Source organism: Ovis canadensis, chromosome 5 (genome assembly GCF_042477335.2).
Source record: "Ovis canadensis isolate MfBH-ARS-UI-01 breed Bighorn chromosome 5, ARS-UI_OviCan_v2, whole genome shotgun sequence".
Taxonomy (NCBI): Eukaryota; Metazoa; Chordata; class Mammalia; order Artiodactyla; family Bovidae; genus Ovis; species Ovis canadensis.
The window spans coordinates 25,055,747-25,119,144 of record NC_091249.1 but is presented as its reverse complement, the minus strand read 5'-3'; the positions used below and the strand labels follow the sequence as shown (position 1 = coordinate 25,119,144).

General features: G+C 43.9%; 1 protein-coding gene and 1 non-coding gene across 2 annotated transcripts; both read left to right on the top strand.

The window, feature by feature from the left end:
* Positions 1 to 3,240: 3,240 nt before the first annotated feature.
* On the top strand, positions 3,241 to 3,359 carry LOC138441915 (small nucleolar RNA SNORA20). The gene has a single exon (XR_011257483.1). It is a non-coding gene; the product is annotated as a small nucleolar RNA SNORA20 (small nucleolar RNA).
* A 20,137-nt stretch (positions 3,360 to 23,496) lies between these two features.
* On the top strand, positions 23,497 to 32,915 carry LOC138440646 (small ribosomal subunit protein uS14-like). Its single transcript, XM_069590301.1, has 2 exons — positions 23,497 to 23,582; positions 32,732 to 32,915. The coding sequence occupies exons 1-2, from the start codon at positions 23,497 to 23,499 to the stop codon at positions 32,913 to 32,915; spliced, it is 270 nt and encodes an 89-aa protein (XP_069446402.1).
* Positions 32,916 to 63,398: the final 30,483 nt, after the last annotated feature.

Genomic DNA, 63,398 nt, shown 5'->3' with positions numbered 1-63,398 from the left:
TGCAAACATTATTCTCAATGGTGAAAAATTGAAAGCATTCTCCCTAAGATCAGGAACAAGACAAGGGTGTCCACTTTCACCACTATTATTCAACATAGTTCTGGAAGTCCCAGCTACAGCAATCAGAGAAGAAAAAGAAATAAAAGGACTCCAGATCAGAAAAGAAGAAGTAAAGCTCTCCCTGTTTGCAGATGACATGATACTGTACATAGAAAACCCTAAAGATAGTGTCAGAAAATTACTAGAGCTAATCGGTGACTTTAGCAAAGTTACAGGATACAAAATCAATACACAGAAATCACTTACATTTCTATATACTAACAATGAAAAATCAGAAAGAGAAATTAAAGAATCAATCCCATTCACCATTGCAGCAAAAAGGATTAAATATCTAGGAATAAACTTACCTCAGGAGACAAAAGAACTGTACACAGAAAATTATAACACACTAATGAAAGAAATCAAAGACGACATAAACAGATGAAGAGATATTCCATGCTCCTGGGTAGGAAGAATCAATATTGTGAAAATGACTATACTACCAAATGCAATCTACAGATTCAATGAGATACCTATCAAATTACCAATGACATTTTTCACAGAACTAGAACAAAAAATTTCACAATTCATATGGAAACACAAATGACCCTGAGTAGCCAAAGCAGTCTTGAAAATGAAGAATGAAGCTGGAGGAATCAACCTTCCTGACTTCAGATTATACTATAAAGCTACAGTCAACAAGACAGTATGGTACTGTCACAAAAACAGAAATATTGACCAATGGAACAAGATAGAAAGCCCAGAAATAAACCCATGCACCTATGAGTACCTTTTTTCTTCTTTTTTTTTACTTTTAAGGACAAACTTTATTCAAATCTTGTGTCATATTAGTATACTTCTAAATTCAGAGTATTAGTCAAAATTAGACACAGCAAAGCTTCAGAAACAAAACAAAAATTTTGAAGGAGTTACTGCTAACAAAGCCATCCCCCCAAGTAGTATCATATAATATGTTTGTCAGAAACCTATAATTTTCTATTTTAAACACTATTATTCAGGAGAAACCAAAATATTCTTTTCTTTTGCAATGTGAGTAATGTGTTAGCAAACTGTTTAGCAAAATAAATCCTCCCAACTGATTAGAAAGATGACATATTTAAAGGGAGAGGAAACATCTCAACTCCACATATACAGAAACAGCACTATAAATACACCACTTAGGCAGTCTAAGAGCTGCTTTGTTTTCAACACAATGTTTTCAAAAATGACAACTTCTTGTGTTTACACCTCTCAATTTTCTCAAATATTTTTGTTGGTTTGGTGAAGATGGTGCTTATTTCAGGGCAGCTTTGGACTGACTGATCACATGTACAGATCCACAGTTAAATCTCTATCATCTCCAGGCCTCTTTTCTCGGATGGACTCTTATCCAATTTGGGTATACCATTCCAGACACCTCAGGGTTCACTCCCTCCTCTATGCCATTTGAAAGGTCCAAAACCTTTGTGCCTTCTTCAGTTATTTCCAAAATCTCACACGCAGACCACGTTGTTTCTGAGACTCGACCACACAACACATTTGGATCCGACAGTAAATCTATTCAGAGTGTACGTGTTCACTGGCTGAGCTACCCACGCTAACTGGTAAGACCTGTCAGCTGGGCCAACCACCCAGGGTTGCACTGCTGTGCAGGCATTTGCAGCTCAAGGCGCCCTTATGGGTACCTTATTTTTGACAAAGGAGACAAGTACACACAATGGGGCAACGACAGCATCTTCAATAAACAATGCTAGGAAAACTGGACGGCTACATGTAAAAGAATGAAATTAGAACAGTTCCTAACATCAAACACAAAGATAAACTCAAAATGCATTAAAGATCTAAATTAAGACCAGAAACTATAAAACTCTTAGAGGAAAACATAGGCTGAACACTCGATGACATGAATCAAAGCAAGATCCTCCATGACCCACTTCCTAGAGTAATGGAAATAAAAACAAAAGTAAACAAGTGGGACATGATTAAACTTAAAAGCTTTCGCACAGCAAAGGAAACTACAAGCAAGGTGAAAAGACAACCATCAGAATGGGAGAAAATAATAGCAAATCAAACAACTGACAAAGGATTAATTTCCAAAATATACACGCAGCTCATACGACTCAATACCAGAAAAACAAACAACCCAATCAAAAAGTAGGAAAAATACAGATATTTCTGTATCTGTAAACAGATATTTCGTAAAGAAGACATACAGATGACTAACAAACACATGAAAAGATGCTCAATAACGCTCATTATTAGAGAAATGCAAATCAAAACCACAATGAGGTATCACCTCACACCAGTCAGAACAGCCATCATCAAAAAGTCTACAAACAATAAATGCTGGAGAGGGTGTGGAGAAAAGGGAAAGCTCTTGCACTGTTGGTGGGAATGTAAATTGATACAACCACTATGGGAGATGATATGGAGAGTCCTTAAAAAACTAGGAATAAAACCACCATATGACCCAGCAGTCCCACTCCTAGGCATATACCCTAAGGAAACCAAAATTGAAAAAGAGACATGTATCCCATTGTTCATTGCAGCACTATTTACAATAGCTAGAACATGAAGCAACCTAGATGTCCACTGACAGATGAATGGATAAAGAAGTTGTGGCGCATATACACAATGGAAAATTATTCAGCTATAAAAATGAACGCATTTGAGTCAATTCTGATGAGGTGGATGAACCTGGAACCTATTATACAGAGTGAAGTAAGTCAGGAAAAGAAAGGTAAATATCATATTCTAATGCATATATATGGAATCTAGAAAAATGATACTGAAGAATTTATTTACAGGGCAGCAGTGGAGAAACAGACATAGAGAACAGACATATGGAGATGGAGAGAGGGGAGGAGAGGATGAGATGCATGGAAAGAGTAACATGGAAACTCATATTAGCATGTGTAAAATAGATAGCCAATGGGAATTTGCTGTATGGCTCAGGAGACTCAAACAGGGGCTCTGTATCAACCTAGAGGGGTGGGATGGGGAGGGACATGTGAGGGAGGTTCAAAAAAGAGGGGATATATGTATACCTATGGCTGATCCATGTTGTTGTATGGCAGAAACCAACACAAAACTGTAAAAACTTTACAACAAAAAAAAAAATTAAAAGAAGAAATTTACTTCTTCAGAAAAAAAAATTACTTTTAATTTTCTTTTTACTTCTTGCAAGTAAAAAGAAAGATGCTTCCCATTGATTTGTTGTGACAGTTTCTCCATGATATGAGCAGTTATATGCATGGGGTAAAACAATGTGCATTGAGATGGAGTAACCATTTCATCTCCTTTACATGCTCTAGATATTGCTTCCATGCCTAAACGTTCTATATAAGCAGCGTGTAATCAAGTGAATTTTTACGTGGACTTATTAGAGTATTGATGAGTCAGTTGAACTGAGGTGGATTAGCCGAGAGCCTGTTGTACAGAATGAAGTAAGTTATAAAGAGAAAAACAAATATCGTATATTAATGCACACACAGCAGGGAAAGGAGAAAGCGGGACTAACTGAGGCAGTAGCATTGACATATACACATTACTATGTGTAAAATAGATGAGTAGTGGGAAACTGCTATATATGCGGGGAGCCCAGCCTGGCACTCTGTGACCACCTAGAGGGGTGGGATGGGGAGGGGTGGGAGGGGTACTCAAGAAGGAGGGGATAGACATAGTCTTATGGCTGATTCGCATTGTTGTACAGCAGAAACCAACACAACATCGTAAAACAATTATCCTCTAATTAAAAAGTTTAAAGCAGAATTTCAAAGGAAGAAAGATGGAAGTCGTTCAGTTGTATCCAACTCTTTGCGACCCCATCGACTATACAGGCCAGGGAATTCTCCAGGCCAGCATATTGGAGTGGGTTGCCATTCCCTTCTCCAGGAAGTCTTCCCAACCTAGGGATCAAAGCCAGGTCTCCAATATTGCAGAAGGATTCTTTACCAGCTGAGCCACAAGGGAAGCCCAAGAATACTGGAGTGGGTAGCCTTTCCCTTCTCCAGCAGATCTTCCCAACCCAGGAGTTGAACTGGGTCTCCTGCATTGGAGGCAGATTCTTTACCAATTGAGCTTTCTGGGAAGCCCACAGAAAGATGAAGTTGGCCCAGTAGATAAAGTCTGGGTACCTTCTCAACAATTTTCCACTGGTTTTCCAATTCTGCCCACAAAAATGATGACCAAAGATGTTTTAGAAGGCAGTATAATGTGCTGAGCCAGTCAGAAGACTGGGAGGATAATGGTCAGCCAGTTCAGACATGTCCAGGATGATACTTCATCTAATTCCCACTTGAATCAGCTGCACCCACTGCAAGAAAGGCTGGAGAATGTATTCTAGCTGCATCCCTGAGAAGAAGAGGGGATGGATTTTGGTCAATGCTCAGCAGTCATTGCTGGAATGATTTAATGTGTGGTAAGATCACTTAATAAAGTTTCTGTGAGATGCTAAGGTGTTCAATAAATGTGTTCTCCCCACTGAACATTTAGCCAAAAAACTAGGCCTCAGGGCTTTCACATCAGCTGTTCCCTCTGCCTGGAATTCCCTTGTCTCAGGGAACCCACAAGCTCACTCCATCACTTTGTTCAGGTCTCTGATATAATACTGCAATGGAGTGGGACCCTATGGTCCTTCCCACCTTGTCCTCCTCCTGCCTTTTGTGAAAAAACTTTACCCACAGAGTAAGTTTAATCAGGGAAGCAAGAAAATGCAGAAACAAGGACAAGCAATCAAACAGGACTAAACAGCAATAGTTCAGTCAGTAACCAAAGTCAAGGCCCCTTAGTTCCTTCTCAAGGGCTACAGATAATATCCCGAGCCACGTTCTGTGGGCTGTCTGGTAGATACTGAAACCACCCGCCCCTCCAGGTGGAAGAAATTAACTACATGATGACCAGACTTTAGCCATGACATAAGCTTCCACAGTTCAAGAACTGGCCTCAAGGAAATGGGGACAAACTGACCCTGGAACTGAAGATTAACTCTACTTAAAACAATAAGATGGGGGAATTCCTTAGCGGTCCAGTGGTTAGGGTGCTGTGCTTTCACTCCTGAGGCCCCAAGTTCAATCACTGGTCAGGGAACTAAGATCGCACAAGCTGTGAGGCAGGAAAAAAAAAAATCAAGATGACATTGGTCACACTGCATGACCAATTTCGAGATGATTGTCAGAGCTGACTGTGCTTTTTCTGCATGTATTCCCCTCCCTCCATCTATAAAAGCTCTTGCCCGCTGATTGTCAGTGGCCATGCCCAGGGTAGGGGGCATGTGAGAGGGGGAAAGCGGGGCTCAGGTGGAAAGTGGTAGAGTGCGGAAGGGGGAGGTCAGCCTTTGGACCCACCTCCCCGACACACTTCAGTTGCCAGCATCCCAGATAAAGCAAACTTTCCCTTCCACTGACTTTGCCCCTTTACGCACTTGTGAGCAGTGATCAGCCAGACCCCCACTTTCATTAACAATATCACTCACTCAGAGAGGTCATTTCTGTACCTGACCTGAAAAACAGCGTCTTTTAATTTAATGGCTACAGCCACCATCCACAGTGATTTTGGAGCCCAAGAAAATAAAATCTGTCACTGTTTCCAATTTTTTCCCTTCTATTTGCCATGAAGTGATGGGACCGGATGCCATTATCTCAGTTTTTCGAACATTGACTTTTAAGCCAGCTTTTTCACTCTCCTGTTTTACCCTCATCAAGAGGCTGTTTAGTCAAGCCATGGTTTTTCCAGTAGTCATGTATGGATTGATGTGAGAGTTGAACTATAAAGAAGGCTCAGTGCTGATGAATTGATGCTTTCAAACTGTGGTGCTGGAGAAGACTCCAGAGTCCCTTGGACTGCAAGGAGATCAAACCCGTCAACCCTAAAGGAAATCAGTCCTGGATATTCATTGGAAGGACTGATGCTGCAGCTAAAGCTCCAATGCTTTGACCACCTGATGTGAAGAGCCAACTCATTGGAAAAGGTCCTGATCCTGGGGAAAACTGGGGGCAAGAGGAGAAGCGGGTAACAGAGGATGAGATGGTTGGATGGCACCACGGACTCAATGGACATGAGTCTGAGCAAACTCCAGGAGATCGTGAAGGACAGGAAAGCCTGGCATGCTGCAGTCCATGGGGTTGCAAAGAATTGGACATGACTTAGCAGCTGAACAACAACCACATTGGCTGTTACTTAGGAGAACACTGACTAGTATGCCAGGAGACAATAAAACCCAATGATGCCATTCTTATTGGTTAGCCTCCAACAGATCAGAACAAGGTGGAAAACAGCAGAGAGGGGAACAGGATGGCAAATGGAGTTTTACCATTTTTTAAACGAGTATTTTATTGCCAGAGCACCATCAGTTACTTTCTGCATCCCTGTGATTCGGGTCATTTTTCTCAGCAGTGTGCTTGACCTGATTTTTTTTCTTCGCTGGCTACCAAAGGGAACAGATACAAAAGGGAACATACAAGGAATCCCCAGGAAATCATTTTTATTGGAGTGTAGTTTGCTCTGCAATGTTGTGTTAGTTTCTGCTGCACAACAAAGTGAAGCCACAAGTGTATATATATTCTCTCTTCCTTGGAGTTCCTTCCTATTTAGGTCACCACAGAGCATTGAGTAGCGTGCCCTGTGCTATACAGGAGGTTCTCATTAGTTATCTATTTTATATATGGCAGTGTATATATATCAATCCCAATCTCCCAATCCATCCCACCCCCCCCAATAAATCTTGAGAACTGTACCATATACACATTCACATCTATAGTTATGTCTCTGGTTAAGCCAGCTCTCCCAAAGGAAGAGGGTCATTACTCTGTTTCTGATATCCCAATCATGTTTCCCTCGGCCGAAAGAGCAGGCAGCTGGCCAAACATATCATGCCCTCCAGAACGGTGGAAGTCACTAAGTCCCATAGCTGAAACTGCACACACAGAGCTGCTGGGAACTACCACACTCCGACACCATCCACCGCCCACACGGCGAATGTCTTTGCCAGCCACCCAGGCGGGAGAACTGCAGCTTATAAATCCCGAGCAAAGTCCGATCTCTCGGTAAAGTGAGGGGGAGGCAATCAGGAGAGAGGAACGCAAGAAACCAAAATGCAAGATGAAAAGCCCCCATCCCTTACTCGTGTGAGCCAATCATTTAACCAAGAAAGGACACAGTGACAGCAATTAAACTCCAAAATCGAATCTGCGGTCAGACCCCCAGCTTTGGCACATCCTATCTTAATGATTTATATATATATATATGTGTGTGTGTGGTATAATTAATTATATTGGATATAGTTGATTTACAATGGTGTGTTGGTTTCTGCTGTGTAACAAAGTGAATCCTAAGTTGCTGTTTTAGTTTTCTAGGTCAGCCAGGATGAACCACAATTGGCCCTCAGCATATGTGGGTTCTAGGGATTCCAACCAATCCTCAGATTTGGGGACCCATGAATTAATAAATCCAACTGTAAGGGATTTGAACATCCCTGAGTTTTGGTACCCGTCGGGGGGCTGAAAAGAATGTCCCACAGATACTGAGGGAAGACTGGGACGTTTAAGCAATCAGACTGTTCACTCGTGGTGCTGGACACTAAAAGTCCAAACTCAAGCCGGCAACAGCATTGGTCCTTCTGAGAGCTGTGGGGGAAGAGTCCGCTCCAGCCTCTCTCCTTGGCGTCTAGATGGCTGTCTTCATGCTCACGTGGCATTCTCCCTGTAGGCATGGCTGTGGCTGTGTTTCCCATTTTTTTACAAGGACATCAGTCATATTGGATTAGAGTCCACTGTAATGACCTCATTTTAACCAGTTACATCTGTAATGACCTTATTTCCAAATAAGGTCAGATTCCCGTGTTCTGGGAGATAGGGCTTCAAGGTAAGAATTTCAAGTATGCTATGGACTGAATGTATTCCTCCAAAAGTCATATGTTGAAATCCTAATCCCAATGTGATGGTATTGGGGGTAGGGGATCTTTGGGTGGCAATCAGGTTATCAGGGTGGAGCCTTCTAGAATGGGATTCAGATCCATGTCCTTTTTTTGTTTTAGATTTATTTATTTATTGGCTGTGTTGGGTGTTCATTGCTACATGTTAGCTTTCTTCAGTTCGGCAAGCAAGGGCCACTATTCACAGCCATGCGCGGTTTCTCGTTGCAGAGGCTTCTCTTGCTGCGGCGTGTGGGCTCTAGGGTGCGCAGGCTTCCGTAGTTGTAGCACAATGGGCTCAGTAGTTGCAGCTTCCAAGCTCTAGAGTGCTGGCTCAGTAGTTGTGGTACATGGGCTTAGTTGCTCTGCAACATGTGGGATCTTAGTTCCTGGGCCACAGGTTGAACCAGTGTCCCTTGCATTGCAAGGTGGATTCTTAACCACTGCACCACCAGGGAAGTCCTGATTCATGTCCTTTTAAGAAGAGACCCTAGAGGGCTCCCTCATCCCTTCAGCCACCTGAGAACACAAGGAGAAGTTGGCCATCTAGGGAGCAGGCCCTCAACAGTTACTGAATCTATAAGTGCCTTGATCTTGAACTTCCCAACCTCCACAACTGGGAGAAAGAAATTCTGTTGTCTTTAAGCCATCCAGACTATCATATTCTGTTATAGCAGCCTGAAGGGTCTAAGACTGCGGGGAAAAATTATTCAATCCATAACAGTTACTGTGAAGCCTTATAAAATTAAGAATCTTGAAATGGATAATCATGATGAAGGCATTATGAAATAAGAAAGCACTTTATGGGGCTTGCCCGGCAGCTCAGTGGTAAAGAATTTGCCTGCCAATTCAGGAGACACGGGTTCCATCCCTGATCCGGGAAGATCCCACATGCCCCAGAGCAACTAAGCCTGTTGGCCGCAACTATCTAGCCTGTACTCTAGAACCCAGAAGTCTCAACTACTGAAGCGCACACACCTAGAGCCCATATTCTGCAACAAGAGTTGTCACTGCGATGAGAAGCCTGCACACCACAACTAGAGAGTAACCCCAGCTTGTCTCAACTAGAGAGAAAGTCCATGCACAGCAATGAAGACCCAGCACAGCCAAAAATAAACAAATAAATAAATACAATTATTTTTTAAAAGACATCACTTTACTGTCCCCCACAAAGTGGGTCCTTAAAAAAGGTCGGTCTGGCAAAAGATATGCTGAAGACCTCCAGGTGGAGTCTGATGGAGAAAACCCTGACAATATATTGAGTCCCTACCACATAACACAGAACACACTGTAATCAATGTTATGGAGATAAAAATTGCCTACAATACAGTGCATCCATCTGACGTTTACAGTTTGATGAGTTTTTACTAGCGTACACCACATGTAACCACCACCAACACCATCAACATTCAGAACATTTCCATCGTCCCAAAGTTCCCTCTTGCCCCTTTATTATCAACACCCCACCCTGCCTCCAAGTCATCACCGATCTGTTCTCTGTTACTATAGAGTAAACTCATCTATTCTATAATTTTACACAAATGAACTCCTCTTTTGTGTCCGGCTCCTTTCATGAAACATAATGCTTTTGAGATTCATCCACATTGCTCTGTTTACCAGTTTCTGTTCCTTTGTATCATTTTCCATTGTATGGCTGGACCACAGTTTGTCTGCTCACCTGTTGATAGGCATTTGGCTAGCTGCTAGTGTTTGCCTATTACAAACAGAGCTGCTGTGAACAATCACTTACAAGCTCTGGTGTGGACATGTGTTTTCATTTATCCTGGGTAAGGATTCAGTTTCGGAAATACCATCTGGTGAGCATACATTTAACTCCATAAAAAAGCTTTTACCATACTGCTTTCCACCAGCAGTGGGCACGACACTCCCCAGCCTTGCCAGCAATTGGCATCATCCATCCTTTGGACGATAGTCATTCTGGTGAGCGTAGTCAAATCTTGCTGGGATTCGCATTTGCATTTCCCTAATGTTCAGTGATGCCATACAAATAGACACGTGTGTGTCTCTGCATTCGTGTTCCATCATATCTGACTCTGTGACCCTGTGGACTGTAGCCCACCAGGCTCCCCCGTCCCTGGGACTCTCCAGGCAAGAACACTGGAGTGGGTTGCCATTTCCTTCTCCAATGCAGGAAAGTGAAAAGTGAAAGTGAAGTCGCTCAGTCGTATCCGACTCTCACTCTGCATCCATCCCTATTGTTGTTGCTCAGTTGCTAAGCCATGGCCAACTCTTTGTGACCCCATGGACTACAGCACACCAGGCTTCCCTGTCCTTCACTATTTCCCAAAGTTTGTTCAAACTCACGTGCATTGAGTTGGTGATTAAACGTGGTCCACTGGAGAAGGGAATGGCAAACCAGTATTCTTGCCTCAAGAACCCCATGAACATTTGAAAAGGCAAAAAGATACGACACCGGAAGATGAGCCCCCCAGGTGGGTAGATGTCCAGTATGCCACTGGGGAAGAGCTGAGAAATAGCTCCAGAAAGAATGAAGAGGCTGGGCAAAAGCAGAAACAACGCCCAGTGGTGGGTGCGTCTGGTGGTGAAAGTAAAGTCCGATGCTATAAAGAACAATATTGCATGGGAACCTGGAATATTAGGTCCATGAATCAAGGTAAACTGGATGTGATCAGGCAAAAGATGGCAAGAGTGAATACTGACATTTTAGGAATCAGTTGAACTAAAATGGACAGAAAGGGAAAGTTTAATTCAGATGACCATTATACCTACTACTGTGGTCAAGAATCCCTCAGAAGAAATGGAGTAGCCCACATAGTCAACAAAAGAATTCGAAATGCAGTACTTGGGTGCAGTCCCACAAATGACGGAATGATCTTGGTTTGTTTCCAAGGCAAACCATTCAGCATCATAGCAATCCAAGTCTGTTCCCCAATCACTAATGCTAAAGAAGCTGAAGTTGAACAATTCTATGCGGACCTACAGGACCTGCTAGAATTAACACCAAAAAAGATTCTACCCCTTCATTCCTGTTCAAATATTTATTGACAACCTGCCACGTGCTGGTAGAATACATGGCACTGTGGTTGGCTATGTGAGAGGCAGATCTGTGTCTGCTTCTTTCTGACATGTGCTCTTGGGCAAAGTATTTAATCTCTCTAAGTCTCAGTTTTCTCATCTGTAAATTGGGAATGACCATGGGACTTGAATAATAGGGCTGGTGTGAGAAAATTAGATAATAAACACAGAAGACTAGAACACAGTAATCACTCCCTGTGGTTGGTGATTATTTTCTTACATGCAGTATGTTGGGAATAAAATAAAAATAATCCCCTTTCCATGGTGCTTTCCTATCAATGGACAAGTGTACATTAAACCAAAAAATCTTTTAGTCCCAATTACAAAGGAGAGTTAAGGCTTTAAAATAGTTTGAGTGAGATACACTTCCACATCTAATCAATTGTGTCTGGAATTTAGGAGGAAAGAGCAATCACATTGCACCAACATGGCTTCCTGAACCATTCCTTTGGATGGGAGAATGATTCCCAAAGAGAGGGCTGGAGGTTAGTGGATTGTGGACAAGTAGATACTCCAAAAGATATCCACTATGATATCCAATTTCTCAACATTTCATTTCTGACATTAACCCTAACCCAGAGAGATAATTGGAAAAATGTTCAGAACAAGCTTGTATCAGTTACCTATTTCTATGATAATATTGTGTAACAAATAAGCACAAAATATCAGTGGCATCAGTTCAGTCGTTCAGCCGTGTCTGACTCTTTGCGACCCCACGGACTGCAGCATGCCAGGCTTCCCTGTCCATCGCCAAACCCTGGAGCTTGCTCAAACTCATGCTCATAAAGTCAGTGGTGCCATCCAACCATCCCATCCTCTGTCATCCCCTTCTCCTCCTGCCTTCAATCTTTCCCACCATCAGGGTCTTTTCCAATGAGTCAGTTCTTCACATCGGCTGGCCAAAGTATTGGAGCTTCACCTTCAACATTAGTCCTTCCAATGAATATTCAAGACTGATTTCCTTTAGGATTGACTGGTTTGCTCTCCTTGCAGTCTAAGGGACTCTCAAGAGTCTTCTCCAACACCACAGTTCAAAAGCATCAATTCTTTGGTGCTCAGCTTGCTTTATAGTCCAACTTTCATATCCATTTATGACTATTGGAAAAACCATAGCTTTGACTAGATAGACCTTTGTTGGCAAAGTAATATCTCTGCTTTTTAATATCCTGTCTAGGTTTGTCGTAGTTTTTCTTCCAAGGAACAAGCTCCTTTTAATTTTATGGCTACAGTCACCATCTGTAGTGATTTTGGAGTCCAAGGAAATAAAGCCTGTCACCGTTTCCATTGTTTCCCCATCTATTTGCCATGAAGTGATGGGGCCACATGCCATGATCTTTGATTTTTTGAATGCTGAGTTTATATATATATGTACGTATTTGGCTGCAGCAGGTCTTAGTTGCAGCACATGAGATCTAGTTCCCTGACCAGGGATCAAATCCAGGCCCCCTGCATTGGGAGCTTGGAGTCTTCATCACTGGACCATCAGGGAAGTCCCTGAATGTTGAGTTTCAAGCCAGCTTTTTCACTCTTCTCTTTCACTTTCATCAAGAGGCTCTTTATTAATCTTGGCTTTCTCCCATGAGGGTGGTATCATCTGCATATCTGAGGTTATTGATATTTCTCCCAGCAATCTTGATTCCAGCTTTGCTTCATCCAGCCTGGCATTTCTCATGATGTACTCTGCATATAAGTTAAAAAAGCAGGGTGACAATATACAGCCTTGATGTACTCCTTTCCCAATTTGGAACCAGTCTATTGTTCCATGTCCGATTCTTACTGTTGCTTCTTGACCTGCATACAGATTTCTCAGGAGGCAGGTAAGGTGGTCTGGTATTCCCAACTCTTGCAGAATTTTCTACTGTGTGTTGTGATCCACACAGTCAAGGCTTTGACATAGTCAGTAAAGCAAAAGCAAATGTTTTTCTGGAACTCTCTTGCTTTTCTATGATCCAATGGATGTAGGCGATTTGATCTCTGGTTCCTCTGCCTTCTCTAAATCAAGCTTGAACATTTGGAAGTTCGCGGTTCACATACTGTTGAAGACTCACTTGGAGAATTTTGAGCATTACTTTGCTAGTGTGTGAGATGAGTGCAATTGTGCAATAGTTTGAACATTCTTTGGCATTGCCTTTCTTTGGGATTGGAATGAAAACTGACCTTTCCAGTCCTGTGACCACTGCTGAGTTTTCCAAATTTTCTGGCATAGTGAATGCAGCATTTTAACAGCATCATCTTTTAGGATTTGAAACAGCTCATCTGGAATTCCATCACTCCACTAGTTTTGTTCGTAATGATGTTTCCTAAGGCCCACTTGACTCCACATTCCAGGATGTCTGGCTCTAGGTGAGTGATCACATCATTGTGGTTATCTGGGTCATTAAGATCTTTTTTGTATAGTTTTTATGTGTATTCTTGCCACCTTTTCTTAATATCTTCTGCTTCTGTTAGGTCCGTACCATTTCTGTCCTTTATTGCGCCCATCTTTGCATGAAATGTTCCCTTGGTATCTTTAATTTTCTTGAAGAGTCTTTCCCATTCTATTGTTTTCCTCTATTTCTTTTCATTGATCACTTAGGAAAGCTTTCTCATCTCTCCTTGCTATTTTTTGGAACTCTGCATTCAGATGGGTATATCTTTCCTTTTCTCCTTTGCTTCTTCCAACAACACAAGAGATGACTCTACACATGGACATCACAAGATGGTCAATACAGAAATCAGGTTGATTATAATCTTTGTAGCCGAAGATAGAGAAGCTCTATACAGGCAGCAGCAAAAACAAGACCTGGTGCAGACTGTGGCTCTGATCATGAACTCCTTATTGTAAAAGTCAGTTAAGTTGAAGAAAGCGGGGAAAGCCACTAGACCATTCAGGTTTGACCTAAATCAAATCCCTTACAATTATACAGTGGAAGTGACAAATAGATTCAAGGGATTAGGTCTGATGGAGTGCCTGAAGAACTCTGGATGGAGATTTGTGACACTGTACAGGAGGCAGTGATCAAGACCATCCCTAAGAAAAAGAAATGCAAAAAGACAAAATGGTTGTCTGATAGCTGAGATGGTTGTCAAATAGCTGAGAAAAGAAGAGAAGCTAAAGGCAAAGGAGAAAAAAAAATTAAAAATTAAAATTAAAGGAAAAAAAAAAGCATAGGAGAAAAGAAAAGGTTTACCTATCTGAATGCAGAGTTCCTAAGAATAGCAGGAAGAGATAAGAAAGCCTGCATAGTGATCAATGGCATACAACAGTAAATTTGTTGCACATGTGTCTGGGGTCAGTGGCGGATCAGATGGTTTTGCTGATCTTAGCTCTTTTTGCTCACGTGACTGATGGTTAGCTGGCTGACCTTGGAGTGACAAGAGCAACTTGGCTCTGTGACGCAAGGCTCTCACTCTCCTGAAGGCTGTCCCCAGTGTGTCCTTGTGGTGATGTCAGTGGGGCAAGAGTAAGCCTAGTCACATAGGGGCCTTTCAAGCATGTTCTTACCAACATGCCATTGACCCAAAGCAAGTTATATAGCCAAACCCACAGTGAAAGCAGTAGGCTGCTAGGACTTGCCTGGTAGTCTAGTGATGGAGAATCCACCTGCCAAAGCAGGGAAAACAGGTTTGATCCCTGGTCTGGGAAGTTTCCACGTGCCTCAGAGCAACCGAGACCATGTGCCACAACTTCTGAGCCCAAGCCCTAAAGCCAGCAGACTACTGAGCAGCGCACATTCCCAGGGCATCCCCCAACCAGAGAAGCCCCTGCGATGGGAAGCTCATGCACCACGACAGAGAGCAGCCCCGCTCACCACAACCAGAGAACGCCCTTGTGCAGCAACAAAGAGTCAGTGCAACCGAAAAGAAATTAAAATTAAAAAATAATAAGACGCTACAAAGTGACTGGCAAAAGAGAAGCATGAAGAATTGACACCATTTTGGTGATCTACCACATGCATCGTTTGTAACTGCCAAAGAAACAAAAGCAAACAAACACTGGCTGATTCGTGTTGAGGTTTGAGAGAAAACAGCGAAATTCTGTAAAGCAATTATCCTTCAATAAAAAATAATTAAACAAACAAACCAAAAAAAACCAAAAACCTTTTTCAAGTAACCTAAATGACCATCTATAGAAAATTGGTTAGAAAAATTATGCCACAATATGGAATGGCATCTGTATTAATTTCTTATCACTGCTCTAACAAACATGCATAAACTTAGTTGCTTAAAATAGCATAAATGTATCATCTGAAATGGGCTCCACTGTTGTTGTTCACTTGTTCAGTCGTGTCTGACTCTTTGCGAACCCATGCACTGCATCACCCCAAGCTTGCCTGTCCTTCACTATCTCCCGGAGTTTGCTCAAACTCATGTCCGTTGAGTTGATCCTGCCGTCCAACCATCTCATCCTCTGTCACCCCCTTCTCCTCCTGCCCTCAGTCCTTCCCAGCATCAGGGTCTTTTGCAATGAGTCACTCTTTGCATCACATGGCCAAAGTAACAGAGCTTCAGCTTCAGCACCAGTACTTCCAATGAACATTCAGGGTTGATTTCCTTTAGGACTGACTAACTTGATCTCCTTGCTGTCCACAGGACTTTCAAGAGTATTTTCCAAAGCCACAGTTTAAAAGCATTAATTCTTTAGTGCTCAGCCTTCTTTATGCTTCATGGTCCCACTCTCACATCCATACATGACCACTGGAAAATCCATAGCTTTGACTACACGGACCTTTGTGGGTAAAGTGATGTCTCTGCTTTTTAATATGCTATCTAGGTTCATCATAATTTTTCTTCTAAGCGGCAAGCATCTTTTAACTTCACAGCTGGGTTCCACTGACCTGAAACCAAAGTGTGGGTAGGGCTGTGCTTCTCTCTGGAAGCTCTAGAAGAGAACATACTTCCTCAACTTTTCCAGGCTCTAGAGATGCGTTTCTTGTATCCCTTGACTCATGTCCCCTTCCTCCATCTTCAAAAGCAGCAGAGTAGTATCTTCAGGTACCTTTCTCCCCCTTCTTCCATTATCACATTGCCTCTGATCTCCTGCCCCTTGTTAATATAAAGACACCTGTCATTACATTGGACTTCCCTAGTGACTCAGCAGTAAAGAATCTGCCTGCAATGCAGGAGACCCAGATTCGATCCCTGGGTTGGGAAGATCCTCTGGAGGAGGGCATGACACCCACTCCAGTATTCTTGCCTGGAGAATCCCATGGACAGAGGAGCCTGGTGGGCTACAGTTCATGGGATTGCAAAGAGTTGGACACGACTAAAGCAACAGAGCATTCTCGCATGCATGTGATTACATTTGGAGCCACTCGGATAATCCAGGATATCTCTTTGTGGTGGCAGGGGGGCAGGGCTGTCTTGTTCTCTGTAAGATGTTCCCATCTAATAGCATATTCAGCCTCTACCCCCAAGATACCATGGACATGACCACCCTCAAATGTCACAACCAAATGTCCCCTGGGGGACAACTCTCCCCCATTGAGGAACACTGACCAGAGGCAAAAATTAAAAGACATTCTATCTCTGGACTTCCCTTGTGGCGCAGTGGATAAGAATCCACCTGTCAATGCAGAGGACGTAGCTTTGATCCCTTGTCTGGGAGGATTCCGCATGCCAAGAAGAAGCTGAGCCCTTGAGCACCACAGCTACTGAGCTTGCTCTCTAGAGATCATGAGCTGCAACTATTGAGCCCACGTGCTGCAACAACTGGAACCTGCACACCTAGAGCCTGTTTCCTCAATAAAAGAAGCCACTGCAATGAGAAGCCCACACACAGCAACAAAGAGTAGCCCTAGCTCTCAACTACTAGAGAAAGCCCACGTGCAGCGAGAATCCAGAGCAACCAAAAATATAAAATTAATTAATCAATTACCAAATCACTAGACAGCCAATATATCTTATCAAGTAAATAAGTCAGAACAGAATGTACACGTTCTGACTTTGAAAGTTAGCATTTATAAATAAATGTTTGAGAAGATTAATTGCAAATCACTAATATGGTTTTTCCAGTAGTCATGAACAGATGTGAGAGTTGGATCTTAGAGAAGGCTGAGTGCTGAAGAACTGGTGTTTTCTAATTGTAGTGCTGGAGAAGACTCTTGACAGTCCCTTGGACAGCAAGGAGATCAAACCAGTCAATCCTAAAGGAAATCAACCCTGAATATTCACAGGAAGAACTGGTGCTGAAGCTGAAGCTCCAATACTTTGGCCAACTGATGCGAAGAACTGACTCACTGGAAAAGACCCTGACACTGGGAAAGATTGAAAGCAAAAGGAGAAGGGAGTGGCAGAGGATGAAATGATTGGACGGTATCATGAACTCAACGGACATGGCTTTGAGCAAACCCCGGGAGATAGTGACGGACAGGGGACCCTGTCGTGCTGTAGTACATGGGGTCACAAAGACTTAGCCATGGGGTCACATGACTTAGCCACTGAACAACAGCTACAAATATGGGTGAGCTCTTGATGAGAGATTAATGGAGATCATCAGTTTCCAGTGTTTGGATTTTTGAAGTGTATAGCTTTTATAGCTAGAAAAATTTTAAAGAAGATGAAATAATGCTCTTTTAATCAGCTTTATTCAGGACAGTGTTGTCTTTAGCCAGTTGAGGTCAAGACTATGAACCTTTGCTACTCTCAAAAAGACAGGAGATCACAAGTGTTGGCAATGGTGTAGAGAAAAGCAGCACTTGTGCACTGTTGGTGGAAATATGAATTGGTGCAGCCATCACGGAAAACAGTGTTGAGGTTTCTCAAGAAATTAAAAGTGGAACTACCCTGTGAGATAGCAATCCCACTTCCGGGTGTATATCCACAGGAAAAGAAATCTGGGTCTTGATGAGATATCTGAGGCTCACATGTTCATTGCAGTATTATTCACAATGACCAAGATTTGAAAACAGGCTAAATGTCCATCAACAAATAAACAGATAAAGAAAATGTGAAGTGAAGCAAGTGGCCCAAAACCTAGCGACAGCAGCCCTGAGCTGTGAGTCAAAGCTTCCCTGATTTAATGCCATTTTTGGAGACTGCAAAATCAACTGACAAAAATGACACTGGAAATCCACGTAAGCAGGAAAGAAGGGGGTAAGATGCAAACCAGATTCGGCAGTCTTGAGTGTCTAAGAGCTATCTGGTGCCAAAAGGCTGGATGTGCTCCCCTAGGGAGGTGGGGAGGAGAGGAAAAGCAGGTGAGTGGGGAGGGATGGGGTAAAGAAGAAATTGAGGACAGTCAAAGGCAGCGCAGCAAAGAGCAGCATGGAGAAAGCTGCGGGCTGGGGGAGACAGAGCTGTGGTGTGAGCATCTGGGGTGCCAAGTGGGAAAGAAAGAATGAAAGACAGCGAGAGAGGGAGGGAGGGAGAGAAAGAAAGAGACAGAGAGAGAAAGAGGGAGAGGGAGAGAGAGAGCAAGGAGTGACAGAGAGGGGGAGAGGGAGGGAGAGACAGAATGAAAGAAAGAGAGATAAAAAGAAAGAAGGAGGGATTTCCCTGGTGGTCCAATGCCTAAAAGTCCCCGATCCCAGTGCAGGAGGACTGGGCTTGACCCTTGGGCAGGGAACAAGATCCCACATGCCGCAACTAAGAGTCTGTGTGCTGCGACTGAAATATCTCACCTGCTGTACCTAGGACCCAGTGCAGCCAAATAAATAATCTTGACCTGAGGGATGGGATGGGGAGGGAGGTGGGAAGGAGGGTCAGGATGAGGAACACATGAACACCCATGGCTGATTCATGCGAATGTATGGCAACATTCACCACAATATTGTAAAGTAATTAGCCTCCAATTAAAATTGTAAAAAACATTTTAAAAATTGAGATTGTTTCTTGAAAAAGATAAAAAAAGAAAGGAGAGAAGGGGAGGGAGGGAGGAGTGAAAGGAAGGAAGAAATAAAAAAAGGTCAAGGAAGTGAGAGTGAAAATGAACCACGGGCGTGAGCAAATATGCAGTCACTAATGACCTCGACAAGAACAAGTTGAGAGGACTGGTGGGCTGGAAAGCAATCAGCAGCAGGTTTAGAAGGACGTGGCATTGCAAAGTGCAGATAGGCTCAAAACAGTTAGCTGAAAAAATGAATAATCATGCCTGATTGTTGCTGGGTTGTCATGACAACCAGCTAAGACAATGATGGTGAATGCTCTTTCTTTAAGTGACCTTTTTTATTGAGGCTTAATTTACATCCAGCCAAATTCACCCTTGATTAGTGTACAGTCCTATGAGTTTTGAAAAATGCACACAGCTGTGGAACCATCTCCAAAATCAAGATACAGAAGAGTTCCATCAGCCCCAAGCAGTTCCCTGGAGACCGTTTGCAATTAACTCCTTCCGGCATCTTCAGCCCATAGCAATCTGTCCCTACAGTTTTGTCATCACCGGGAGATCATATAAATGGAAGTACAGTGTATGTCCCCTTCCTGGATCACAGCCTTATCATGGCAAAGGGGCTTGTGTAGTTCAATGAAGCTATGGCCATGCTGTGCAGGGCCACTCAAGATAGACAGGTCATGGTGGAGAGTTCTGACAAAATGCAGTCCCCTGGAGGAGGGAATGGCAAACCACGCTAGTATTCTTGCCACAAGAACCCCATGAACAGCATAAAAAAGCAAAGAGATATGACATGGAAAAGTGAGCCCCGCGTGTTGGAAAATGTCCCATATGCTACCAGGGAAGAGTGGAGGGCAATTACTAATAGCTCCAGAAAGAATGAAGTGGATGGGCCAAAGTGGAAATGTCAATTGCGGATGTATCTGGTGATGAAAGTGAAGTCCAATGCTGTAAAGAAGAATATCGCATAGGTACCTGGAATGTTGGGTCCGTAAATCAAGGTAAATTGAACATGATCAAGCAGGAGATGGCAAGAGAGAACACTGACATCTTAGGAATCAGTGAACTAAAATGAATGGGAATGGGTGAATTTAATTCAGATGACCATTGTATCTACTGCTGTGTGCAAGGATCCCTTAGAAGAAATGGAGTAGCCCTCAAAGTCAACAAAAGGGTCCAAAATGCAAGTACTTGGGTACAATCTCAAAAATAACAGAATGATCTTGGTTTGTTTCCAAGGCAAACCATTCAATATCACAGTACTCCAAATTTAAGCCCCAACCACTGATGCTAAAGAAGCTGAAGTTGGCTGGTGCTATGAAGACCTACAAGATCTTCTAGAACTAACACACACACACACAAGATGTCCTTTTCATCATAGGGGACTGGAATGCAAAAGCAAGAAATCAAGAGACACTTGGAGTAACAGGAAAATTTGGCCTTGGTGTACAAAATGAAGCAGAGCAAAAGCTGATAGAATTTTGCCAACAGAACACACTGCTCACAGCAAACACCCTTTTCCAACAACACAAGAGATGGCTCTACACATGAACATCACCAAATGGTCAATATCGAAATCAGATTGATCACGTTCTTTGCAGCTGAAGATGGAGAAGCTCTAAGTTGTTTTGTTGTCATGAAAAACAACACTGGAATCTGACTGTGGTCCAGATCATCAGCTCCCTATTGCAAAATTCAGGTTTAAATTGAAGAAAGTAGGGAAAACCAGTAGGCCATTCAGGAGTTACCTAAATCAAATCCCTATGATTATACAGTGGAAGTGACAAATAGATTCAAGGGATAAGATATGATAGACAGAGTGCCTGAAGAACTATGGACGGAGGATCATAACATTGCACAGGAGGCAGTGACCAAAACCATCCCCACAAAAAAGAAATGCAAGAGGGCAAAGTGATTGTCTGATAAGGCTTTACTAATAGCCAAGGGAAAAAGAGAAGTGAAAAGCAAGAGAGAAAGGGAAAGATACACCCACCTGAATGCAGTGTTCCAGAGAATAGCAAGGAGCGAGAAGAGAGCCTTCTTAAGTGAACAGTGCAAAGAAATAGAGGAAAACAACAGAATGGGAAAGACTAGAGATCTCTTCAAGAAAATTAGAGATACCAAGGGAACATTTCATGCAAGGATGAAGCAAGCACAATAAAGGACAAAAATGGTAAGGACCTAACAGAAGCAGAAGAGATTAAAAGGAAAAGGTGGTGGCAAGAATACACAGAACTATACAAAAAAAGATCTTAATGACCAGGATAGTCATGACTGATCACTCACCTGGAGCCAGACATCCTGGAGTGTGAAGTCAAGTTTGCCTTAGGAAGCATTACGACAAACAAAGCTAGTGGAGGTGATGGAATTCCAGCTGAGCTATTTCAAATCCTAAAGGATGATGCTGTTAAAGTGCTTCACTCAATGTCAGCAAATTTGGAATACTCAGCAGTGGCCACCAGACTGGAAAAGGTCAGTTTTCATTCCACTTTAAAAGTGGTTCCAGGCGACCCTGATGGCTTTCCCGTTGACTCAGCAGGTAAAGAATCTGATTCCAATGCAGGAGACACAAGAGATGCAGGTTCAATCCCTGGGTCAGGAAGATCCCTTGGAGGAGGAAATGGCACCCTACTCCAGTATGCTTGCCTGGGAAATACCGTGGACAGAGGAGCCTGGCGAGTCCCGGGGTCACAAAGTCAGACATGACTGAGTGATTAAGCGCGCACACACACACACACACACACACACCAGGGAACCTGGGAAGGGAATGGAAAGTGAAGCAGGGAAGGTGGGCAGACAGTACAGGGCATGTTATCAAGCAAGTTACCACAGTGGGAAACTGGAACACAGTGGGAGCCTCTGGGAAGCAGCATAGAGTGCAGATCTCTGTATCGCCCAACTGATGGGCAAGAGAGCTGGGCTATTTATCCACCACCTCCTACCAGTCACTGGTTGACTGCACCCACAGAGGGCGTTCTTTCCCTGGTATTTCTGGGCCTGACTGTGTAGATCAGTGTGACCTCAGAAGCCAGAGAAAGTCTTCAGGCAAATGAATGCAGAGGCTGGTCTTTGGAAAGGCTTCCCAGGTGGTGCTAGCGGATTAAAGAATCCACAGGAGACTCAACAGACACGAGTTCAATCCCCGGGTCAGAAAGATCCCCTGGTGTAGGAAATGGCACCCCACTCCAGTATTCTTGCCTGGAAAATCCCACGGGCAGAGGAACTGGCTGGTTACAGTCCATGGGGCCCCAAAGAGTCAGACACGCCTGAGTGCCTGAGCACAGCTCAGCACAGCTGGCCTTTGGAAGCTGGGCCAGGGTGTAATGACTGACAATGAGAAGGAAAAAAGGGGCATTGACAGCACCTACAACAGAGCGGATCAACAGTCAGATCCTGAACTATCTTCTCTTAATTTTCATCTCTTTCTTGAGCTGTAAATATCAAATATTTTTATAGCAACTCAAGATGCTCTGCGTGAAGACCTTCTAAACCATCTTTACGTCCTCTAATTGGGCTTATCACTAGCAGCTAATATTGCTATATTTATAATTACTCTCCCCATTTAGGGTCTGAAGGTTTATTTTTGTATTTCTGAGCATGCATATCCCAAGTATGCATGCTCCTATCACTATTTATCTATTCTTTAGAAAAACAGGGTTATCATTTCTCTCTTTTTTCCTCAGCTTGCTGTGCCTACCTCTGACCCTTGGTCTGGCAGGCTTCTTGTTTATTTTATTTTATTTACTTTTTTTTTTTGACCCAACCACAAAGCATGCAGGATCCCAGTTCCAGACTAGGGATTGAACGCACACCCCCTGCATTGGAAGCATGAATTCTTAACCACTGGACTTCCAGGGAAGTCCTCCAACCTTCTTGTTAATTTTAATTAATATCATCCATGACGTTTATATTATTTCAAATATTCACAAATATATTGTTTCACTTAATCTGCTTGGTGGATGAGGATGACAAGGATCTCCTGCTTTTAAACATTCTGCAGAAGAGAAAACTGAGGCTCAGACTTACTAAAAATCACTTAAGTTTCCACTGCATTGTTTAGGATACTTCTGGTTGTGACTAAGTAAAATCTCAAACAGAACTGGACATAGTGTTAGCTGCCATGGACCAAATTGCATCCTTTTAAAATTCATATGCTAAAGCCCTAACCCCCAACTTGACTGTATTTGGATTAGGGCTTTTAGGAGGCAATTATGGTAAAGAATATGCCTGCAAGGAAAGAGGCTTGATTTCGATCTCTAGATTGGGAACGTCCCCTGGAGAAAGAGAATGACTATCTATTCCAGTATTCTTCTATTCCATGTATTCTATGTATAGAATTCTAAGTATTCTATGACTTCTAGTCCAATATTGGACTCTCTATTCCAGAATTCTGGAGAATTCCATGGACAGAGGAGCCTGATGGGCTGCAAGTTCATGGGTGGCAAAGAGTTGGATGTGACTGAGCGACTAACATTTTTCACTTCCAAGGCTAAATAAATAAATTTTTCACTTCCACCGTAGAGGTGGGGCCTAATTCAGTAAAGCTGCAGTCCTAATACAAAGAGAGGGACTTCTCTGGTGGTCTAGTGATTAAGAATCTGCCTGCCAATGCAGTGCAGGGGACAAAGGTTCAATCCCTGGTCCAGGAAGATCCCACTTGCCATACAGCAACTAAGCCTGTATGCCAAAATTCCGGAACCTGTGTTCCCTAGAGCCCGTGCTCCACAACGAGAGAAGCCACCACAATGAGAAGCCCACACCCCTCAGGTAGGGAGTAGCCCCCACTCACCACAACTAGAGAAAGCCTGTGCAGCAACGAAGACCCAGCACAGACAAAAATAATAAATAAATAAAACATTTTTAAAAGAGGAAGAGGGAGAAATCACACTGTCTCTGTGTTCTTGAAAAGACCCTGATGCTGGGAAAGACTGAGGGCAGGAGGAGAAGGGGGCAATAGAAAATGAGATGGTTGGATGGCATCACTGGCTCAATGGATCTGGGTTTGAGCAAACTCTGGGAGATGGTGAAGGATAAGGAAGCCTGTCCTGCTGCAGTCTGTAGGGCTGCAAAGAGTGGGACACGACAGAGTGACCAAACAACTATGTTCTTGAACCAGGGAAAGGCCATGTGCGGATATAGCAAGAATGGGGCCATCGGAAAATCAAAAACAGAGCCCTCACTAGGAACCTGATTGACTGCAACACTGATGTTGGTTTTTTAGCCTCCAGAACTGTAAGAATTAAATGTCTGTTATTTAAGTCAGCCAGTGGATGATACACCCAAGCAGACATCATAAATGAAAAAGTAAGATGTGTTTTTAAGAACGACTTGGTATTCTGGCTCAATGATGTGATCAATAAACTAGTTTCTTCCTGTCTCTGCTGTGCCCTTCACGATGTTGGCTTCAAATGATGGTTGGCCAACCCTATGGTCAAAAGCTGGCTGCCAGTAGCCCTAAAGCTTCAAACTTCAGGGAAGGAGATAGAAATTTTTTGTTCTGAGATGCACTCTGATTGGCCCAGCCTTTATCACATGACCACCTCTGAGCCAATCACAATAGACAGATGGTAGATACCTTGAGGACCGCAGTTGTGTGAGTGTTTAAGGGTTGAATTGGCCAGTTTTCCATGAACTATAATTTACTGGAAAAAACTGACAGTCTGTGAGGATTCAACTTGGCTTCTGGCAAAAATTTTCTCAAAAGTGAATGAAATGAACTTGCCTCTTCAAGGAAAGCAACTGACAGTGTTTGTTGCCAGTGGTAAAATTTGAGCTTTCAAGAAAAAATTTTAATTTTGAAAGACACGTGTTTGTCGCCATGTTTGACAACGTTCCAACACTGAAAGACTTGTCTGAGACTGGTGGTGATATTAACAAATGGAGTTTTTAAAATATTATGTAATGAAATGTGTTGAGGTTTGGAAGATCTGTATGACTTAGTGAAGTAATATTATTCAAAAGACCAGTGAATGAGTCATAAAAAGTGCAAGGTAGGACTTGTCCTATCAGTCTAGTGATTAAAACCCTGTGCTTCCAATGCAGGGGGCATGGGTTTGATCCCTGGTCAGGGAATTAAGATCCCACATGTCTGTGATATGGGGAAAAAAAGAATACATGAAAAGTGCAAGGTAGACAAATGGATTTGAATAAAATAGAACTTACTGAAATGGAGGTTCCCCACTACAACTAACCTTGACTAAATTACCAGTATTTCAAGTTTTAGTAAAGAGATGAGAATACCAGACCACCTGACCTGCCTCTTGAGAAACCTGTATGCAGGTCAGGAAGCAACAGTTAGAACTGGACATGGAACAACAGACTAGTTCCAAATAGGAAAAGAAGTACGTCAAGGCTGTATATTGTCACCCTGCTTATTTAACTTATATGCAGAGCACATCATGAGAAGAAACACAAGCTGGAATCAAGATTGCCGGGAGAAATATCAGTAACCTCAGATATGCAGATGACACCACCCTTATGGCAGAAAGTGAAGAGGAACTAAAAAGCCTCTTGATGAAAGTGAAAGAGGAGAGTGAAAAAGTTGGCCTAAAGCTCAACATTCAGAAAACGAAGATCATGGCATCCGATCCCATCACTTCATGGCAAATAGATGGGGAAACAGTGGAAACAGTGTCAGACTTTATTTTGGGGGGCTCCAAAATCACTGCAGATGGTGATTGCAGCCATGAAATTAAAAGACACTTACTCCTTGGAAGGAAAGTTATGACCAACCTAGATAGTATATTCAAAAGCAGAGACATTACTTTGCCGACTAAGGTCTGTCTAGTCAAGGCTATGGTTTTTCCAGTGGTCAGGTATGGATGTGAGAGTTGGACTGTGAAGAAGGCTGAGCACCGAAGAATTGATGTTTTTGAACTGTGGTGTTGGAGAAGACTCTTGAGAGTCCCTTGGACTGCAAGGAGATCCAACCAGTCCATTCTGAAGGAGATCAGCCCTGGGATTTCTTTGGAGGGAATGATGCTAAAGCTGAAACTCCAGTACTTTGGCCACCTCATGCGAAGAGTTGACTCATTGGAAAAGACTGTGATGCTGGGAGGGATTAGGGGCAGGAGAAGAAGGGGATGACAGAGGATGAGATGGCTGGATGGCATCACTGACTTGATGGACGCGACTCTGAGTGAACTCTGGGAGTTGGTGATGGACAGGGAGGCCTGGTGTGCTGCGATTCATGGGGTCGCAAAGAGTCGGACATGACTGAGCAACTGAACTGAACTGAACTGAAAGAATTCTTGAGTTCCTGAGAAGTCTATTGAAATACTTTTTTCAGCTAGATGCTTGTAGGTTTTCTTCATAGACTTGGACTAAAATGACATTTCACAACAGAGTAATAAGGTAGTCTCACAAATGAGAATACAACTGTCTTCTAGGAGATTTGCAAATGTAAAGCAATGCTACTCTTCTAACTAAATTTTTTGGTTTGGAAAATGTAGTAAAATATGTTGTTCATGTTACCATTCAATGGGTTTTACTGTTATTTTAAGTAAATTTTAAATGCACATTGTAAATTTTCTCAATTTTAATGTTTAAACAGTAAGTATTGATTGCTACAACTTACATTTAAGAAAGCTCTGTAGGGTCCTGAGTAACTTTAAGAGTGCAGAGGGGGGCCTGAGACCAAGAAGTTTAAGAATTAGTGCTCTAATAATAATGTTTTTTTCTTTTCTTTAATTGAAGTATAGTTGACTTACAATATCATTTTAGTTTAAGATGTACAACACAGTGATTCAGTCACATATATATTGGAGTAAGAAATGGAAACCCACTCCAGGTCTTGCCTGGAAAATTCCATGGACAGAGGAACCTGGCAGGCTCTAGTCCCTGGGCTCACAAAGAGTCGGGCATGACTGAGCACAAATGCAGATACATATATATACATATACATATATATCAGTAATCTGATAAAAGAACACACACACGTATATGTGTATGTGTGCTTGTGTATGTGTGTGTATATATATATATATGTGTGTGTGTGTGTTTTCAGCTGCTCATTCGTGTCTGACTCTTTGCGACTCTATGGACTGTAGGCTGCCAGACTTCTCTGTCCATGGGATTTTCCCGGGCAGAAATACTGGAGTGGGGTGCCATTTCTTACTCCAGGGGATCCTCCCAACCTAAGGACTGAACCCACGTCTCCTGCATCTCCTTCACTGGCAGGTGGATTCTTTACCACTGCACCACTTGGGAAGCCGCATATATAAGTGATGTCATGCGGCATTTGTTTTTCTCTTTCTGGCTTCAGTTCAGCTAGCCATTCTGAACATTGAATCTCTTCCTGAAGCCCTTCACTCTCTCTTAAGTCTATGAGGACAGCTTTCTCCTAACTCTAGGAACTGATCGTCTCTTCTGCCTGGAGTGCTCCCATGACAACCACAGAGTATCTCTCAGAATCCCACGGCTGAGTGTCTTTCCAGCGGCAGAACATCACAGGATTTCAGCATCACATGTACTAAGAAATTGAACAGCCTTAGAAACTAGTGATCAGCCCAGGCACACGTGGTATCTCTGAAAGTGAAAGTCACTCAGTTGTGTCCACCTCTTTGAAACCCCATGGACTGTAGCCTGCCAGCCTCCTCTGTCCATGGAATTCTCCAGGCCAGAATACTGGAGTGGGTAGCCGTTCCCTTCTCCAGGGCATCCTCCGAACCTAGGAATCGAACCCAGGTCTCCCACATTGCAGATGGATTCTTTATCATCTGAGTCACCAGAGAGGCCAATCCCAATATCTAGTCTCAATTTAGGAAGCCAGTTGGCTACAGCTGGGGACTTTTGCTCCCATCTGGACCATGAGACTTTCCAAGTGACACATTGCCCACAAGGACGTAGACCTGAAGGATACATAAGCAAGGTGCAGTTCTTTTTTTAATAGTAATTCTTCCACTATAGAAACTGTCTTAGTCTGTTTGGGCTGCTATAACAGAATATCTTAGATTTGCTGACTTTAAAAAAAATTTATTGTGGCAATATATGCTGTATAGTAAAAGTGATTCAGTTACACACATATTCCTGTTATGGTTTATCACAGAATATTGAATGTTGTTCCTGTGCTATACAGTGTTATTAGCTCAGTCGGGTCTGACTCTTTGTGGCCCTGTGGAGTGTGTAGCCCACCAGGGCTGTAGCCCTCCAGGCTCTTCTGCCCATGGAATTCTCCAGGCAAGAATACTGGAGTGGGTAGCTGTTCCCTTCTCCAGGGCATCTTCCCAACCCAGGGATCGAACCCAGGTCTCCCACATTGTAAGTGGATTTTTCACCATCTGAGCCACCAGGGCAGCCTGTCATCTTGGGGCTAATTAGCTTTAATCAGTTTTTGTTGTATCCTCAGCGATTACGTCATTCTTTTAAAGGTTGTGTCCTGCCTCTTTCCCTTCTGTCTCATTTCCACTAGATGTTAAGGCAGATTGTAGGCCTTGCAGCACATTGCTTCAGGGAAATATTTTTGAGAATTTATTACGAAGCAACAGAAAAGAAAGGTAGAAATGTTTCCCTCAGGGTCATTATTCAAAATCTGTGTTGTACACACATCAGTATAAGGCGTCTGGTGTTTTGTTTTTTTCTTGTCCTGGGCAATTAAACTGCCAATGAAGTGACGTGAAATCAGAGAGAACTTTAACCTCGCTGCCATGGAGACCACGTTTCTCACTCATGAGGGGAAAGAGAGTTTACATAAGGATTTCCTAAGGTGATAAGGCAGCTGGCCATCGACAATTCCAGATGCTTTAGGGACAGGCAGAAAATCATGGGAATTTCCCGGGATTGACAAGTCAAGAAAGGGAAGCTTGAGATCTGTGATATTGTGATTTATAATAAGAAATACATATATTTGCCACTTCCCCAGTGGTCCAGTGGTTAAGAATCTGCCTGCCAATGCAGGGGACATGGGTTCAATCCCTGGTCCAGGAAGATCCACATGGTTTGGAGCAACTAAGCCCATGTACCACAACTACTGAGCCCACTCTCTAGGGCCCTGCTCCACAACAAGAGAAGTCGCCACAGTGAGAAGCCCGTGCACGGCAACCAGAGAGTAGCCCCCACTCTCCGCAACTAGAGAAAGCCCAAGCACAGCAACGAAGACCCCGCACAGTCAAAACTACAATAAAGAAATAAAAATAAATATATATATATATATTTGGTCTTCATCCGAAGACCCTGCACAGTCAAAACTACAATAAAGAAATAAAAAGAAATATCTATATTTTTGGCCTTCATCCTTGTTTCTAATTTTAAGGCAATTCTCTTAAAACCTTGGAATTTCTGTGATAAGAGTGACGAAGGTGTCTTGTTATACTAGGGAAAGCACACAGAGATGTGAGTGGGTTGCCATCGGAACCAACTTTGTCATTAGAGGGTTGAAAATTTCACTCCCACTTCCCAACCTCTGGGGTGATTGAGTTCAATCACCGATGATCAAGGACTTAATCAATCATGTCTATGTAATGAAGCTTCCATAAAAACTCAAAGATTGGGGTTCAGAGAACTTCTAGGTTGGTGAACCAGAACGCTTTCAGAAGTTCCTTTGTTCAGGATCTTGCCGGGTGTATCTCTCTGCATCTGGCTGTTGAGTCTCACTGTAATAAATAAATGATCTAGTGAGTAAACTCTAGTATTCCGAGTTCAGTGAGCCACTGTAGGAAATTAATCAGACACAAGAAGGGGGTCACGGTGATCTCAGGTGGCCTCGTCCTGCACCGCCTTGAAGCGGGGTTTCAGTTCCCCGCCAGAGATTGGGATTGGGTCACAACGGTGAGAGTACCAAATCCTAGCCGCTAGACCAGAGGCCAGTGACAAGACCCTGGCTCTTCAACTTTGCAGAAAAAGAGTTCCCACAAAGACAGAAAGCAGTGAAACAAGTGGGGCTTCCCCGGTGGCTCAGCAGGTAAAGAATCCACCTGCAGTGCAGGAGACCTGAGTTCCATCCCTGGGTCAGGAAGATCCCCTGAAGAAGAGTATGGCAACCCACTCCAGTATTCTTGCCTGGAGGATTCCATGGACAGAGGAGCCCGGCGGACTACAGTCTATGGGGCCGCAACAGCGAAACAAGCAAAGTGTTTACTAGGAGGAGGAAAAGAGTACAGTGCATGTGGAGAGTCTCATGGGCAGACTCAGACAGAGAGTCACCCCTTTCTGGTAGTCGATCACTTTTAAGGGGCATTCGTCCCGGGGTTTCCTTTGGCCAATCATTTTGATTCACCTGCTCTGAGTCTATATGTGGTATATCTCAGGGTCCCCCTATGTGCGCGTGAGCTTCTCTCAGTCAAGATATACTGCACTGAAGAGGCCAAGCAGTAGTTTGTATCACTTACTATGGGGGTGACACCCCCTCCATTTTTTTACCTCCAAGGAGCTTTCTAATCAAGAGTTTCCTTGGCTTCGAGAATGAGAAATATGTGGTCTCTTATCTTTGATCTGGGCAGGGCTTAGCCTCCTCCCACGATTGTCCTACTATTTTCTTCTCAGAGTATCGATCCACAGAGAACCAACTCTAACTGTTTCCCCTGGGGGCTCATCCATCTCTTGACTCAATGGGAACCTCTGATTTATACCCAGTTGGTCAGAAACACAGGTAACAACCTGGACCTGTGCTCGCCATCTGCGATGGGGACAGTCGTATCGGATGGAGTCCTTAACCTGTGGACCCTGATGCTATCTCCAGGTTGTATCAGAACTGAGTGGAAATGTAGGACACCCAGTACGTTGGAAACTTGCTTGGTGGTATAGGAGGGAGAGGGGAAAGCCACACATTGGAATTAGTATCAGCATCATCAGAATCAAAATTCTTCTTTGGAGAGAGGCTTACTTTATCTCCTCGTTCTAAACCAGGTCCTCTGATTCTATTCCATCATTGTTCTTTTTTTTTTTTTTTTTTGGCTGCACCTCACAGCATGTAGGACCTTAGTTCCCCTGCCAGGGATTGAACTCATGTCTCCTGCAGTGGAAACGTGGAGCTGTAACCACTGGACTGACAGGGAATTCCCAGAAATATAATTAATTTACAATATTGTGTTAGTTTCAAGTGTATAGCAAACTGATATGTATGGATTCGAACAAATCTTTCCAACTGAGGGGTCTCCATGTGGATTCTGGGAGGAGTTTGGCCTCAGGAAGATGAGGGGAAAGAGAAAGAGTCCTTTATAAGGAATGGTGAAATTTTAGGTGGTGCCCATTCCCTGGGGCAGTGATCTGCTGACTTTCCTTAAAGGGCCAAGTGGTCAGTATCATTAGTTTGGGGGCCAGACCATCTCCATCTTGACCTCTGTCTTTTTTGTGTCTGCGTCTTTTTTTCTTTTCTTTTTTTTTTCTAGTCAAGGGCAGTAGCAAGAAGGGGGGAAGAGTAGAACGAGGAGTTCAATCTGTAACTGACTGTGAACAATCAATTGAGATAACTCACTACCTTCGGACCAGCCTTGAACTCTGTCTTGGTAGCCTGAAAGGGGGCCAGAGAAAAAATGGAAACAAATGGAAGTAGCTGTGGTTCAGAAAAACTTTGTAGACACTGAAATTTAAGATTTGTATCATTCTCACCAGGGACTATTCTTCACTTAATTTTTTAAAATGATTTTAAAAGGTAAAAATCATTCTTAGTTCACAGGCTATATAAAGAGGCAGGGAGCCATACTTGGGAACCCCCACCCCTCCCCCCTCATTGGGCGTAGTTTTCCAACCCTTATCTAGATGTATTTGTCCAGGCAAGTATATCTTTAAAAAGCTACACAAAGCAATCTAGAAAAACGGTACAGATAAACATATTTGCAAAGCTGAAATAGAGTCACAGATTTAGAGGACAAACTTAGGGTTACCCTGGGGGAAGAGGAGATGCGATGAATTGGGAGATTGGGACTGACATATATATACTATGTATAAAATCATGTATGGGTGTGAGAGTTGGACTGTGAAGAAAGCTGAGCGCTGAAGAACTGATGCTTTTGAACTGCGGTGTTGGAGAAGACTCTTGAGAGTCCCTTGGACTGCAAGGAGATCCAACCAGTCCATTCTGAAGGAGATCAGCCCTGGGATTTCTTTGGAGGGACTGATGCTAAAGCTGAAACTCCAGTACTTTGGCCACCTCATGCGAAGAGTTGACTCATTGGAAAAGACCCTGATGCTGAGAGGGATTGGGGGCAGGAGGAGAAGGGGAGGACAGAGGATGAGATGGCTGGATGGCATCACGGACTCGATGGACAAGAGTCTGAGTGAACTCCGGGAGATGGTGATGGACAGGGAGGCCTGGCGTGCTGCGACTCATGGGGCTGCAAAGAGTCGGACACGACTGAGCGACTGAACTGAACTGAATGTATAAAATAGATAACAAATGAAAACCTACCGTAGAGCACAGGGCCCTCTACTCAGTGCTCTGTGGCGGCCTGAATGGGAAGGAATTCTTTAAAAAAGAGTGGGTACATGTATGTGTATAACTGATTCACTTTGCTGCACAGCGGAAACTAACGCAACACTGTAAAGCAACTGTGCTCCAATCAAAATCAGTAAAACAAAACCAACGAGTCTCCAGAAGAAAAGAGGCACTGATAGCTGGCACAGTGTGGATGAACCTCAGAAACATTTTGCTGAGTGAAAGTAGCCACTCAAAAAAGGTCACATATTGAGTGATTCCATTTATTGAAACATTCAGGATAAATCCATAGGGACAGAAAGCTGATGAGTGGTTGACAGGGACGGTGGGGAGGGGAGGGCTGGGGACGGAGTGCTAAATCATATGGAGCTTCCTCTTGGGGGGATGAAAATGTCCTGGGACTAGATGGAGGTGAGAGCTGCACGACATTGTGAAAGTGGTAAATGACACTGCGTTGTATACACTTTAAAATGGTGTGTGACATGTAGCTGACTACAACTCAATTTGTTTAATTTAAAAAATCTGTGAGCCTTTTGCCTCATTGCAGTCGAGAAAGCAACGTGGGTCACCAGCAGCTCTACTGGGGCCATTTGAGAAATTTCAGCGAAGGTTCTCGCTCTTGCTGGGTCTGCTCAAACAGGCACGGTCTGATCCGGAAACACTGCCTCAGTATGGGCCACCAGTATTTCCGCCAGTACATGAAGGATGTTGGCTGTGTCAAATCAGACTAACTGAAGTCCCTTGGATAGATCGTTCAGCACATCTACCTTATGCAGAAACAATATTAGCTCTTTGCATATAAAATGAAAGTTTAAAAACTGCCCCCCGCCAAAAAAAAAGTCCATGAGTGGTTTGGATGCACAGACAAGAGAGGGCTTCCTGTCACCTGAGGTTATATTCCTGGCTGTTGGAGGGGGATTCCTGAATGAGCCAAGGTCCCTGGGGAAAGGATCCTCCTACTCATCTGGGGAGACACACACTGACATTGAGGGCTTCCCTGGTGGCTCAGCTGGTAAAGAATCAGTCTGCAATGTGGGAGACCTGGGTTTGATCCCTCGGTTGGGAAGATCCCCTGGAGGAGGGCTTGGCAACCCACTCCAGTATTCTTGCCTGAAGAATCCGCATGGACAGAGGAGCCTGGTGGGCTACAGTCCATGGGGTTACGAAGAGTCAGACACGACAGAGCAACTAGGCACAGCACAGCACATGCTACACTGAACCCCACTGATGGAAGCGGGACAAGGCTTTCCAGGGAGGCAAACATGGGAGGCTGGAGAAACCAATGGATGAGAGAGTCCAGCTCTATGAAACCCCTCAAATGTGTCCCTGAGACAGCACAGCTAATACTGAAGACTTTATAAAATGAGATGGAGAATTACAAAAGAGAATTCTGGGTTGAATTGTGTCCCCCTGCCAAAAAAAAAAAAAAAGTAAATTAGCAGACTTCCATTTTGGTCCCTTGGTTAAACCTCTGTGCTCCCAATGCAGGGAACCTGGGTTTGGTCCCTGGTCAGGGAATTAGATCCTTCATGCCGCAACTAAAGAGACTGCAAGCTGCAAGGAAGACTCCCCACGTGGCAATGAAGACCCTGAGTGCAGTAACTAAGACTTGGAGCATCCAGCTAAAAAAATAAACAAACTTTTTAAATTAAAAAAAAAAAGATATGCTGGAGTCCCAACCCTCAATACTTCAGAATGGGAACTTATTTGGAAATAGGGTCACGGCAGTTGGGATTAGTTAAGGTCCGGCTGGACTAGTGTGTTGGTTGCTCAGTTGTGTCCAACTCTTTGAGACCCCACAGACTGTAGTCCACCAGACTCCTCTGTTCATGGGATTCTCCAGGCAAGAATACTGGAGCGGGTTGCCATTTCCTGCTCCAGGACATCTTCCTGACCCAGGGATCGAACCCGCGTCACTTTCACCTCCTGCATTGCAAGCAGATTCTTCACTGTTTGAGCCACCTGGGAAGCCCCCGTACTGAACTAGGGTGGGCTCCTAATCCAATATAACCAGTGTCCTTAGAAAAGGGAGAAATTTGGACAGACACACACACACACACACACACAAACACACTCAAGAGGAACACCATTATGAAGATGAAGGCAGAGATTGGGGAGATGCTTCTACAAGTCAGGGAACACCAAAGATTGCTAGCAAGTCACTAAAAGTAAGGTGAGAGGCGTGAGACAGATTCTCCTTCATGACCTGCAGAGAGAATCGGCGCAGGGCTTGCCTGGTTGGCTCAGTGGTAAAGAATCAGCCTGCCAATGCAGAAGACACCCGTTCCATCCCTGGCCCGGGAAGATCCCATATGCCTGGGAGTAACTAATCCTGCGCCACAGCTACTGAGCCTGTGCTCTAGAGGCTGGGCCCACGAGCCCTAGAGCCACCGCAAAGAGAAGGCCCTGCCATGAGAGAGTAACCCCCGCTTGCTGCAACTAGAGAAAAAAACGTGCCCAGAAATGAAGACCCACCACAGCCAAAACTAAAGAAATGAAGAAATAAAATTATCAGAAAGAAAAAAGAACCCGCTGACACCTTGATCCCAGATTTCAGCCTCCAGAACTATGAGACAAAAAATTCGGGCTGTTAAGCCCCTGACCTTACGATATTTTGTTACGGCAATCCTAGCAAACAAACACAACCAGGCAGGAAATTTGAAGCACATGTTTGCCAAGCCTTGTCTAACATCTGTAATGAACATTTTGGAACAACTGGAAAAATAACTGTTAAGTGACCTCTCAAAACACTCTCATCTATTCTCTCTGTTTCTCTTTTTCTCTAGGTGATTTGCTTTTATCATTTATTATCATATCCTGAAGCCTAAAGTTTTGAGCTCATATCACATCAGAAAACTGGCAGGCAGATTATTTTTCCCTCATAATCCCTGGGAAGAAGAAATGCTCTTGAATTTCATTCAGCAACCAATAGCAAACATTAAAAAAAAATCCCATCTGGGGTTTATCTTCCAATATAAAACCTCAGTTATAAAATGTGACTTAGGGGCCTCTCTGGTGCTCCAGTGGTTAAGACTTTAAGCTCCCAATGTAGGGGCCCAGGGACCAATCTAAGCCCATGTGCCACAACCAAAGACCCCATAGGCCGCAACTATGACTCCGCTCGGCCACATAAATTTAAAAAAATAAAATGTGACTTTATCGGCATTGTTGCTGAAACTTGGCCTCTGTTCACCAGTGCTGAACAGAAACACACAGAGGGAGTTTGGGGTGAAGTAGCAAAGAGCAGCTTTTATTCCTTTGCCTGGCACAGGGGGCCACAGTGGGCTGCTGCTGCTGCTAAGTCGCTTCAGTCGTGTCCGACTCTGTGAGACCCCATAGACGGCAGCCTACCAGGCTCCCCCGTCCCTGGGATTTTCCAGGCAAGAACACTGGAGTGGGTTGCCATTTCCTTCTCCAAGCATGAGAGTGAAAAGTGAAAGTGATGTCGCTCAGTCGTGTCTGACTCTTCGCGACCCCATGGACTGCAGCCTACCAGGCTCCTCTGTCCATGGGATTTTCCAGGCAAGAGTACAGGGTGGGGTGCCATTGCCTTCTGCACAGTGGGCTAATACCCTGAAGATCATGTGACCCACCCTGAACGGGGTAGCGAGGAGTTTTATAGCGTTCAAGGAGCAGGGGCGTGATCAGCTCATGGACAGTTCTTGGATTGGTTGGCATCAAGGTTAAGTTTCAAGCCTCATCAACCTTCTGGTTTCATCCAGTCTGGGGTCTGTGTTCTTGTGGTAAGCAGCTTTCATCTGGAGAGGGTCTGCTTCCTGTAAAAACAACATAGCAATGTGTGCCGGGCCTTTATCTATATCTTTCAGGCAACTGGGAATTCAGCGATTCTGCTCTGCAGCAGAATTAGTGTCTAAATTGTTACCAGTTCCCTAGCCCAACAGTTACTCTTTGTTTCTACACCTTCACATTTCCCAATCATTAACTCTTAAGTCAGCATTTTACTTCAAAAGACAAAGACACAGGGGCTTGCACATGGTTTCAGCATGTGCAGGTTAACATTTTTTTCAGAGTATGGTCTTGCGACACCTGTGCTGTGCGGTGCTTAGTTGCTCAGTCACGTCCGACTCTTCCGTGGGGATTCTCCAGGCAAGAATACTGGAGTGGATTGCCATGCCCTCCTGCAGGGGATCTTCCCAACCCAGGGATCGAACCCAGGTCTCCCACATTGCAGGAGGATTCTTTACCACCTGAGCTACCAGGGAAGCCCCTTGAGACACCTACAAAAGTACAAATCCCTTGATTCTTTAGGGAGACTTCACCTAAGGCTTCAGGCTTGGCTGGATCCAGGTGCTCAAACAGTGTCAGGAGTCTGTTTTTCCATTCCCAGCCCTGCTCCCCTTTGTGTTGTCTTTATTAGCTGTCTGGTTCTCCCTGCTGTAGGCAGTTCCATTCTCCAAGCTTAGCAACTATGGCAGAAATCCTGGAAGTAAGTCTCATCACCTTGAGCTATGTGCTCATGGTTGAACTGTGAACAAAGAGATATCATACACTGAATGGCCAGTCTTGGTTCTAGGCCCATTTCTAAAGCTGGCCCTTCTCAAGTCACATGGATAAGAATGGGACAATGGGGACTTCCCTGGTGGTCCAGAGGTTAAGACTCTGGACACTCACAATGCAGGGGAGCCTGGGTTCGACCCCTGGTCAGGGAACTAACTTCCCACATGCTGCAATTAAGAGCCTGCACGCCACAACAGAAGATCCTCATGCGAAGCAAAGATCCTGCAGGTGGCAACAAAGATTCCATGGCCACAGCTAAGACCTGGTGCAGCCAAATAAACTTAAAAAAAAAAAAAAAAGAATGAGACAAAAATAGAATGATTCCCCAAAAGAAAATCAGAAGAAACATATTAACAGAAGAAGAGAAATGTATGTTGGACAGGCAAACCCAACAGATACCCGTTATGCCTATGTATGCCAAGTGAGTCATGAAGGCTTACTAAAACATAGTGCTCATAAATTTAAAATAGCAAGTCACTACAGTTAACTGAGCATTTTTATTTGGTATTCCACCTAGAAGTCTGGCTGCCAAAGAATAACCCACAGTATCACACACACATGTATACACCAATAGTAGGAATTTCCATAATTCCCTGAAGGAACATTTTGCCTTTGTGTTCTCTTGAGTTGGCCATGGTTTCTGAATGCTGTTCTTTTTGCTTAGCTAATGATAAATTACTGTGGGCTTAGCTTGTTATTATCAGTTTAATTTGTCGTGGGTTGTTTGGCAAATCCTACAGTATTTAATAACACTCATTTGCATCAGCAGTACTTTTGGCCTATAATTTTTCAATAAGTAGACCTTAAGTCATATATGTATGGAGGGAAAAGAGGAGCTCTACTCTTACTGCAAAAGCATATGTACACACTATTATCCAAGTTTTAGGATGTGTTTAGGATGACATGTCTTCTTAACCATCCAACTGTCATCCACTGGATAGTAGGAAGAGGTGGGGTCTTGATTCTCTCCTGGGGGACAAAAAAATTTTTAGAGATAATGGATTTAAAGGGTTTTATGGATATCAGTTATTTTTTAATTTTTTAGTTGAAGCACAGTTGATTTAAATGTCTTAATTTCTGATGAACAGAAAAGTGATTGAGTTATACATATATATATATATATATATATATATATATTCCTTTTTAATATCCACTATGGTTTATCACCAGCTTCCTCGGTGGCTCAGATGTTAAAAAAAATCTGCCTGCAACGCACGAAACCCAGGTTTGATCCCTGAGTAGAGAAGATCCCCTGGGAAGGAAATGGCAACCCACTCCAGTGTTTTTGCCTGGAGAATCCCAGGGACGGGGGAGCCTGGTGGGCTGCCATCTATGGGGTCTCACAGAGTCGGCCACGACTGACGCAACTTAGCAGCAGCAGCACTGCAGCACACCAGGCTTCCCTCTCCTTCACTGTCTCCCGGAGCTTGCTCAAACTCATATCCATGGAGTCAGTGATGCTATCCAACCATCTTGTCCTCTGTCATCCCCTTCTCCTCCTGTCTTCAATCTTTCCCAGCATCAGGTGCTTTTCTAATGACAATGATTCCCCAAAAAGAAAATCAGAAGAAATATATTAACAGAAGAAAGAGAAATGTATGTTGGACAGGCTCCTTACATCAGGTGGACAAAGTATTGGAGCTTCAGCTTCAGCATCAGTCCTTTTAATAAATATGCAGGATTGATTTCTTTTAGGATTGACTGGTTTGATCTCCTTGCAGTCCAAGGGACTCTCAAGAGTCTTCTCCAACACCACAGTTCAGAAGCATCAACTCTTCAGCACTCAGCCTTCTTTATGGTTCAGCCATACATGACTCCTGGAAAAACCATAACTTTGACTAGACGGACCTTTGTTGGCAAAGTAATGTCTCTGCTCTTTAATACACTGTCTAGATTTGTCATAGCTTTTCCTCCAAGGAGCAAGTGTCTTTTAATTTCATGGCTGCAGTCATCATGCACTGTCATTTTGGAGCCCAAGAAAGTAAAGTCCATCACTGTTTCCATTGTTTCCCCATCTATTTGCCATGAAGTGATGGGACCAGATGCCATGATCTTTGTTGTTTGGATGTTGAATTTTAAGCCAACTTTTTCACTCTCCTCTTTCACTTTCATCAAGAGGCTCTTCAGGTCCTTTTTGCTTTCTGCCATAAGGGTGGTGTCTTCTGCATATCTGAGGTTATTGATATTTCTCCCAGCAATCTTGATTCCAGCTTGTGCTTGCTCCAGCCCAGTGTTTCTCATGATGTGCTCTGCGTATAAGTTAAATAAGCAGGGTGACAATATACAGCCTTGACGTACTCCTTTCCCAATTTTGAACCAGTGTGTTGCTCTGTGTCCAGTTCTAACTGTTGCTTCTTGACCTGCATACAGGTTTCACAGGAGCCTGGTGAATTCCATGGACAGAGGAGCCTGGTAGGCTACAGTCCATGGGGTCGCAGAGTCAGACACAGCTGGCTAACACAAGGGCTTCTTACAGTTTACGGCAGCATACTGAATATGGTTCCCTAGGCCATACAGTAGGACCTCGTTGCTTATCCATTCCGTGTATAATAGTTTGCGTCTGTTAACCCCAAACTCCCAACTGCTCCTTCCTCCACGCTCTTCGCCCTGGCAACCACAAATCTGACCTCTGTATCTGTGAGTCTGTTTCTGTTTCATAGATAAGTCCATGTGTGTCGCATTTTAGATTCCATAGGTAAGTGACATCACACGATACTTGTCTTTCTCCCCCTGCCTTACTTCACTGAGTATGATAATCTCTAGTTCCATCTGTGTTGCCGACAATGACACTATTTTATTCTTTTCTATGGCTGAGTCATATACATGCGCCACGTCTTCTTTATCCAATCACCTGTCCGTGGGCATTGAGGTTGCTTCCACGTCTTGCCACTTGTGAACAGTGCTGCTATGAACATAGGAAGTACCTATATTGCAGATACTAGTTTTAATATATTGGAAGGTTTAGGTGGAAGAGTACTGGAGTATATGTTTGAAAAACTGGTCTTAAATTGTAGAGGGTCTGAAAGCTTGATCCAGACTGGGGTTGGCAAACTCCTGGAAAGGACCAGATAATAAATATTCTGGGCTTTGCAGGTTGTACAGTCTCTGTCGAGGTGTCTTAAATCTAACTTTTTAGCATTAAAAACAGCCATAGGTAACTTTCCTGGTGACCCAGTGGTTAAGAATCCCCCTGCCAATACAGGGGACATAGGTTCGATCCATGGGCCAGGAAGATCCCACATGACTTGGGGAAACTAACCCCCTGTGTCACTGCTTAACCTGTGCTCTAGACCCCCCATGCTGCCACCACTGAAGTCCACACCCCCCAGGGCCCATGCTGTGCAGCAAGAGAAGCCACCACAATAAGAAGCCTGCACACCACAGCTAGAGAAAGCCCACATGCAGCAACAAAGATGCAGCCCAGCGAAAAATAAATAAATAAACAAACATTAACTGTTATTTTACAAAAACAGCCGTAAACAGTAGGTATATGAATGGGTGTGGCTGTGTGTCAGTAAAACTTTATTTACAAAAATAGGTAGCCAGCAAATTTAGCTGGTGAGCCATAGTTTGCCAACACCTGATCTGGGAGTTTGTTAACACTTCGTTCTGTTGAACCCTTGAGGATGTTGCTTACGTCAATTTCAGTGCCCAGTTTAAATACCTGAGAGATGTGAATTGTTTTTTGGTACCAATTTGGTGGCTCAGATGGTAAAGAATGTGTTCAGTCCCTGGGTCAGGAAGATCCCCTGGAGAAGGGAATGGCAACCAATTCCAGTATTCTTGCCTGAAAAATCTCATGGACAGAGGGGCCTATGGGCTACAAATCATGGAGTCACAACACACGACTAAGCAACTAGCGCTTTCACTTTCATGACTAGTTCCAACCCTTACTCTGTGCGATGGGAAACTTCATCTCAGACGCTTTGGGGTTCTCTTCTGCTCGGTGGAGTGTTTTTTCTTGGTGCCATAATGCTGCATCTTAGTTTTCTGGGCCTCACCTGGTGCCTAGGATGGGGATGAGGCACAGAGAAAGGAAGGCTAAGTTGCCAAGTCACTGTCTCTCTGTGATGGCCACACTGAAGAGTGCCTCATCAGTTTCGTTCTTGATTCCTGGCTGCTGTGGATTGAATTGTGATCCTCAACAACAACAACAAAATGTTTAAGTCCTAAACCTCAGTGCCTCAAATTATGACCTTATTAGGGTCATTGTAGATATGACTGTTGCCCATTTTTTAAGGTTTTCTTTTATGTGGACCATTTTTAAAGTCTTTATGAATCTGTTACAATATTGCTTCTGTTTCATGTTTTGTTTTTTTGTCCTCGAGGCATGCGGGATCTTAGTTCCCCAACCAGGGATTGAAACCATACTCCCTGCCTTGGAAGGCAAAGTCTTAACCACAGGACCACCAGGGAAGTCCCTGGTGTCCTTCTAAAAAGAGAAGAGGATGGGGCTTCTCTGCTAAAGAATCTGCCTGGCAATGCAGGAGACCCTGATTCAATCCCTGGTCTGGGAAGATTCCACATGCCACTGAGCAGTTAATCCTATGCACTGCAAGTATTGAGCCTGAGCTCTAGAGCTTGGGAAGCACAACTACTGGGTCCTCATGCAACAGCTGCTGAAGCCTGCATGCCCTAGAGCTTGTGCTCCACAACAAGAGCAGACACCACAATGAGAAGCCCAAGCATGGCAACGAAAAGTGGCCCCCCGCTCACTGCAACTAGAGAAAGCCTGTGCAAAGCAGCGAAGACCCAGGACAGCCAAAATATAAGTAAGTAAAATTATTTTTAAAAAATAAAGAAAGAATGGTAGCCAGGAACATAACTGCCCAGTTAGACATTTCCCAGCCTCCCTTGCAGCTAGGTGAGGCCATGTGACTGAGTTCCCACCAATGGGGCATGAGAGGAAGTGACATGTTTCACTCCCTGGCTTGAATCTTATGGACAACACACACATTTCCTGCGTGCTGTCTTTCTCCTTCCTACTGGCTGGAACTGAGATGTAATGGTGACCCGGTGTTGATCAGAGGAATACAGCAATGCTACAGGACAGTAGGTCATAAACATGGCTATACATTAAATCTCCTGGGGAGCTTTAAAAAAACCCAGATCCCCCTGCAGACCAATTAATTCAGAATTTCTAATGGCAGGGTCAGGCATCCATATGTTTTTATACCTAACCCTAAGCTTAACCCTAACTGTAAACACCAAAGACTGAGGGAAGATCTTTAAAGCAGCCAGAAAGAAAGTACCTTTCCAGGTAATTTCAGTGTGTGGTCAGGATGGGAACTAATGCCTTAAGGAGGATGAAGCAAGAAGAGGAACCTGGGAACCTGAGTGACCACTGGGAACTGCCTTGCCAACCTGGACCATTCTGTTGGGTGAGGGACTCTGATTTCTGCATGAAACATCACTCTTATCGCATTGATATCATTCACCTTCAAAACCAGAGTCATTTTGATAAATTTAGAGACTTCATGTTAGTTTATGAGTAACTGAGACAGGGGAGCTATCTGATGTGGCAGGGCTTTATTTCAGTGCGCTGGAAGAGCTCTCACTCCTTTCCCTAACCATCCTTTCCTCTTGCACTTCCCAGCTTCTCTGTCCTGCTACCTCTGTTCCATTTTCAAACATGCAACCCAATTTTCACTCCTTCGAATACTATCATTGAGTTCTTAGCATAATAGATTTAATCCTCAGTGATATGAACATCATTATCCCTACATTTACAGATGGGGAAACTTAAGCCCAGAGGTGCAATGCAGCCAAGTTCCATATGGGGCATAGCCTGTGCCTTTAGTTAAGTTATAGTATCCTTTATTCCTTGTGAATTTTATTAACAAATTTTGTTAATAAAATGTCACACATATGCTCATATGCCTTCAGAAATATTACAAGCCATACATATTAAATATGGAAACCAATGAATTTAAAACTTGAAAGGACTGTACAGCCAATTTTTTTAACTTAACTCCTTTATTTTAAGGTGAGAAAACCAAGACTGCATTCATCCACTTATCATTCATCCAGTAAATGAGTATTGGTGTAAACAAAGTGTCACCCTAATGAGGACTAAGTGTGTGTCAGGCACTGTTGTAAACCCTTTGCAGTTATCAACTCATGAAACTCAGAAACACCCTTATGCGATACCATTACTCACCCCATTTTTGGATAGGGAGCCAAGGCACAGAAAAGTGGAGTTCACACTGCTAGCAGGTGGTGAAGAAATGATTCAGTCCCTGGAATCTTATACACAGGCACAGCACTAGATGAGTAATTTTATTTTTGTTTTCAATAGATGAGTAATTTTAAATTCATACTTTAAATTTCAAAATTTTAAAAAGTCCAAAGCCATGAGAAACAGCTCTGACCGAAAGATTGGAGAAATAATCAACAACAGACTTGAACCCCTTTCCAAGGTCCTCAGACACTGGAACTATCAGGTACAAAGAGCAGCAACAGGTGAAATAGTAAAAATAGAATTAAGGATGCAATCACAAAGGTGATCAAACAACAAGAAAGTTGAGCGGGAATAGAGTTTTTAAAATAAAATCTGTAAAAATAAAAAAAAATATCAAACTCAACTATTCAAAAGCAGCTTAAACACAACCCAAGAGAAAATGAGTGACCTGGGAGACATAGCTGAGGAAATAAACTGGGCTGTAACACACACACAAAAAATAAGATATAGAATAAGAATAAAAGAAATGAAGAATAAAATGATTAAACCCAAGGTACATCTAATCAAAGACCCAGGAGGATCAAAAAGAGAAAATGGAGGACGGGCAACACTCAATGAGATCAAGATCTACACATTTTCTAAAACTTATGAAAAAATAGTCCTCTGATTCAAGAAGCATCAGTTCAGTTCAGTTCAGTTCAGTCGCTCAGTTGTGTCCAACTCTTTGCAACCCCATGACACAGCACGCCAGGCCTCCCTGTCCATCACCAACTCCCAGAGTTCACTCAGACTCACATCCATCGAGTCAGTGATGCCATCCAGCCATCTCATCCTCTGTCATCCCCTTTTCCTCCTGCTCCCAATCCCTCCCAGCATCAGAGTCTTTTCCAGTGAGTCAACTCTTCGTATGAGGTGGCCAAAGTACTGGAGTTTCAGCTTTAGCATCATTCCCTCCAAAGAAATCCCAGGGCTGATCTCCTTCAGAATGGACTGGTTGGATCTCCTTGCAGTCCAAGGGACTCTCAAGAGTCTTCTCCAACACCACAGTTCAAAAGCATCAATTCTTTGGTGGTCAGCTTTCTTCACAGTCCAACTCTCACATCCATACCTGACCACAGGAAAAACCATAGCCTTGACTAGATGGCTAACATATCCCAAACAGAATAAATAACGAGAAATACATGGCTAAGCTTATCTTGTTGAAACTGGAGACACCAAAGACAGTGCCTGCCATGGAAGGAAGGGGATAAGAGCATGCTGGGATTTACTTACAACTGTTTTTACTAACAGTAATAATATAGCTAATATTTACATATGCTATGTCAGGCACCATTCTGAGTATTGGGTTGGCCAAAAAGTTCTTTTGAGTTTCCATAAGATGTTATGGGAAAATCCAAACTAACTTTTTGACCAACCCAATATTTGATTTGTATTAATTCATTTAATCTTCAACTCTATGAAGTGGTTACTATTGTTAATCTCATTTTATAAACAAAAAAATAAAGGTCTAGAAAGACTAAGTGATGGGACCAGTGACCCACAGCCAGTAAGTAGTATAGCTGAAGTTTAAAACTCTAGTTGAAAAATCTTAAGAAAATCCATTTGCAAACATTACTTTGTGTTTATCTGCAAAGCAATTCTTTGGGGGACTAGTAAGGACATTCCTAAGACTGTGAACAAGAAAGCTAGCAAAGCAATGATTTGCAGTTTAGTACTAAGAAGCCAAACTCTTATTGAATATAGAGGCGGAAAAAAATTTCCCTGGTTCATCTCTAGAGGCAAATGCCTTGAGAGAACATAATCCATTTGCCCCTGGGATGAAGTCAGAGCAGTCTCAATCTCAGGGTTTAATTTTTCCACCAAGTGGGGGCTCTGTTACAAATTTCCTTGGATAGAAATCTTCAGGATCTGGAGAACACTCCTTCCTGGTCCCTAACATAAAGATGCTGAGAGCAAATATTTGTCCCCTGGGAACCTTGGCAGGGAAAAATCCAGAGAACAGCTTTTCTGCCATCAAGCCACTTGGGGAATTAAGATCATTAAATGCTAATAGCAGCTGTTAGGTACTTGGCAAATATAGCTAATCAGCCACCCACACATGGTGAAGTATTCTAAATCCACCAGGGCTGCTAAATCCCCTGGTGACTGCAGGACTATTCATCTCCCTCCTGACCAGGTAATTAGAAACAACTGGATAATTGCCTCCTCCAAATAGCAGAGGCAGTGATATACCACAACGTGTGATGTTACCACAAGTCGTGTGGCAGGATCAAAGGTCGAAAGTGCTTCTCAGCTGAGAAACATCACAGTAAAAAATAATAAAAATAATAATAATGCAGCATCAGAGGCTGAAATTCATCAAGCCAGACTCTGGGAAGACTCTGATGCAGGTGCTGTGGAGGTGTCTAGAGAGGTCTCAGGAGTGCTCAGATTGAAGCCTACATTTCTCTGCCTCCCCTGGAGCTGGGTGTGGCCATATGAGTAAGATCTTGCCAGTGAAATGTGAGCCAAAGTGATGAGTGGCTTGTCCAAGAATTGGAATGGAGATGCGCCTATAATCCAATCTGAATCTATCCGATGAAGACAATGCCGTAAGGAAGGGCAGAGCAACAAGAAGGGGAAGAAGCAGGATCCTGGAAATGATGGTGTGTGGAACAGCTCTGCCCTGACAAGACGGCTCATGAAAGGCTGCCATGGGAAAGGCAGACACTGGACCGTGTTCTCTTAAGCTACTGTACTGGGGGATCCTTTTTGTTATAGCATCTTAACTTTTACCCTAATCCAATAGGCTAGTTCATTTAATCCTCACAAGCATTTAGTGAGTTGGCTCCTATTATCAGTCCCATTTTGCAGATAAAGTAAATGAGACTTGGGACTTCCGCTGGTCTGGTGGTTAAAAATCTGCCTGCCCATGGACCTCGCAGTTTGCTGTGAAAGAACAGTCTTCGTTATCATGAAGCAAACACAGATTCACATCCCAGCTTTGTCGGTTACGGGCTATGTGAATTTGGGCTAGCTATTTGATTCTCTGTGTGCTTTGGTTTATTCATCTGTAAAATGGGAATAATAATAATAATGTGAGAATTAAGGATTAAAAAAAAAAAAACAAGAAGAATCTGCCAGTGCAGAGGACATGTGTTCAATGCATGGTTCAGGAACTGAGATTCAGCACGCCAGGGGGCAGCTAAGCCCATGTGCCACAACTACTGAGCCCACGCTCTGGGGGACCATGCTCCAAAACAAGAGAAGCCACCACAAGGAGAAGCCCACTCACCGCAACTAGAGAAAGCCCTTGAGCTGCATCAAAGACCCAGGCCAGCCAAAATTAATTTTTTAATAATAATAACTAAATATATAATTTGCCCCAAATCCTGAAACCAATAAGTGTTGCAAACAGAATTGGAAGCCAGGATTATCATGCTCCTAAAGCCCATGCAGAAGGTTCTGATTTGGTAAGTCTGGGGCAGAGGTGGAGGTTTCAAGTTTCTAGAAAGTTCCCAGGTAGTACTGATGCTGCCAAGCCATGGATCACAATTTGGGAAGCAAGGATTTCAACCACTCCACTCCTCTGCCTCCCCTAGGATTTAGGAGCTAAACTTCCAGATCCTAGAATTCTAGTCTCAGATCTCCAAATGATAGCAAAGAGCATCCTTAAAAAAAAAAAAAAAGTTTCCCTTTCTGCGCTGTTCTCCACTCCTGGAAATTAGTTGGATTCATCAATTCAGGTTGTTTTAATAGGCAAATTTTCTTTCGAGCATCAGATTTCTCGTAGGAAGTTGTCATGCTTCACAGAGTACGCGTGCATACTAAGTCACTTCGGTCACGTCCGACTCTTTGTGACCCCAGGGACTATAACCTGCCAGGTTCCTCTGTCCGTGGTATTCTCCAGGCAAGCATACTGGAGTGGGTTGCCATGCCTTCTTTCAGAGCACTGTGAAATTGTGAAATATGATGCCACTTTCTGGAGATCTTGTGACAGCTGTCTCACCTTCTGTCTTTTCTTACTCTAGCTCTCTAAACCAAAATAACATTCATCGAGGCTGTTGGAAAAGGTGGCACAAGTCGTTATGTGCTCATTTCCTCAGGAAACATCAACCACATGAAGGTAGAAAGACCCTCAACCTGGAGGGATGTTATAATCAACAGCAAAAACCATTTCAACACCCAAACCCTTGGGAACTCTCTCCCTATGCAAACCCAACTCCAGCTTGAAAAATCAGCACATTGCCAAAGTAAGCTAAATTCAGTTCACAAAAGAGAAATATAAATGGCCACTACGTGTGTGGAGACATTCAATAGTACTGGTAAGTAAATGAAGTTTAAACAAGGTATACCATTCTTCACTGGAAAATTGGAAAAAACGATAAAGAAATATTAACACCCAGTGCTGCTGTTGTTGTCTAGGCGGGCGTCCCAGGAGGCGCTAGTGATAAAGAACCCACCTGCCAATGAAGGAGATGTAAGAGATGCGGGTTTGATCCCTGGGTCAGGAAGATCCCCTGGTGGAGGGCATGGCAACCCACTCTAGTATTCTTGCCTAGAGAATCCCATGGACAGAGAAGCCTGGGGGGACAAGAGTCCATAGGGTCACAAAGAATCAGACACTACTGAAGCCACTTAGCATGCATGCTGTAGCTGGTAAGAAGAAATGAGCACGCTAATTTACTGTAAAGAGAGTACCTACCTACTGGGAATCATGTGGTTGCAGGTGACAAGATCCTGATTCAAAACTGTTTAATTGGGGACTTCCCTGGTGGTCCAATGGTTAAGACTTCACCTTTCTATGCAGAGGGTGCAGGTTCGATCCCTGATTTGGGAACTAAAAACCCCATATGTCTCACAGCCAAAAAAGAAAAATCCCAAGAGTCAGTATTGTAACCAATTTCATAAAGATTTTTTAAATGGTCCATATCAAAAAAATCTTTTTTAAAAAATCATTTAATCAAAATGGGAATTGGGGGTCCAGGATTTCTCGCAGCCCCACAGGTCCCTCGTGCAGGAAAGAGGTGTTTGCCGTCTCTGGGGTTCACCCCAAGCGTGGTGGACCTACGCTACCTCAGCCAGGGTCAAGGGTGGGGGGTGAGGTTAGGACCCACTGTCAAGAAGTGGCCCCAGGACACCGCAGACTCAAGAGGAAGCTGCCTGCGTGGAGCTCACACCTGGCCTATCACCAGGCCCCCTCTCTAGCTGCTCATGATACTGATGGGAAAACCCCCAGCAAAGGATGGCAGGACTCAGACAGGGCGAGGCACTGCGGTCATGAGCACGTGCTGGGGAGGACGGCCACCCCCACAGCCTGGTGCTGTACAGACCAAGGACAGGCCGGCGACCACATCAAAGCCCTTGTTTTAGGGGAACTAGGACCTGGGGCCTAGGAGCAGCCTGCAGGGTTGTGTGCAAACACACATCTGCGACCAAGGGGAAGGACAAGTGCGTTGGAGCGTCTGCAAAACAAGGTCAGAATCAGGAGTCAGTCGAGGCCATGAGGGCTGCTGGCCAGAGGGGGGCCAGAGGGAGCTTTACTGGAATACAATACTCCACTGTCATGTGGCTACCACTGCCCCCACTATTTGCTCACTAACCAAGAGCCTTCTAGTCTGGAAGGAAAACATCTTTTTCTTTTCTGCTTCTGTTTTTGGCCTCTGGTCAGATAGCAGTCCACGTTCCTGATTGTTTTCCCCAGAGCATCTAAATAAAAGGATTCCATAAAACCTGAAAGAATTCCTTACCTCAACATGTGACTCACCTTCTAATCTGGATGATAACAGCTAGTCTTCATGTAGGTGAGTTCTAGCTTCTTCTTTACCAAGTAAATTATGAGATATTCTTTTGGGATTTTAGGATATAGAATTATTGGGTTTTCTTTCCTTTTAAATAAACTGTACTTCTTGATCACCCTTTAAAAAACGGCTGGGTGGGGGGTGGGGAGTGCAGTATTTTCTGGCTGTCTAGTAGTTAGGACTCAGGCTCTCACTGCTGAGAATCTGAGTTCAGTCCCGGGTCAGGGAGCTAAGATCCCACAAGTCACTTGGCATGGCCAAAAAAATAGGGAAGCGGGGAAGTGGCACGGATGGTTATTTATTGGCGACTCTGGGAAGTCCAAAGATGTATCAGGCTCCCAGCATGACTAGGTCCAGCATTGTCAAAGTTGTCATCACAACTCACTTTGTCTCTCAGAGCTGCTGCCCACCGGATAAGGGCCACCCTCCCTCCCTCCCAGACTCTAACCATGACAGCTCTGGGTAGGTGGGGTGAATTTCTAGAAATGCAACACATCTAGACCCTTTGCATGTAAAAATGCGATGTCCTGCCTCATAGGTAGAATGTATTTTCCCTATTACATTGATATTGGGCTTGACTATATGACCTGCTTTGGCCAATGGAATGTTAGCAGATGTGAACAAAGGATTTAAGTGTGTCTGCGTGATTTAATGTAGCTCTTGTTATTTTGTTAGGAGAATAGCATGCACGAGAAGTTGCTTCCCTTTTCTCCTGGGCCACAGGTTGTGTGTGCGTGCGTGTGTGTGTGTGTGTGTGTGTGTGTGTGTGTAGCAAAGTTTTATTAAAGTATAAAACTTTAAAGTATAAAAAGTTTTATTAAAGTATAAAAGAGATAGTGAACGCTTCTGACATAGACATCAGAAGGAGACAGACAGAGTGCCCCCTGCTAGTTTTTAGCAAGGAGTTATTTACCTGTAAACAAGCTGCTAGCTGGAGAAGGAAATGACAGCCCACTCCAGTATTCTTGCCTGGAGAATCCCACGGACAGAGGAGCCTGGTGGGCTACTTACTGTTCATGGCGTCACAAAGAGTTGGACATGACTGAATGAGTAACCACAAGCTGCTAATTAGAGAAAGGAAACGCCTCAAAACTGAGGGTTGCACTAGGCCCCTCACCCACAACACACATTTTGAGATAGCATTGTGGGCCCCAGATTTGACAAATGTGGGTCAGAGTAAAGCCAACCTTCCCCATTTGAGCCCAACCAACCCACAACTTGAAGCAAGGTCAGCCAGCCACGCCTTCAACAGATCAATTCTGAACCAATCTTTGCATGTAGACCCACAAGCATAAGAATAAGAGTTTGTTTCAAAGAAATCATGCCATTTGCAGAACATGTATGAACTTAGAGATTGTCATACTAAGTGAAATCAGGAGAAAGACAGGTATCATATGATATCACTTACATGCGGAACATAAAATTTGACACAAATGAAGTTACATACAAAACTGACACAGACTTGGGGATACAGTGGGGAAGGGATAGACTGGGCATTTGGGATTAGCAGATGCAAATTTATATGTAGAACGGATAAGCAACGAAGTCCTACTGTTTAGCACAGGGAACTACACTCAATATCCTATGATAGATTGCAAAGGAAAAGCATATGAAAAAAATAAGTATATTTATGTGTATCGGAACCACTGCGCTATATAGCAGTGTATGTTTGTCAGCCACTCAGTCGTGTCCAACTCTATGTGACCCCGTGGAATGTAGTCCAACAGGCTCCTCCGTTCATGGGATTCTCCAGGCAAGAATACTGGAGTGGGTAGCCATTCTCTTCTCCAGGGGATCTGAACCTGGATCGAACCTGGATCTCCTGCATTGCCAGGCAGATTCTTTACCACCTGAGTCAGCAGAGAAGCAGAAATTAACGCAACGCTGTCCATCAACTATACTCCAATAAAAGACATTCTTTAAAAAAAATAAGGAACACTTACTTGGAATAAGCCACTAAGTTTGGGGCAGTTTGTTATCTTGCATCATGGTACTAATAGCTGATTGATACAAAAAGTATGGCTTCAGCATCCAGGAGCCACATGGCCACTGAGTCATTATCCACAACCACCTACCTTTCAATTGCAAGAGTATTATTCATCATCTGCACCCACAGCTGATACCAGCAAAAGAAACAAAACCTCATTTTTAAATGCACCAGAAGAGAAACTAAAAAATATATGGCTACACTCATCAACAGTAGCCCAGAGTTCACTTTGCAAATTTATCTAGGAACTAATTCATTGTTGCAGCCTATTGCCTGTAATTCAGTGGTTTATAATTTTTGGAGTCACAGTTCCTTTGGAAATCTGAGAGCTATGGTTCCTTCCTTTCAAAAGGTACATCTTTTCACATAAATATTCTTTATTTTAATGCAATGGAAACTAATTTCCTTCATGGTATAAAAAAAAAAACAATATAAAGCCATAAGCCTTTCTCATCTACTTTTACAGGCAAATATTTTTTATTAAAGGATAGTTGATTTACAATGCTGTGCTACTTTCCAATGTACAGCAAAGTGATTCAGTTATACACATATATATTCTTTTAAAAATTATCTCCCATTATAGGTCATTACAAGATATTAAATATAGTTCCCTGTGCTAATATAGTAGGACCTGTCGGTTATCTATTTTATATAAAGTAATGTGTATCTGTTAATCCCAAACTCCTAATTTTTCCTCCCTCCACACTTTCTCCTTTGGTAACCATAAATTTATTTTCTGTGTCTCTGTTTACAGGCAAGTATTAATGAAGGCTTCCTAAAATGTTTTGAAATTAATTCCAAACTGAGCAGTACAGTGACTATATAACCACTAAAGAATTACTTTTTCCACACAGAACCTCACTATATTTATCGACAAAAAGCAGATTGTTAATAGCACCTACCTTGCAGGTTTGTCGTGAGTGATAAACGAATTAATAACAAGTAAAGTGCTTATCACAGTACCTGGCATACAGTGATAATCAGGACATATGTTCTTTATTGCAGCTCTTTTGAGTCAGAATTTTCAGTACTCATTGCTCTCAGATTAAAAGTTGGGATGGAACAACGGATAATCAACAAGGACCTACTGTATAGCACTGGGAACTCTACTCAATATTCTGCGATGAACTTAATGAGAAAAGAATCCAAAAAAGAATGGAGATATATATATAGATATATAGATATATGCATAGCTGAATTATTTTGCTTTCCACTTGAAACTAACACATTGTAAATCAAATATACTCCAAAAATATATTTTTAAAAACATAAAAATAAATAAAATTGGAGTGGGGACACCCTGGTGGTCCAGTGATTAGGAATCTGCCTTGCATTTCAGGGGAGACAGGTTTGACCCCTTGTCAGAGAACTAAGGTCCCACTTGCTGCAGAACAACTAGGCCTGCACACCCTGGAGCTCATATGCCACAACCACTGAAGCCCACAGGCTCTGGAGTCGTTTCTCTGTCCCTGGGATTTCCCAGGCAAGAATACTGGAGTGGGTTGCCATTTCCTCCTCCAGGGGATCTTTCCAACCCATGAATCAAACCCACATTTCCTGTATGTCCTGCATTGCAAGAGGATTCTTTACCCTCTGAGCCATCAGGGAAGCCCAAAGACCAGGAATCAGACCCAGGTCCCTGCAGGGACAGCCCCGAGTGCCAACCAATAGACCGCCAGGGAAGTCCCATGTTTCACTCTCTTAATGGGATCTTTTGATGAAGAGAATTCCTTAATCTTAATGAAATCTAATTTGTCAGCATTTTCTTTGATGTTTGGTGTCGTTGGGGTCTAATTCAGCTTCTTATTCAAGCCAAATAACAAACCTTCTCATTGAAATTTACAAAAATGCATTTAAATTTTAATTTTGTTTTATTAGCAAAATTTCAGAAGCTTCAGAAGCATTTATTGACTTTTGCCTGAAATTTGAGGGAGACATTTTCTGTTATTATTTCTCTGTAATGAAAGTAAGAATCTGCAACTCATGTTGATGCTACCTTAAAAGATCTTCAAAGGCAATTTGGATCATATGCGATGTTTAATTTTTTCACTCCCTTCAGAACCTTTGCTGTGCTCAGTCACTCAGTCATGTCCAACACTTTTCGATCTTATGGACTGTAGCCAACTGTAGGCACCTCTGTCCAAGGAATTTTACAGGCAAGAATACTGGTGTGGCCATTCCCGACTCCAGGGGATATTCCTGACCAAGGGATCAAAACCATGCTTCTCACGTCTCTTGCATTGGCAGGCAGATTTTTTTCACGATCAGTGCCACCTGAGAAGCCCTTCAGAACCTAAGCCCTGTATAAGGTGTAACTCTACTGTAAGAGCAAACTTGATTTCCCCACATATCCCATGTGCTTTTCTACACTTCCCAACATCCCTTGCAGTTTGACTACGGTCATGTGACTAGTTTTGGCCAATGGACTGTGAGCAGAAATGATGCATGTCATTTTCAGACTGAAGCAGTTAAGAACGGATGTTTCTCCTCTGACGGCCTTGGAAGCCAGAAGCCATTTGGTGCGGCTACAAGATGGAAGAGAGTTGCTTAACGTACATCAATGGCACAAAAGTGAGAAATAAACATTTACTGTGTTAAGCCACTGAGACTTCAGGGCTTGCCTATTGTAGCAGCTGCATTGCTTAATCTAACTAATACCTAAGGAGAATTAGAATTCCCATTAATAGAAACTACCAAAGCTCTGCAAGTTTGTCCCAGCAGTTTCTGTGTCATCAACTCAGAATTGGGCTTCCCTTTGGCAAAGTTCTGCATCACTGATTTCATAGGTCAGATTTTCCCAGAAGCAAAACCTGAAGCAAAGATTCAGGTTGGGACTTCCCCAGCAGTTAAGACTCTGCACTCCCAATGCAGGGGGCCTGGGTTCAATCCCTGGCCAGGAAACTAGATCCCATGTCTGTAACTAAGCCTTGACTCAGCCAAATAACTCAATAAATAAATATTCAGGTGCAAGTGACTTATTACAAATCACTCACAGGATAACCATTAAGGGAGTAGGAGAAGTAGGGCAGTGAAAGGAAGAAGCCACACACAGAGTGTGATGTCAGGTGAAGTCCCAAATTCAGACTTATCAAGCAGGGAGTTCTAGGAGACAAGTTACACCCCCAGGGAAAGGAGCCTGGGTTGTTGTTTGTTTTTGGTTTTGATTTTTGTTTATTTATTTTTTGGCTGTGCTGGGTCTTCATTGTTGTGCAAGGGTTTTCTCTGGTTGCGGCCAGTGGGGGCCACTCTCTAGGTGTGCAGTGCACGGGCCTCTCATTGCAGTGGCTTCTCTTGTACAGCAGAGGCTCTTGGGTGCTCAGGCTTCAGCAGCTGCAGCTTACAGATGCTAAAGCTCGGGGCTCAGTAGTTGTGGCACATGGGCTTAGTTATTCCTCAGCATATGGAATACTCCTGGACCCGGCACTGAGCCTGTGTCCCCTGCATTGGCAGGTGGATTCTTAACCACTGGACCACCAGAGAAGTCTAGGAGCCTATTTTTTCAACCCTTTAGTACCACAGACTGAATGACTTAAACAAAAGAAATTTATTTCTCACAATTTTGGTGGCGAGAAGTCCAAGATCAAGGTGCTAGGAGTTGTGCAGTTGCTCATCCGTGTCCAGCTCTGTGTGACCCCATGGACTGCAGCACACCAGGCTTCCCTGTCCTTCACTGTCTCCCTGAGTTTGCCCAAATTCATGTCCACTGAGTCGGTTATGCCATCCAACCATCTCCTCTGTCGCTCCCTTCTCCTCTAGCCCTCGATCTTTTCCAGCATCAGAGTCTTTTCCAATGAGCCGGCTCTTTGTATCAGGTGGCCAAAGTATTAGAGCTTTAGCTTCAGCATCAGTCCTTCCAATGAATATTTAGGGTTGATTTCCTTTAGGATTGACTGGTTTGATGTCCTTGCTGGCCAAGGGACTCACAAAAGTCTTCTCCAAAGCCACAACTTGAAAGCATCAATTCTTCAGCCCTCAGCCCTCCTTTATGGTCAACCCTAACTTCCATACTTGACTACTGAAAAAACCATAGCCTTAACTATATGGACCTTTGTCAGCAAAGTGATGCCTCTGCTTTTTAAGATGCTGTCTAGGTTTGTCACAGCTTTTCTTCAAAGGAACAAGTGTCTTTTAGTTTTATGACTGCAGTCATTGTCTGCAGTGATTTTGGAGCCCAAGCGTATAAAGGGTGTCACTGTTTCCATTTTTCCCCATCTATTTGCCATGAAGTGATGGAACCGGATGCCATGATCTTCATTTTTTGAATGTTGAGAGTTTAGCCAGCTTTTTCACTCTCCTCTTCCACCTTCAGTGGATGTCAAATAATGGTTGCAGATAGCCACCTTCTCCCTGTGTACTCACGTGGCCTTTCCTCAGTGCATGTGTGAAGAGCAAGCTATCTGATATCACCTCCTCTTCTTTTTAAAAAGTATTTATTTGGTTGCACTGGATCTTAGTTGGAGCATTTGGTATTTTTAGTTGGAGTATGTGGGATCTAGTTCCCTGACCAGGGATCAAACCTGGGCCCCCTGGATTGGGAGCATGGAGTCTTAGCCACTGACCACCAAGGAAGACCCTCCTCTTCATCCTATAATGACACAAATCCTATCTGATCAGGGCCCCACCATTAATACTACATTTAAGCTTAATTTCCTCACGAGGTCCCCATCTCCAAATGTATTCATATTGGGGGTTAGGGCTTCAATATATAAATTCTGGGGTGGAAGGGGTACAAACTTTTGGTCCCACAACAGACTCCTAAACCATCAGTAGCTGGACACCAGGATGGGGAAGTGAGATAAATTCCCAGGCACTTATGGTCCTCCAGAATGAGCAGGGTGGCTCCAGAGCTAATGAGCAACCCTCTGAAGGCCACAGGTGTGAGCAAGTAGCAGGTAAGCTTGGAGAAGCTGGGTGATATGTACACAGAGCTGGAGTCTAGGTCTGGTTGGCAAAAACACTTCAAGATACTCCACTGCTGTATCAATAAGAGATGACATGAATCTGTTCTAATGGGAGAATTTAATTATAATTGTATATCTGCAGATTTCTGACCCTGCACACCAGGCTGAAGAAGTCTTCTGCTAGACTTGGAAATTTCCACAGAGTTAGCCTCCGATCTCCTCTCACAGCCTGGTAGTTTGATCAAAAGACTTCCTGGGTTTTTCACAAAATCCATAATGGTAAACACAGGGCTTTGATTTTCCCCCTTGTTCAGATGATTCCAAACTATTGCTGCGCCCTGGTTGATTTCCCTGTCAGTGAGATCACTGCTCTGACAGTGAGAAAAAAAAAAAAAACAAACAGAAACTTCCACCCAGAGCCCAATCAAGCATCTGTCTTAAAAGCTTTTGCCTTGAAATCCAGCCAACTTCAGTGCAATAAAAAAAAAGAATCCATTTCCTGCTTCTATTTCTTGACCAGCTCCTAGAAAAGGCAGTGACTCAAGTCCTGGGCTCTGTGGACGTCAGTGGTTGGCACAGGAGCAATGATATGCTTATCAGCGGGTTGGCAGTGCCTGCAGAGAGGCTGTGAATCAGGAGGGCACGAGCCACTCCATAATTTCCAAAGCAGCCAAGCCAGGTGTGCTGTCAAGCATCACAGATGCTCCTGAGCTAGAAGACTGAGAGATTTCTTCCAGTCAAAGTTTATGTTTATTAGGAAAATTGTTCAACCTTTCACAGATATTGGAGGCCTTGTCAATTCCAAAGTGGAGTCAGAAAATGGAAATTCTCCTTGGATGGGGTCCATGAGCACATAATATGTGCATTTGCTCTTTGCACTCAGAAATGTCTATGGTTCCACCCAGCTGCACACAGAAGAGAGATGGGAAGCTGTCCGCTCCTCCATGCTGCTGCTACTGCTGCTAAGTCGCTTCAGTCGTGTCCGACTCTGTGCGACCCCATAAACGGCAGCCTACCAGGCTCCCCCGTCCCTGGGATTCTCCAGGCAAGAACACTGGAGTGGGGTGCCATTGCCTTCTCACTCCTCCATAACCTGCTTCAAAAACATTAAAAGAATGATAGCAGTCCTGGGCTGATGGCAAACACGATTCTTTGGTTTTCTTCCCCTGCGTCAAATCACAAAGCAATTCAGCTCTTTCTAGGAGGCATGGCTCTGTCCATGTGCCATAGGAGATGTCAAGATAATGTCTCAGCGGCAATGCCAACTCCTTGTAAAGTTTTGTTGTTCGAAATTGTGCTTTTGGGACTTCCTTGTTGGTTCAGGGGTTAAGAATCTGCCTTGCAGGCCAGGGAACAAAGGTTCGATCCCTGGTCAGGGAAGATCCTACATGTTGCAGAGCAACTAAGCCTGCACACCACAACTACTCAGCCCGCAGGCCACAACAAGGGAGTCCTCACCCCACAGCCAAAGGTCCCGCAGATGCAACAAATATCCCTCGTGCCACAGCTAATCCTGAGGCATCCAAATTAATTAATTAATTTAAAAATGCTAAAAAATAAAATAAAATGTGCTTTCTATACACACACACAAGTGCAAGTTGGATAGACTTAAAATATTCAATCTACTTGTTCAGCATCTTAATTTTAATTGCCCCAGAAGCTGAGACAAAGATTTGAGAATAAATCCACTATTTAGAAAGTAGTTCCAGAAAGTATCAGTAGATTATAGAGATGGAAGACAAGATAGACAGTAAATGATGTATTGGTGAGAGAGGTACTGCCGTGAGTTACTAGAGCTTAATCCCTCTGGAAGTCTGGCAGCCAGGGTAGAATGGAAGGGTGAAAGAGCTGGCGTATTGACCCACCGACTCCTGTCAGTCATTTGTAGAAGGCTGCTCTCAGTGGGGACTTGGATTTCTAAGTACTTCTGGCTGCCACTGTGAAGACAAAACAGACTCTGTTTGCAAGAGGAAGCTTCTGATCAAAGAGATACCAGTCCTGGTAGCTGGAAATGGGGTCAGTGTTCACCAGAGTGTCGAGGGAGAGGGGAAACCCTCAAGCTTCAGAGGATGAGAGGAAACGAAGCCAGTGATCACTAGAGTGTCAAGGAAGAGGGGAAACCCTCAGGCCTCAAGGGGTGAGAATCTAGCCACATAAGCAACACTAAGCTTTTGTGACCCATCACTTGAATGATGAATAGAAAGCCAAAATGGGCCCAGTGTGGTTAACTTGCTGCTGCTGCTAAGTCGCTTCAGTCGTGTCCGACTCTGTGTGACCCCATAGACGGCAGCCCATCAGGCTCCCCCGTCCCTGGGATTCTCCAGGCAAGAACACTGGAGTGGGTTGCCATTTTCTTCTCCAATGCATGAAAATGAAAAGTGAAAGTGAAGTAGCTCAGTCGTGTCCGACTCTTAGCGACCCCATGGACTACAGCCTACCAGACTCCTCCATCCATGGGATTTTCCAGGCAAGAGTACTGGAGTTGGGTGCCATTGCCTTCTTACAGGAGGAGAAAAAAAGCCCTTCTTTTTTCAGTTGCGATTCAAAATTCATAACATAAGATTTACCATCTTAACTATTTTTAGGTGTGCCTCTCAGTGGGCTGCCCCGGTGGCTCAGACACGAAAGAATCTGCCTGCAATGCAAGAGACCTCGGTCAGGAAGATCCCCCAGAGAAGGGAAAGGCTGCCCACTACACTCCGGTATTCTGGCCTGGAGAATCCCATGGACAAAGGAGTCTGCTGGGCTACAGTCCATGGAGTCACAAAGAGTCAAACACAACTTAGAGACTAACGTTAACTTTCACTGCATTAAATACATTCAGATTTTGCGTAACCACCATCCATCCCCAGAACACTTTTCATCTTGTAAAACTGAAACTCTACACCCATTAAACACTGACTGCTTAGCCTCTGGCATCCAGCATTCTATTTTATGTCTCTATGAATCTGACTTCTCTAGGGACCTCAAGAAAGTGGAATGATATGGTACTTATCCTTTTGTGACTGGCTCACTTGAGTTATAATGTCCTCAAGATTCATCCACGCTGTAGCACCTTTCAAGACTTCATTTCTTCTTAAGGCTGAATTATAGCCCATTGTATGGACAATACTGGACTTCTCAGGTGGCTCATGGTAAAGAAGCTGCCTGCCAATGCAGGAGCTGTAAGAGACTGGATTCGATTCCTGGGTCAGAAAGATGCCCTGGAGAAGGAAATGGCAACCCACTCCAGTATTTTCGCCTGAGAAATTCCATGGACAGAGGAGCCTAGCAGGCTACAGTCCATGGGGCTGCAGAGAGTCGGACAGGACTGAGCATCTGAGCTCATGGATATGCCTCATATTGTTCACTCATTCCTCCGATGGGGGACACTTGGGTTGCTTCCACCTCATGGCAATCGTGAAGAATCCTGCTATGAATATCTAGCACACATTTTGTGGAGGAAGAGCACCAGCAGGATTCTGAAATCCAGCACTACATCAATGCTGAGGCCATGCTTCCCACAGGCTGCCCCCACCAGTGACCGAGCAGGGCAAGGACTAGATGTCCTGGGAGGCAGGCCACGTCCTGGGAGACTAGAACTCCTTCGGAACAAGCAAATGAGCTCAGTGACCGAGTCAAATCCCTCAGAGCTACCCTGCAGTCTAATCCGATTCCATCTCGGGACTTCCCTGGTGGTCCAGTAGTTAAGACTCGGCTCTTGCACTGCAAGGGTGTGAGTTCGATTCCTGGTGAGGAAACTAAGATCCCATATGCTGCATGTTGGTCAGTCGCTCAACTCTGCAACCCTGAGGACGCAGTACACCAGGCCTCTCTGTCCCTCACCGTCTCCCAGAGTTTGCCCAAGTTCATGTGCATTGCATTGGTGATGCCATCCAGCCACCTCATCCTCTGATGCCCTCTTTTTCTGCTCTCAATCTTTCCCAGCATCAGGGTCTTTTCTAATGAGTCAGCTCTTCACATCAAAGGACCAAAATACTGGAGCTTCAGCTTCAGCATCAGTCCTTATTAAGGGTGGATCTCCCTTAAGATTGACTGGTTTGATCTCCTTGCAATCCAAGGGACTTTTAAGAGTTTTCTCCAGCACCACAGTCTGAAGGCATTAATTCTTTGGCAGTCAACCTTGTTAACAGTCCAACTCTCACAACCATATGTGACTACTGGGAAGACCATAGCTTTGACTGTACCGACCATTGTCAGCAGAATAATGCCTCTGTTTTTCAACTCACTGTCTGGGTTTGTCATACTGCATGGTACAGCCTTAAATAATTTTTTAAAAAAATGAGAGAGAGAAGATAACCCAGAGAGACACATGTAGAGAAGAAGACCACATGATAATGGAAGTAAAGATTGGAATGACGGAGCTAAAGGCCAAGAAATGCCAAGGGCTGCTGGAAACTGCCAGAATCAGGGAGAGGCAGGATGTGGATTCTCCCTCAGAGCCTCCAGAAGAAACCAGCACCACGGATACCTTGATTTTGGACTCCTGGCCTCCAGAGCTTACAGCTTTCTGTTTTTGAAGCCCCTGTGGTCACTTGTTGGCCTGTCCTCGTGGCTCAGACTGTACAGAATCTGCCTGCAGTGCAGGAGACCCAGCTTTGACCCCTAGGTCAGAAAGGTCCCCTGGAGAAGCAAATGGCAACCCCCTCCAGTATTCTTGCCTGGAGAATCCCAAGGACAGAGAAGCCTGGTGGGCTACAGTCCATGGGGTCACAAAAGAGTCAGACATGACCGAGTAAATGAGCATACACGGTCAATTGTTATGGCCGCCTTAGGGAACCAAAACAGTCAGAGTTGAAGGCAGTGGTTGGTATAAAAGGGAACTGATTCCAAGTGACCTCCAAGGCAGTAGGCGCACCATCAGCATCTGCTATGGTAGAATCTTTTTATTTCTGGAAATGTCTTGCAAATGCAACCAAGAAATTATGAGGGTTGGGACTTCCCTGGTGGCTCAGTGGTTAAGAATCCACCTGCCAATGAAGGGGATGCGGGTTCGGTCCCTGGTCTGGGAAGAATCCACATGCCTCAGAGCAACAAAGCCTGTGCACCACAAATGTTGGCGCCTGTGCACTCTAGAGCCCACAAGAGAAGCCAACACAACGAGAAGCCCAGGCTCTGCAACTGAGAGTAGCCCCTCCTCGGCGCAAATAGAGAAAGCCCACGCAAGCAAGGAAGACCCAGTGCAGCCCAAAAGTAAATAAATAAATAATTTTTTTAAAAAAAAAAGAAAAAATTATGAAGGCAACAGCACCTCCTTCCCTTGGGGAGCTGACGTTGGCTATACTTCTGGCTATCTCTCATTTAACCTGCCATCTTCCTATGATCATCTTGCTCTCCCTTTTAGGGGGGAAAATTCCCCACTGAGAATAGTCTTAACATAAGGACTGTTCCAACACTAGCCTCCCCACCTGGGGCAGGCATGGGAGCCATGCTTGGCCAACCTAAGTCTCATTATTTTGACTTCTGGGTCATTTGGAAATGTCTGAGGACAGGGGCAGGGGTAGCACGTGGCCAGAGCTGTCCACCAGGTCTGTGACCTTGGCTCTGAATCCTCTTGCCAGCCCCTAAGGAGGAAGGCTCATCTAAGACAGACATGCTGAGGGTGAACTTCCTGTGAACTTTCTCTCCAGCATGAGAACTTTCTCTCCCATGAACTTTCTCTCTCCTGAGCCCCACCAGGATTTCTCCTCTCCCCACAACATGAAAGTATTAGCTGGGCGTGTGCATGCTAGGTTACTTCAGTCATGCCTGACTCTTTGCTACCCTACGGACTGTAGCCCACCAGCCTCTTCTGTCCATGGGGATTCTCCAGGCAAATAGTGGAGTGAGTTGTCATGCCCTTCTCCAGGGGATCTTAATGACCCAAATATCAAGCTCACATCTCTTTAAGTCTCCTGCATTGACAGGCAGGTTCTTTACCACTGGGAAGCGCTACTTGGGAAGGCTATTAGCTGGTTAGAAAGAAGAAATCTGGACAGAGCTGTGCTCACAGAGCTGGGCAAAGGTGCTCCACCCAGCTCCTGTCCTGGGGCTGCTGTCTCCAGATGACTGGGAGATTCTAGGAAACTTCAAGATGCCAGTATCGGCATTTCTCAGCCCTTCACTTTCAACATGGGTTCTAAATTCCTTCTGCCATAGAATGTAATTGTCTTTGCTCAGGTTCCCCTGGAAGCACATACTGACCGCAAGTCTCCTACATGAGTCATTTATTTGGGAGGTGACCCCAGGAAACACCAGTAGGGGTTTAGGGATGTGATAAAGAAAAGGGAGGGTGCCCCATACTGGTGCTACAGATAACCAGGTTTTCCTCTATGGCCCCAAATGGCTAGGAAACTCTAGGAGACTGCATAGGACATGCCCCTCAGAGTCATCCCACCTGAGGGCAGGGGAGCTGGGGTACTGATCTACCAGTTCCCATCAGTTGTTGGCTGATTGCTGCTGGTCATGGCAGGGGTGGGGATATAGCTGTTTGATGTTCATTTCCAGGCACTTCTAACCTACTGTGCAGCCTTTGGCAACTTTAGAGAAGCTGTTGAGCAAAAAGATGCAAACAGCAGCAGCTGGGAGTATCTACCAAAGGTCACAGCCGTGCAACATTAGCATCAGCAATTCACAACCCTCATGGTGCCCACTAGACCCCCCCAGAGGTCCCTCAGTTTCTCCCCTTTCTCCAAGAATATTTCTACAACTTTCAGTCCATTCTCTGAGCCTCTGGTACTATTCCCACAAAACTCATCTTTTAAATTTATTAATAATATGAACAGAATCTGTTTCTTTGGCATGCGTGCAGACAAAAACCCTGACTGAGGGACTTCCCTGGTGGTCCAGTGGCTAAGAGTCTGTGCTCCCAATGCAGGGGCCCTGGCTTCAATTCCTGGTCAGGGAAATAGATCCCACATGCCGCAACTAAGAGTTCTCGTGCTGCAAATAAAGATATCGCATGCTGCAACAAAGATGGAAGATCCCAGCGTGCTACAACTAAGACCCAGTGCAACCAACAAATAAAATTAAAAAAAAAATTTCAGCTCTGACTATTCGCCTTTACTGCGTTGTTTTTCTCCATATCAATTAACAAAACTGTAGTAGTTTAGGGACTTGCCTGGTGCTTTCCTCATTAAGACTCCACCCTTCAAATGCAAGAGATATAGTTTCAATCCCTGGTCGGGGAACTAAGATCCCATATGCCACATGGTGTGGCCAAAAAAATATTTTAAAAACTATATAGTTTCCTTTTTTACTTTATTGACTGACTCCCAGACTAGGTCCAGTCCCATGAAGGCAGGAACCTTGATCGATTTCAGGCTGTAACACCAGTACCTAGCACAGCACCTGCTACAGAACTGAATGAATGAACTGATTCGTATATTTCATGAATTATGGAATATTTACTCTTCAGCAGTTGACAGTGAAAGCCTAGAGCCTATACAGAGTCTTAAAGATTTCTCTGATTTGACCCTGAAGCTCTGCATTTCTTTGCATCGCCAGCAGAGCGAGAGATCTGCCCAGCATTCACCATCCAGTTTTGGGGAAAACCGTATCTCGTGACCCTCTACTTCTCAGACTTGAAACATTCACAGGACTGAACATGTCCAGGCAGGCGTCACGCCCCAGTTGTGAGCCACCAGAAAGGAATGCTCCTCCCTGGAGGTGACTCTTGGTCACGTTTTTCCTTCACCCTCTCCTCTGTCCTAAAAATAATCAAGATGCTGGAAGCTGTTGAGGCTGCTTTGAGCTATTTTTAACCTTGGGATCTAGGCTGTGACCAGGCTAGACTTAGCTGCAGTGAAAACATATTGATGGGTATGTCCCACCTCAGAGATGATTTTGAGCGTCTTTATAATGTGCAA

Excerpts from the sequence above, each read along its gene's own strand:
- LOC138440646 (XM_069590301.1), top strand. The coding sequence starts at position 23,497 with ATGCCAAAATTCCGGAACCTGTGTTCCCTAGAGCCCGTGCTCCACAAC. Across the intron at positions 23,583-32,731 it reads GAGAAGCCCACACCCCTCAG|TCGAGAAAGCAACGTGGGTC; the intron begins GTAGGGAGTAGC and ends GCCTCATTGCAG.